Source organism: Muscardinus avellanarius (genome assembly GCF_963383645.1).
Source record: "Muscardinus avellanarius genome assembly, chromosome: 3".
NCBI lineage: Eukaryota > Metazoa > Chordata > Mammalia > Rodentia > Gliridae > Muscardinus > Muscardinus avellanarius.
Genome location: NC_137788.1, coordinates 80,022,940 through 80,095,028, shown reverse-complemented (window position 1 = coordinate 80,095,028; position 72,089 = coordinate 80,022,940). Strand labels below are relative to the sequence as shown.

The window sequence follows — 72,089 nt, the reverse complement described above, 5'->3', positions numbered from 1 at the left end:
CCATGCCATTTTGGCATGGGGCTGTAACTATTTTCTGTATTCTATCTTTTTAATAAACTTCTTTAAATCTTTAAAAAAAAAAAACTTATGGCTTTAAATACAGAAATTAGATTTTGTTTCATACCAACACATCATTTAATTTTTTAAAGGACCTTTAATAATTTTTTTTAGTTATAGTCAATTTCATCATATATACAAATTTTCTTTTATCAGCATCATCTTCCACAAACCTTCTGTGATTTACTCAGACTCTCCGGAACTTAATTTTAATCTTGTGATTTTGTCCTTATCTTACTTTTTTCCATTTTGAAATAATACAGTTCTTTCATTTAAAGACAAAATCTTATTTCCCACAGAAGACATTTTCTTTTTAGTCTAAATTTCTTTTATTTTTTATTGGTGCATTATATTCATACATCATATTGGAGTAGAGAAGATATTTTCTAATCCAAAAATATTTTTTCTTTAAAACCTTCCTTACCAATGGCATACCTTTATACCCATAACTTTTTTCACATCTATTTCCTACTAACTTCTTCCTTGAATTTACATTTTGAAATAATCCTTATAAAATTTAGATGAAATTGCTTTTCCTCAATTAAATAAAATATGCATTTCTTAGTTTTCATCAAAACACAGCTTAATTGCTTTTTGTTCCTTGCCTATAGAATTACATGTTCATTATAATTTTAACTCTAACTAAACTTGCTTTTTAAGATTGCTTTCTTAAAAGCAATCTTTTTACATATAGTAACAATTTATGAAAACATACTTAATAGACCCAATTATATATATATGTGTGTGTGTGTGTATATATATATATATATATATATATATATATATACTTAAAGAATTAAAGAAGCCAAGAGCATTTGATATATATTTAGCACTTGGTATTAGATCTTTTAACTTACAAGTAACTCTGATATTTTACCTCTATTATACTCATCTATATTTATCCCATTTTTATTTACCTAAAGTTATACCTACATGAAGAACTGAAATATCAGTCATTTTAAGTTGTCAACAAAAACCCCCAAATTCAAACTGCTGTACTTGACATATAGAAAAACATGAAAAAAATGTGACAAACATAATGGTGCTGAATCTTGACACACTGAATCTGATGTGGTTTCTACTGGTGTAAAAGTAAAGTACCAACTGAAGCCAGGCATAGTGGCACATGCTTATAATCTCAGCATCTGGGAGGCTGAGGCAGGAGGATTGCGGTTCTTGGACAGCCTCAGCTACTTTAGGCCCTTTGCAACTCAGTGAGACACTGTTTCAAAATAAGGAGCAAAAACCAGGGCTGGGGGTGTAGTTCAGAGGTAGAATACCCTTGGATTTAATCCCCAGCACCACAAAATAAATATAAATAAATAAATAAAGTACCAATGGTGAAAACAAAACAAAATGGATTTAGAATAAGATAAAGAACTGTGTATTGGGGGGGGGGGGCGCGTACTAGAGTTGAACCCAGCAGCGTTCTACCTTTGAGCTATATCTCCAACCCGATTTTATTTAGAAACAGGTTTTCCCTAGGTTGATGAGAATCTCACTACTTTGCTGAGGCTGTATCCTAACCAAGTACTGAGATTACAGGTGTGCACCATGATGCCAGCAGGAAAACCTTTTTAAAATGTTAGTCTTGTAGTGTAGATAAATTTGCCATCACCTTTTGTGTGATGGCCTGGCAGGCTATGTTTTTTGTTTTGGGGTTTTTTGGTTTTTTTTGGCACACACTTTTCCAAACACTGTAGTGCAACAACAGTGAGGTGTTCATGTGTGACTCTTCTAAAACATTCATATTGCAGACATGTTTACTTTTGTCTGTTAAAATTTTTTGACAGTTTTTAGAGCAATTGTTTGGCTCAGACCATTTCTTGTTCTGTTTTCAATGAAATTAATAAAAAGTACAAAAATTAAAAATAAATTTTAAAAGATAAAGAAAAAATTCAAATTTTGTATTTAACACATACACTGCATCTTAAACATCTAACAAAGACAAATATATTCCTAACTGACTAATACCTTGGGCAAAAATGTATGTTAATAATGCTGAAAACATTTTTATCTTTTTCATATACATTTATAGACAATTATCCTAAGTCCACCTATAACCAAAAAGCAGATAAGAAAGTGTCTTGTGAGACAGGAAAAGAAGAAACAAAGAGAGAATCTCAGAGCTACTTTACACAGACCAGAGTCCCACAGGAAGGGGGACAAAAGTTACAGCTCACTACACAGAATACACAGAAACCAAGAGAGCACACAAAATTTCACCTATCAAATTACAAGCTGTAGGCAATACAAGCAAAGGAAAATCTACAGAATAGAGAACACAGACAATGGGTCTGGGGAAGAGCACCCTTCAGATGGGGAGACCTGCACAACTGCGGATGGCCAGGGCAGCATTGACCGGATGGTGGTGGCTGACCCTGAAGCAATGGTTCACACAGCCACTTGTCATCCACAAGGCAGGTCTACATCAGCCATCAACAGTCTGCCTTCTTTTTTAGGGTCTCTTATATCATGTAACATGTACATAAAGGTAGCACAAAGTTTCAAATCCACTCCCAGGTTCCAAAGAATACCAAAAGCAGGTAGTATTATAAAATAAAATCATCTCTTTTTATTTAGAAATCTGATAGCAGTAAATTGGCCCATAAACCAAGATCAATCAAAAGCTGCTGAGTTTGAGTTGCCCACTTTGGATTTCAAAGAAAGGGAAAAGAAAAAAAAAAAAGAAAAAAAAACAAAATGAAGCCAAAACCAAGTAAGTGCTCTTTCAAAACAAATTCCCCTGAAGGAGAAGCTGGGGCCACTGTCTCATCTTGAGCCACTCAGGAACCTCAAACAACCCACATGGAATGTGAATGGCATGAAGGCCCCAACATAGAAACAAGATTCTGGTGCGTATACTAGAAGTCTTACCTAGATGTGCTCCACCAACATCCCCACCTCCCAATATGTGTGTGTGCGTGCGCACGCGCGCACACACACACACACACACACACACACACACGAATTTCTTTTTCCCAACAGAAGTAGGGGTAGTCAGTTCCCTCAAAGGTAAAAAGGAGGAGCATCTATGAAGCAAGAAACACCTTGCCAGTTGCTGGAAAGGTTTCTCAAGGCCCCCAGGTGGGGCTCTGTCACCATGAAGGGCTGACTAGCACCTCTATCTGCTTGCCACAATTCTGACGGCATTAAAAAAGCAAGCCCTGGCATACTTCCACAGCCAATTGCTTCAACCACTAGAAGTTGGAGGGGTTGAAGCAGATCTGTGGCACTTGTGACCTTCTGGCCAGCTGGCCAAGTCTTTTACCAGAGGCTCCCCCCAAAAAAAATCATTGTCCAAGAGACAAGTGTTAGAGAACAGGCTTTATTCAGTGGCCAAAGAATGTAGAACTTCTCAACTCCAGGGGTGACAGATAAGGGATAGAAATAATGAGGGAGACATAAGACTAATAAAGGAGGGGAATATTCATGTCTTTTCTGGTAATAAATAGAGATCTAAGAATTCAGGTGCCACCTATGTCATTCTTTTCATGGTCTGGTATTTCTAGTCATGCTAAGTGGTGTCTTTAGTTTTGAGGGGTGAGGGAAGTCTAGGCAAATTCAACTCTATATTGTAGTTTTGGACAAAACACTTCTCAAATGGTCAACAGACCCATGTGCAGAGCTGAGCTGAATATTAATCAAAAGTTAAGGCAACAAAGGACAGAGACACAGAATGAAGACAGAAATGCCAAGTCTTTTCATCCCACTCCAGTCACCCACGAGATATCTGTAGGCTCAAGTGAAGTCAGTGTTTTAGCAAAAGCAGTCTTTAGATTCCTGAGTAACCTAGACAACTGGTAATACCATAAACCAAATGTCTGGGAGTTTATCTACAGAAAAACCAGAGAGATTATTAACATATTGCCCAGCTATATGACCTCCAAAATTAATAATTTTTTTTGTGGGGGGGGGGTCTGGGGATGGAACCCAGGGGCATTTGACCTCCGAGCTACACCCCCTGCCCTATTTTTTATTCTTTATTTTGAAACCGGGTCTCACCGAGTTGCAAAGGGCCTCACTAAGTAGCTGAGGCTGTCTGCTAACCGCGATCCTCCGGTCTCAGCCTCCCAAATGCTGGGATTACAAGCATGTGCCACCATGCCCGGCTCAAAATTAATGATTTTTAAGTTGAGAACAAGTGAAGGTAGGCATATTGGTGTTTTCTTTTTCCCCTCAGTAAAAATACTATGAGCCAAGAGGATGGTCCACATCTATAATCCCAGTACTTGGTAGGCTTTGACAGGATTTGCAGATTCAAAGACAGCCTCCACAATATAGCAAGACTCTCAGCAACCTTGCAAGAGTGTTTCAAAAGAAAAAATAGAGCCAGGTGTGGTGTAGAATGCTTGTACTCCCAGTACTTGGGAGGCTGAGACAGGAGGATCACACAGGTTCGAAGCTAGGTCTGAGAGTGTAGCCTGGAGGTAGTGAGTCCCTGGGTTCCACCCCCAGTACCACAGAAAAAGGAAGTAAGGAAAGCCGGGCGTGGTGGTACACGCTTGTAATCACCGTTCGCGGACAGCCTCAGCTACCTAGTGAGGCCCTCTGCAACTCAGTGAGACCCGGTTTCAAAATAAAGAATAAAAAATAGGGCAGGGGGTGTAGCTCGGAGGTCGAAATGCCCCTGGGTTCCATCCCCAGACCCGCAAAATAAAAAATAAAAATAAAAAAGTAAAAAGTAAAAAATTAAAATTAAAATTAAAAAAGGGAGGGAGGGAAGGAGGGCGGGCGGGAGGGAGGGAAAAAAATAAAGGACCGGAAAAATAAAGGGTGTTAAAGTATAGCTCAGAGGTGGAACACCTCTGGGTTTAATCCCCAGTACTATCAAAGGGGGAAAAAAATGCCATGTAGACACATAGTACATGAGTCTTTTTTAAATGTCTCATTGTGCTGGGCATGGTGGCGCACACTTGTAATCCCAGCATTTGGGAGGCTGAGACAGGAAGACTGCAGTTCGCAGAGAGCCTCAGCTACTAGTGAGACCCTGTTTCAAAAAAAAAAAAAAAGAAAGAAAGAAAGAAAAAAATAGGGCTGGGGGTATAGCTTGGGAGGTAGAATGCCCCTGGGTTCTATCCCCAGTGCCCCCCCCCAAAAAAATTCTCATTGTTCTATTTATCTTTATAACTTATTACTGAGTTTTGCTATATATTTCTAATTTTTTAAAAAAAACAGCCAGTTTTTCCTCACTGCTCTTTTTAATGTTTTTTTCCTACTTACCTCCATTACTTACTTGCATGAATTTCTGAATCAGCTTTAAGTGGCACATACTGCTAATATCTCTTCTCCCCTTTCCCATAGCAGAAGCCCTGCCTTTATAGCTGGGAACATGGTCATACAGAACAAAATTTCTAGTCATCCTGACAGAACATTCATGTAGCTGTTTTAAGCAATGGGGTGAATGTAGAAAAATGCATATTTTCTGGAAACTGTTCTTAGACATTATTAGACCTCCTTTTATCCCTCTGCACTGGGTGGGAATAGAATGACTGAAGACAAGGCTTTTAAGATGGCAGAGGAAGATAGATATTTTAGTCTTTGATACTAAAATATCCTTTTGGCCCTCCACTGCCCACCCCTGGACATTTTTATGAAAGACACCTCAATCTCTCTTAAGAAATTGTTTTTAATTTTCTCACAGCCAAAACTAATCTTAATTGAAATAATAGTGAACTTATTGATTCATTTGAATATAACTGACAAAATTATTTAATAGAATGCTTCTCTATTTGGGTATATCATATCCTTCATTAAAATGTATAGTTTTTCCTCATATAGTTCTTCGCTTTGGCCATTGTTTCTAGATAGTACATATTTCAGATTTTTGTTGCAAATGGGATTTTAAATTACATTTCCAACTGGCCAATGCTAGTCTATAGAAAAGCTACCAACTCATATGTTGGAATTATTACACAAAGTTTTCACTGTAAGTTTTTCAACTGATTTCTCTTGAATGTTCGGTCTCCACAATGAAGAAGTAATGAATGTAATGTCTCTCCCTAACATTCCTTAGGCTTAAGTGATTGTTGTAAAACCAACAGGCATCACTGTCTTGGTCCCGACTTGAATGTGAATGTATGCTGAAGCTCTCCGGTAGACACCCCTTAGCCACATTATAAACTTTTTTCTATTCCCATCCTGAACAAGTTTAAATCTAAAATAAGTACTAAATCTTAGTAATATTATTCCAGTATCTATCAAGATTACTACATGATTTATATGTCACAGTACTATATTTTCTAATGGACTGAGCTACATTATGTTGCACTGGGGGTGTGGGGGATAAACCCTACTTTGCCCTAACACATCATTCTTTAGGATTAGTAATATTTCTTAAATTATTATATCTACTCTTTAAAAAAGACTGGTCCACAGTTACCCTTGATTGACAATTTTCCAGAATAAGGGCCACGTTAATCTCAGAGACCAAACTAAGAGATTTTAACATTTTATATGATCTTGAACAGCTAAAATAAACGTTCTTATAATTTCATGTTTTTCTTTCCTTTTAAATGCTAACATTTACAAGGGTACTGTTTTATATCTAATTTTTATTAGTCAACTTCCTGCTATCTACTTGTTAATTGCTAGTTTTATCTCACTTTGATGACAGAATGGAGTCTATGTGAGTTCGGCTTAATAAAGATTATTTTTTGTGGCCTGCTTTCATGGTCTTTCCATACTACTTGAAATAGTCTAAAATTACTAAAATGTACAAACTATATAATTCAACATCTGTTTTGGTTTTGAATCTGTGTCTCACTTGTGAGAGTTGTGTTCAAATACTTAGCTATGATAGCAAATTTGTCAATAGCTTCCTGTTTACCCCAATTTTTCTTTATGTAATTTTTCCTTCCTTTCCTTCTTTTTCTTTTTTCTTTCTTTTTTTTTTTTTTTTTTTTTTGTGTGTGTGTGTGTGATGGTACTGGAGGTGGAACCCAAGGACTTTTCTACCTCTGGGCTATACTCCCAGACCTATCTTATATATTTTTTGGAAAGAGGGTCTCACTAAGTTGCTGAGAGCTTCACTAAGTAGCTGAGGCTGGCTTCGAACCTGTGCGATCCTCCTGTCTCAGCCTCCCAAGCACGGGGATTACAAGCGTGTGCCACCACACCTGGCATATATAATTTGTTTTCAATGAATAGTTTTATGAGTTTCTGAATCCTTGAATGTTCTAAAACTACTAAAACATCCTTGTTGTGTGCCAACAGTTGATAGTTCAATTTAAGATCAAATTCTAAATTCAAGATAATTTTCCTTTATAACTAAAAATAGCAGTATCTTCAAGTATCCTAATATACAGATGACAAATCTGAAACCAATGTAATCCCCCCCCTTATAGGTAACTTGTTTTTCTTTAGATGTTTTGAGATTTTTCTCTTTATCCCTGGTATTACAGAAATATTGTCAGAATTTATCCTGTACAGCTCCTTTTTCAATGTTTTTACTCAGCACTTCTGCCCTTTATTACGAATCTTTCATCAAAAGACTTTTTTCCTATCATTTTGTTTGTTCTATTTTCACCTTCTGGAATGTATATATATTACATATATATATACATTATATACATAATATATACATTTATTCCAAAGTACTTACTGAACACTTACCATGTGCCTGGTACTGTGATATGTACAAGTATTCAATATTAAATTATCCATGTAGCTGTTAATCTCAGAAAGGTTAAATTTTAAATGAATGGAATTTTCTATCAGAGCTTCTATATCTTTTTCTCATAATTCCTATCTATTTCATCTATAGTTCTGGAACCCTTCAGTTAAAAAATATAGCTCAGTAATTTTTCAGCAATGTTTGTTCAATAATCAGACTAAAATAGACATTATTTTAGCAACTGTTTTTTATTTACAAAAAATGTTTTTCCTAGCACATTTTTTTCCCTTTGTGTTTGTGTTCAGTGCTGGCTTTCAAATCCAGGGCCTCTTGCATGTATAGGAAGCACTCTAACACTGAGCTGTCCCCCAGTCCCAATGTCTGCATTTCAAATTACTACAGTAACTCCTCAAGTCTGTTTGGAGAGTATGATAATGACATGCAATAGCATGAGTTTCATGTAAAACTTAATTAGTGCTGATTATTTTATATAATACTAATTATACTTACTCTAAAGATTTTCTGCATTATTTCCCTAAGAGTTCTCTCAGCTTAAGTGTCCCGCCTAACCTTCACGATGCTCTTTTCTTTAAGTGTTTGTTGTTTCTTGGTTGTGCATCTCTATTTGCAAATGAATGCCTATTGGTCAGCAAACCTTTTCTGCAAAAGTTAGGTTTTGAAACCCACATACAGCCTGCCGTGGTGGCGCATGCTTGTAATCCCCATGCTTGGGAGGCGGAGACAGGAGGATTGCGCAGGTTTGAAGCCAGCCTCACTGGCTTAAGACCCTGTTTCCTAATAAAAATATAAAATAGGTCTGGGAGTGTAGCCTAGAGGTAGAAGGGTTTCCAGGAACCCCAGTACCACCAAAAAAAAAAAAAAAAAAAAAAGAAAGAAAGAAAGAAACCCACATCATACAGTATCTTTCACACATTGTTCACTTTTGGCTTCTTATTGCCCTTTAAAAATGTAAAGTCTAAGGCCAGGCGTGGTGGTGCACGCTTGTAATTCCCACACTTGGGAGGCAGAGACAGAAGGATTGCACAGGTTCGAAGCCAGCCGCGATGGCTTAAGAGACCCTATTTCCAAATAAAAATATAAAAATAGGTCTGGGAGTGTAACCTGGAGGCAGAAAGGGTTTCCAGGAACCCTAATATCACACACACACACACAAAAAAAGTAAAGTCTATAGAAAAACATCAGAAAAGCCTATAGATCACAGTTTTCTTACCACTGGATTTTTCAGTGTTTTCTAGTTTTTCTCAGCTTGAATGACTAAATCCCATAGTGGGGCTTAATCAGAGGGGTCTAGCTTTTTTTTTTTTTTTTTTTGTGGGTCTGGGGGTGGAACCCAGGGGCATTCGACCTCCGAGCTATACCCCCTGCCCTATTTTTTACTCTTTATTTTGAAACCGGGTCTCACTGAGTTGCAGAGGGCCTCACTAGGTAGCTGAGGCTGTCCTGAACCGCGATCCTCCAGGTCTCAGCCTCCCGAATGCTGGGATTACAAGCGTGCGCCACCACGCCCAGCAGGATCTAGCATTTAAATCTTATGAGGTAGGAAGGAGGAACAATCAGTAGGAAAACGGAGAAATACACAGCCAGCAGATTTTGCTTCCGGAAATAGGAGAAACCCATATTTACAAAATACCTGGGGCACTGCCACACTTTGACACAGATGGGCGCTGTCCATAGATGCTTTGTCTCACTTCATTTGGTAAACAGCAAGCTGTGTTATGGCTTTAGAGAAATTCTGTGAGCAAGCAGCTCTGAGCTAGAAACTAGAATAATTAATCAGTCCTTTAAAAATCTGGCAGCCCCCTTCTCATAGCTACAGCTCCCCCTCACAGATGCCTCTAAAACCAGAGGTAACTCCTTAATTATCATCTGATGCGACTGGCAGTTTCTTGGCTCTCGTTTCACGAAGATCTTATTCCTTATTTTATTAACTCATCCTTTCTACTGATCTAATAACTTAGCTACCTGTTGCTTTCCTTTTATACTTCCACTGTTTCATACCTCCCTGTAATCAGGGACACCATCTGTTATCAACACCACCTTAACCCTATTCTTAATATAATGTATTTTTAAATCAAAAACCAGGAAAAAAGAACTTAAAAGTGGGAAGAGACTAGTATGCCTGTCCAGGGAGGCCTTAAACAGAGGCAGGGCCTGCTGGATTTATCACTGCCAAGAATCTGCCTCAGCCCTTGCAGATTCTATGACTTTGTTCCCATACCACATAGTAATCCAGTTCTCAAGGTGTGGACTCCATCAAATAAAGTCAAATTGTTACTTTATATGAACTGTAACCATCACAGAGCCTAGAATATTTCTGTTAATACGAATACTCCATTTTCTACCCATTAACAGATGTCATATTATAATTAATGATACTCAACTATAAAATAAAAAATAGTTAAAATGAGCCAGCATGGTGGCACATACTTGTAATCCCAGCATTTGGGAGGCTGAGACAGGAGGATCACAGTTTAAGGACAGCCTCAGCTACTACTTGGTAAGGCCCTTTGCAACTCAGTGAGACTCTTTCAAAATAAAAAATAAAAAATAGGGCTGGGATTATAGCTTGGAGGTAGAATGCCCCTGGGTTCTATCCCCAGTACCACAAAAAAGAAAAAAAAAAGAAAAAATCACCTTGAATGCCCCTGGGTTCAATCCCATGGGTTATATCCCCAGTACCACAAAAAAGAAAAAAAGAAAAAAATACCTTTAATGTCCCTGGGTTCAATCCCAGTACTACCAACCCCCCCCAAAAAAAAAAAACCTCCAAAGAATATGATTTAGTCAATCCAGAATACACTAAAATCCTCAGTTTAACAAAAAATTTAAGAACTACTGCCCTTTTCTCACATGTAAGGTGACCTTAAGAGGAGTCAGATTAGGAGAACTGACAGGTATAGGCTACAGCAAATGCAAAAGGTCTCTGTAGGCAAGAGCTTCATCAAAAAGTAATAGGAGGCTCTTTTGTCTGCTGAGAAGAATGATTATATAAAGTTGGAAATCTAGGCCAGACTGATCACAGTAAGGAGTTTGGATTGCTCAGGCACAAAAAGGACACTAGCACTATCTAAATTACATTATTTAAAAATTGTGCATCTGTGTGGAAAACTGCATCTAGCAGAGTAAGAGTAGAAGCAAGCTATTTCAATAGTCCCACAAAGATGATGGTAACTTAAAACAAGGTTGACAGCAGCAGAGTTGGAAGAATGACCGGACAGTTTTTTAAGTCAGAAAAATAAGTCTATTTTATAGACTGGAGGTAGGAAGTGATTAAAAAGAGGAAAACCCAGGACAGACCCTAGGAATAAGGCTTATTACTAGCCAACTATATAGGACAAAAATGAATTTCTTTTGTTTTTAGGAACTACATATTTTTCTTTAATATAGAAAATAATACTTAGAAAACAAAAGCTGAAAAGTTATTAAAGGTCTTAGGTAAATCCTTATTATGCAATGAAGATATATACACTAAAGATCACAAAAATTAAACTGCCTATAAACTAAACTGCACATCTACAAACTATCTACTGGCAAATACACAAATTTTCTGAATCAAGCACAATTAATAACAAGACATACTTTACTAATATGTTGAAAATAAGTTGATCTGTACAAAGACTCACAAACTCCACAAATTCCACAAAAATGACTACTTAGGTGCTCTTTTCTATGTCTCATTCTAAAACATTTACCTGGAAGTTGTTAACCCACATTATTATATACGAATTTTTCTAAAGTTTCATATGTTAATCAGATGACCAAAGACATTCTATTTTTAAAATCCCAACTTAGTGCCAAAAGAACCAAATGCTAATAATAACCTAGAAGAATCTATTATTATTTTACCATGCATGGCCTTTGCTCAAATATTTTAAAGTAAAGGAGAAACTAGAAAGTTGATCAAATCTTATTATCCTTAAAATTTGAACTCATGAGCAAAAATGGCTTTTTGTTACATAAATAAAGACTCCTAATAGGACCCAAAGTTTTTGATTTTCAACTAACCTTCTCCAAATAGTTACAATTCGAAGTTAATTGGTTCCAAATATCTACAATTAGATGTTAAGTGGCTATTGGATTCTCCCAGCTTAACAGTAAGCAAACCAAGATCACCACTTTAAAAAAAAAATGATAGTCCTGAAAATCTAGTTTTATGCAAAAAAAAATTATATATATATATATATCTGTGAAATCCTACACATGTCCATACGGTCACCCACTTAATATATTATTATTTAATATAATGATACATTTATACATTCAATGTCTCAGAGTTTTGAGAAGCTAATTTCATTGAAATAGAATCCCTCCTGAGAAGAATCCAGAGGAAAGATTCAAAGACTTTTCTCTTTTAATTCATGTTCATACAAGATTTGTAAGATTCCTAAGATCACTGATTTTCAGTGATACAGACTATGGTCATTTGAAAATAAATGACTTTAAGAATAGGCCATCTATCAGTTTCATTTCTCTTGTGGAATATGTACGCATCTAAGCCATAAAGAGCTTTTTTTGAAAATATAAATATTTGAAAGAGAAACAATTTTTTTTTAAAAAAGGGGAGAGTTGCTTTTTGGTTCTTTAGGCAAAAACAGACATGACAAAAGAAGTAACACAACTTTGGAATTCAAATGTATTTTCAGGAAGATTTCAAGGTTTGATACAGACAAAGAACAAACTAAAACAAGTATAAACAAGGTCAGTTACAAACTGACCTATTATTGAAATGTGTTAAAAAAAAATGTGATTTAGTCACACTTCTTAAAAATATGATTGAGAAATTTTTTCTGTAATTCAAGTCTCTTCAAACATCTTGAAATACTTGTGAGCTCAACTCATACATTAAGGCAAATTCTACTTTTAAGTACTCATTTAATTAATAAACTTTTTCATTTAAATTGCTAATCCAGGGAGAAAGATTTTGGGAAAAAAAAAAAGGACATTTTATTGCTACAAAAGGACACAGTGTACACAACAAACCTTTAAACTACCTTAATGCAAATTGCTAGTCAGCCCAATGCAGCAAAAAAAAAAAAAAAAAAAAAAACATAATAAGAGCACAAAATACGTGCCCAATTTATCTCTTCTAGGGTATCAATGCACACTTGAAAATTCACTCCCAAGAGCAGCTTTTAAGTTCAAATGATTAGAACAGATTTACTACAGTACACATCTATTATCCATAATACCAATAATAAAGTAATAAAAATCAAGCTTAAAAATTATATAAATGATTTATCAGATCTAAGTTAATAGCTATAAAAACTAAACTAAAATAGTCTTACCTTCATCTTATTAAACAAATGCCAAACATTTAGAAATGATATAAAACAAATTTTAATGTGTGGAATGCATGCAACATGGGTGCTAATTCATATTTTAAGCTATTAAAATTCTTACCCTTTTCCACATTAGGACAGAAATTTAAAGCTCTTTTTAAATCTAATACCTTATATTTAATTTTCTTCAGGTTGCTCAACGGGAAAGTCAGCAGGCTCTTCCTTTGCTGCTTCCTCCTCTACTTCTTCTTTCTCTGCTCCTTCTCCTTCCCCCACGGCCTCATCTTCCCCCACCACTCCTCCTTCCTCTCCTGCATCCCCCTCGCCCTCTATTCCTCCACTTTCTCCCACTTCCTCGACTTCTTCTACCTCCTCTCCTTCCCCCACTTCCTCTACTTCTTCTTCTTCGTCCTCCTCTTCAATTGGTTCATCAATCTTTTCTTCATCTTCTTCATCTCCTTCTAATTGCTGATCCTGAGACTGATCTTGAATTTCAAAAGGATTTTCACCCTAAAAACATTAGCACGGGTTCTTAAAATCTGCATATTCACTTTTACATCAGTAAAATCTTTATTTGCTATATCATTTAAAAAATACTAGGACATTTTTTCACTTATGACAAATCCATTAAATATTTATTAAATACCTATTTCATACTCATAAAATATATATAACATACTGTAAGTTATTACTTTATATTCCATAAACTAGAGTTAAAGTCCTATTTAACTTAATTTCAAAATTGTCCATAAAAATATGTGGATTTTAGCAGAAATAGACGACTAAAAGATATGCATTCTACTTAAATGTATAACTATTCAGTGTAATACTGTTGTAGAAACCTTTTAAAACTTAATGAAGCAAGGCATGGTCTCCAAGAATTCGGGAGGCTGAGACAGAAGGATCAAGATTCATGGACAGCCTCAGCTATTTAGTGAGGTCCTCTGAAACTCAGTAAGACCCTGTTTCAAAATAAAGAATAAAAATAGAGCAGGGGGTGTAGCTCAAAGGTAGAATGCCCCTAGGTCCCATCCCCAGTATGTAAAACAAAACTAAACTAAATGAAAATCATTTACTTCTATTATATACATATCAGATACCATGCCTTACTTCCACTTTAAAAAACAGCCAAGTCCTTAATTCAATAAACATTTACAGGTACAACTTTAATAATTATGCATCAGGGTCAAATCTCATATAAATTGGACTGTGTCAGAATACTATATTAATATAGTAAGAAATGAAAAGGCACTAAAAGTTATTAAGCAGGAAAATATTAAGACTGATGCTGAGAGCTGGGGTAAGCTCACCAAGTACTATGTGTGTATATATCCCTATCATTCTGAACTATATAATGATGTGAGATTTCAATGCACCAATAACATATTAAAAAAAAAAATACTGACGCTATGTCTTTGGATGAACCAGACAGGGATGTGCAGAATGAAATGGAGTATTAAGAAAAGAAATACTAGGGCTGAGGGTGTAGCTCAGTAAGTAGTAATGCTTTGGAAGCCTAGTGTTTCCCAGAACCAGTTTTTTAAAAAAGAAATACTAATGAAGAGACCATTCTAATAGTCCAGAAAAGGGCAATATAAAAGATAGGACATATTAACCTAATAGGTAAATTAGAAGGAGGAGAAGAAGTAGGGACAAGCAATGCAAATCTGCAACTCAAAACAGAAGAAAGTTCAAAGCAAGATATTTATATTTGAAAATTACTTGCATGGAATTCACAGTTAAATCAGGATCTTACAGGGCATAGCCCTGAAAAAGGACTGAAAAAGGAGGAAACAGGGTTAAGAATAAAATCCTATGCAAGTGTTTGCACACTGGGGTAAAAGAAGAATAAAACAATTCAATGCAGAAAAATCCCAGATAAGGATAAGCCAGGCATGGTGCTTCACACTTGTAACCCAGTACTAGGGAGACTGAGACAGAAAGATCACAGGTTAGTGGCAAGCCTCAGCTAGTTAGTGAGGCCCTTCATAATACCCTGTTTCAAAATAAAGAATAAGCCAGGCGTGGTGGTGCACGCTTGTAATCCCCACACTTGGGAGGCGGAGACAGGAGGATCGCACAGGTTCGAAATAAAAAAGTATAAAAATTGGTCTGGGAGTGTAGCCTGGAGGTAGAAGAGTTTCCAGAAACCCCAGTACCATCAAAAAAATATAAAAAATTATATATAAAGAATAAAAAATAGGGCTGGTGTAGCTCTGAGGTAGACTGTCCCTGGGTTCAATTCCCAATACCGCAAAGAAAAGAAAGAAAGAAAGAAAGAAAGAAAAAAAGAAAGAAAGAAAGAAAGAGAGAAAGACAGAAAGAGAGAAAGAGAGGAAGACCCCAGATAGTAAAAAAAAATACAAATAAAGTAGAAAAGGTCATTAGAGTTGATCATTATTAAAGCTGAATGACTGTTGTTGAGGATTTGCTTTCTTATGTTCAAAATAAACCTTAATAAACTGGATTTTTTTAAAGGCCTCTAGACTTGATAACTGGGTCACTAAGTTATCTCAGAAAGGAGCTCAAAAAGTTATCATTTAAGTAGAAGAGCAGTAGCAGTTGTCCAAGAACTTATTTTCATAATTTCCTGTGAAACTCACAAAAAACACAAGCCTTGGTCCCATTCTCTGAGGTTTTAATTTGATCGAGAATTAGAGCTCTTGCTAAAAGCTTTCGTTTCTGAATCAGAATCAGACTATTCACTTATATGAAAGATAGTAATTTAAACTTTTCCCAACATGTTGTAATATATTTAAATATCACAAAAAGTTATTACTGTGTCACCATTTGATTGTGATGCTGCAGTATGTCCTTAAAAGCTTTTGCCCCCAAATCTTACCTTAACAAAACGTTCATATCGTGCTTTCACTATTGGATTATTTAATATACTTGTAGCAGTCAAGACACTCTCTCTTTTTATTTGTTCCTTATAAGCCTATGAAAAAGAGAACATATTGAGGATACTAGAAAGCCATGCCATGAAAACTGGCTATATAATTAAAACATTTTATGCTCAAACCCTTATATTTAAATTTTTCTCCTATGAAAAATAAAGCTACAGAGTAACAACAGCTATTGTGACCACAATGTACCTATAGATTAAAACAATGACTATTAAAAGCCACTCTGTTTCAGTAAAAAACAGTCCCCAAATACTGTAACTCTAGATCTACTAAGGAGTTGCTTTTTCTTCTTTCTGTTCTACATCTACCTCCCCAGTCCCCACATACTAGATTGCAAAAAAGACAGAGTAATTTTTCATACTGCAAGAGTAATCAGTTTCCTTCTAGGCTATAGTTATCACAAGTACATAGAAGGAAAGGTAATATTATGGAATGTCTAGTTGCCAAAAAGGTGTCAAGAGAGTATGTAGAGTAGAAAAAGGACAAAGATTAAGAAAAACCTGAGCCGGGCGTGGTGGCGCACGCTTGTAATGCCCACACTTGGGAGGCGGAGACAGGAGGATCGCACAGGTTCGAAGCCAGCCATTCTGGCTTAAGAGACCCTTTATCCAAATTAAAAAAATATATAAAAAAAATACGTGTCTGGGTGTGTAGCCCAGAGATAGAAGGGTCTCCAGGAACCCCAGTACCACCAAATAAAAAAAAAAAAAGAAAAAAAAAAAAAAAGAAAAACCTATATGTGCTCAAAACGCCTAAAGAAATCTAAGTTAAAGTTCACTTCAATACAAACTATAAATTTAAGAATCAGGTGTCCTCCATTTAAAGCTTAAAACTTTTATAGCTGAATCTTTAAATCTAGTTTTCAAATAAACTAATTTCCTACAACATAAGCATTTGTGTTCTTTGGAATAAATCTGAATAAATAAAACCAGCCAAAATAGGAACAAAAATATGCTAATCAAACACAGAAAAACTTTCAGGGATATTCTACCCCAAAACTTTACAATAAATAGTAACTAGTAGCTGGGCGTGGTGGCACACGCTTATAATCCCAACATTTGGGAGGCTGAGACAGGAGGATCGCAGTTTGCAGACAGCCTAAGTTACATATTGAGGCCTTTTGCAACTCAGTGAGACCCTGTTTCAAAAGACAGAATGAAATAAAAAAAAATAGGACTGGGGGTGTAGCTTGGAGGTAGAATGCCCCTGGGTTCCATTCCCAGTTACACACACACACACACACACACACACACACACACACACACACAAATAAATAAAAATAGTAACTAGTAATCTTAGTTCTTAAATGTCATTTTACCAACTATCATAAAAATGTATCAGTTATAAGGCTTTACTTTGTCATTGTTCTAAAACACACACATAATTAAAAATTCCATTCTGTAACAAAGCAACAGTTCGCCAATAGCTACGACTTTCCAAATATTTACTATTATTGGACACCACTTTATTTACCTTTTATGTTTTAATTTATCCTTCACAATATAAAAGAATGCTTACCCATCCTTATCTTACAGATAAGTAGACTTAGACAAGGAAATATGAGTTTCCTTGTTCAGCACATATTATGTACTGAACTAGGATACTAACCCAAAGCCCACAATCGTAACCATTACATGACACTGTTTCTCTGAGTATTAGTTATTCAAATTTTAGATTAAGAGGACTGAATGCAAAGAAGCAGGTATGAAGCAATGGACAAAGAATAATAACTTATAGTTAATTCCAAGATTTTAAGACACATCAAAACGTACCTGCTTCCCTTTGATATGATCAGGAGACTTCAAGTGCTGCTGAACTGAACTATGTAAAGCAGGGATATACACACTGCAAGCACTGCAGTGAACAGTCTCTACTTTCATCATATGGTCATCTGCAGTAACACCTACAAAAAAATATATTATTTTAAGAATAACCTCAAATATTCTTCTATCTTTTTTTAATTTACTTTTTTGTGTATGTATGGTACTGAGGGTGAAACCAAGGAGCCTTCTACCTTCGGGCTACACCCCCAGACCTATTTTATAGAGCCTCATTAAGTTGCTGAGGCTGGCTTTGAACCTTTGAATCTCCTTTCTCAGCCTCCCAAGTACTGAGATTACAAGCGTATGCCATCATGTCCACGTCAAATATTTTTCCTTCCTTCCTTCCTTCCTTCCTTCCTTCCTTCCTTCCTTCCTTCCTTCCTTCCTTTCTTTCTTTCTCTTTCTTTTTTTTTTGGTGGTACTCGGGGTAGAACCCAGAGGCTTTTCTGCCTCCAAGCTATACTCCCCAGAGCTATTTTCCATTTTATTTGGAAACAGGGTCTCATTAAGTTGCTGAGAGCCTCACTGAGTAGCTGAGGCTGGCTTTGAACCTGTGTGATCCTCCTGTCTCAGCCTCCCAAGCACTGGGATTACAAGTGTGCACCAATATGCCCAGCTCTCAAATATTCGTATTTCTGACAAAGTTACTACTTCATTTTCATTGATCATTTATATCTTCAGATCAAGGATCAAGATATACAAGTTTATGATGAGTTCTTCTATCACATTTCAAATTCACATATATGGATTGTAAAAATATATATGCAATGGTTAAAATTATAAAGTACAATTACATTTATTTCCTAGTCATGTTAATACACTTGTGCTCTGAGACCTATATAGTCCATTGCCCAAAGAAAATATACTATAAAGAAAAAAACATGTTGATTTTGTAGATTTCTGTGATTATGAATGTGGTTAGGCAGGGAAAGGGGAAAAAGATGTCGAAATTTGATTCTTATGGAACAAAAATTACACTGGATCTTGAGAATGATAATCAGGGTTTATTAGTAGCAAAGATATAAATATATGCAAGGGAGGAACCGGGCATGGTGGCGCACGCTTGTAATCCCCACACTTGGGAGGCTGAGACAGGAGGATCGCACAGGTTCGAAGCCAGCCTCAGCTACTTAGTGAGGCTCTCAGCAACTTAGTGAGACCCTGTTTCCAAATAAAATATAAAATAGGTCTGGGAGTATAGCCCGGAGGTAGAAAGCCTCTGGGTTCCACCCCCAGTACCAACATAAATAAATAAATAAATAAATAAATAAATAAATAAATAAATACAAGGGTAGGATATGAGGAAATTCAAGTAATTCAGTGTCAAAGAATATAAAGAAGGGACAAAAGAGGAAAATAGAAAAACAAAAAGGGCTCACATTATAAAAGCTTTGTGTATCATGTCTGGAATTTGAATTTTATCCTTTAGAGGATGGGGAGCCACTGAAATTTCCTAAACTAATGAGATCATGTAGTAAAATTAAGAATAAGAAAGACTGGAAGTAAAAAAAAAACTACCAGGAGAATATTATAATTGTTAGAAGAACAAATAAGGATTTGAACAAATGCAATATTTAAAGAAGAGGTAAGCCAGGCATGGTGGTGCATGCTTATAATCCCAGCATTTAGGAGGCTGAGACAGGAGGATCATAGTTCAAAGACAGACTCAGCTAGTACTTAGTGAGGCCCTTTGGAACTCAGTGAGACCCTGTTTCAAAATACAGAATAAAAAATATAGGGTTAGGGGTGTAGCTCAGATTTAGAATGTCCCTGGGCTCCATCCCTAGTACCAATAAATAAATAAATAAATAAATAAATATAGATTTCGTAAATATTTAATTTTAACTTTATTTGGAAACAGGGTCTCTTAAACCAGTGAGGCTGGCTTCGAACCCACGTGATCCTCCTGTCTCCGCCTACCTGAATTCGGGGATTACAAGCGTGCACCACCATGCCCGGCTTAGATTTTGTAAATATTTAAAGACAGAATCCACAGGACACAGTGTTACCAATAGAGTAAGGGTAAATGTTCCTTGCATAGCTCCATACATCCCATTTTGGTAAATGGTGGGCTATTTTTCAAGATAAACGAAGAAGCTATTTGTGAGTTTCTGGGTTTTTTTTTTTGGGGGGGGGGGTCATATGCCAAAGAAAATGATAAATTTTTTGGATACGTTGATTCTGTGAGACTGTTGAAGAGATGTCAGCAGGCAGATGGATGAATGAGACTAGAAGTTCAGAAGGAACTAAAGGAAAAGATTAGTTTCCCTCTAATTTGAATAATGTAACTGTATATAGTGATAAACTTGTATGCATGGAAAAAGGAGTCAAGGAGTTCATTTCTGATGACATACAAAGAGCCAAGCAGATATAACTGTGTGCTATAAATCTGGAGGAGGCATCGCTTCTATTAAAAAATTTTGATATATAAAATATACATATAAATGTCTTAAGCAATTTGGTTAAATACTTACCTTCCATAACATCTTTTTCAATTATTTTAACAGCTTCTGTTTGATTATTTGTCTGTTGCTTGCGAATAGATGTTTTCTTGAATTTATTCACCATACATTCCTAGAAAATAAAATAAATTCATAGTTTTTAATGAGTACTTCTGTTTGCTTAGCACTATGCTCATTCTATGGAAGATACTTATCTGCTCTATAAGAATTTAGATCTGTTTTCAAGGAGCTTACAATTTAGCTGAAAAAGCTAACATACTAAGAAACCACAAACAAAACTGTATTGCTATATTGTAGGCATGCAAAAAAGGTCAAAGACAGCAGGAATAGTTAAGTGGTCTTCTCAGGTAGATAGACATTATATAACAGGAACCTATCAAGAAAAGCAACTGTGGGAAGAAATCTTAATTAAGGGACAGAACTCTGCAAGAATATCGAGGTCTGAATGAGCACTAGATTTTAACCTTCTAATAATTTCATCTCTCCTTCACAAATAAATTTCACGTACATTTAGCAATCCAGTTCAACCATCTTCTTTCAGCATTCCTCATTCCAACTATTTTTCCCTCCTCCAAGCCCCTAAAGTATTCCTATACTTCTGTAAGTTACATTCAAATGTACCATCTGTGTATCTGTGAATGTGTTTTATTTTCAACTATTATTGGTTCATTAAGAGTAATTTCAGTGGGCATGGTAGTGCACGTTTGTAATCCCAGTACTTGGGAGGCTGAGTGAGGAGGATTGCAGGTTCACAGCCAGCCTCAGCTACTTAGTGAGGACCTCTGCAATGTAGTGAGACCCTGTTTCAAAATAAAAAATAAAAAATAGAGCTGGGGGTGTACTTCGGAGGTAGAATGCCCCTAGGTTCAATCCCCAGTACCACAAAAGAGAGTAATGTCCGTGCCTGACATAACATCTTTTATAGATATTCACACACACACACTGTTAAACTGATGACCATATGCCTTAAATAATACAAAGGACAATAAACAGATACCATGCTCTATAGTTATAAATTCAGATTCTGCCATTTATTGACAAGGTTACTTAGCAACGAAGAGTGTGCTCTTTCAAACATGATAAAAATGAGCTGCTTGAGGCTAAACTGAAATAATGAATTAAAGTACTAAGTATAACCCCAGGTACACAGTAGATTCTCAAAGGATGGTAGCTGAATCTACATCAATAATTGTTAAAGGAATTCTTTTACTGATACCTCTGCCAGAAACCACTGTAAGAAATACATAGCAATTTCTCAATTAACAAACTCAAGTTTTAGTCTAGAAAATTCATACCAATTCAGGTTAAAGGCAATTTTCCTTTCTTTTTTTTTTTTTTTTTTTTTTTTGCGGGTCTGGGGATGGAACCCAGGAGCATTCGACTTCCAAGCTACACTCCCTGCTCTATTTTTTTATTCTTTATTTTGAAACAGGGTCTCACTAAGTTGCAGAAGGCCTCACTAAGTAGTAGCTGAGGCTGTCCGCAAACTGCAATCCTCCGGTCTCAGCCTCCTGAATGCTGGGATTACAAGTGTGCCACCACGCCCAGCAAGCAACTTCCTTTCAATGAATCATTAATTATTAAATTTTTAGAAACAACAGAATAGAAGAGGTGGGAAACTAAAAATTAAATAAGAAATTCACTTCATATAAATATTTTTCACTTTAGAAACAGCTACTTACATGCAAAAATTCCATAACTACTTTGTCAAATTTGGTTTGCTTTTGAATATGATCTAATGTTTCTTGGTGTGAAGAACTTTCCAGATGCAGTTCAATATCTTTTTCTTCAAATGTTCGAAATTTACAAAATGAACACGTGAATGCCATTCTGTAAGGGGAAAAAAGTATTTCTTTAATATTTTCTTATTTATTAAAAGTTCATAAAAATCTACAATTGCAACTAATTTTCTTTCCTTAATAAAGTAAGAATCCTCATAGAGGTGGCACACATAAATGACAGTATAAATGATTTGCTTTCTTCTATTTTATGATTGATTTAAATTTAACTTAAATCGAAAAAAGAAACAGTATTTCTTTAAATATGTACTGGGACAGCACAGTCACTTTGCAATTCTGGCCCACATTGGAGCTTCTGCTATTCAAGAACCAAAGCAAACAACAAGTAGCAAATCCCAAAATTTCACAACTAATTTACATCGTTTCATCCTCAAGTTTCTAAAGCATTAAGGTTAGGATCATCAAAAGGCCAGAGTAGTACCCCCCAGACAATCCGAACTCCCTCCTTGAAGCTATTATTGTAACCAAGGGTCCTGCACCTAATGACCACTTCAGGATGACTAAGAGGCCTGGACTGCACAAATGCACAGAATCATAAGCTGAAGAGCCACCCCACAATGAATTCTCTCGTTAACTATTTCTATTTTATGTATGTTGTTATTTCCTTGAATTATGTCAACTATCTCCTGTTTTCTAACTCCAATCACCATTTTCAAATTAATTCCTTGCTCTGCTACTGATTTATTTTCCTGGTTCAGAGTATTGGCTCTGAAACCAACTGGTGAGTTAATGTCTTAACTTCCTTTTGGCCAAGTTACTCAACTTTTCTGGCCTCACTTTTCTTTATCATAATGAAATGGAAATCCTCACAGAGGTGTCACAAGGACAAAAATATATATATTAGAACAACAATTCCTAACACACAGTAATTATTCGGTTATGACTTCCTAAAGAAGATAATAGTACACTACTGGTTAAATATTCCATTGGCCCCTTAAGACCCAAAGAACAAAATCAAAATGCTTTCAGCTGCCAACCAACAAATCTCATAATCTCTCCATTCTTTTTTAGGTTTATGTGCCAATACCTCTAACAGTATTTAGCACATAGTATGTTTTCATTAAATGTTTAAATTACATCACACCTTCTATTCCACTATATCACTTCAATCTGCAGAGCTTCTCATTTTCTGAATACCATTAAAACGTGCCTTTTCTCGTGAGTGCGTGCGTGCGTTTGTGTTTGTGAAAGAGAGGGATAATTCAAGCCAGGAGCCCTCTACCTCTTAGCTACACTCCCAGCCTTTTTTGAACAGGGCCCCCTAGGTTGTTGAAAGTCTCATTATGTTGCTGAGGCTGCCCTCGAACCTGAAATCCTCCTGTCTCAGCCTCCCGGTGACTGGAATTATAGGCATGCACCACAATACCCAGCTAACATGCCTATTTCTTTGCGTTCACTTAAGCCACGCACCACTCTACCCAGGCTGCCTCTCAGAACTCCTCTGCAACCCTACAATTCCTAGATCAGTTCAATACCCTCCCATTATTTAGGTTTTCCTGATTTACCTGCACTCTTATTTAGAAGTTATATTTCATATATTTCTCTTCTGATACTCTTTGCCACATACTGCTATTTGTGTACACTTCTCACTCTTTCCCCCAATTTTCTTTAAGTATACATAGTTACCTTTCCAACTTCTTTATTATGTTAGAAGAATTCAAGTATCCAAATGAGCATATCACAAAAAATAGTCTTTTACAGTCAGTCAATCTCTAGTTCTCCTAACTCAAAGTAAAACTGCTTTTGGTAAAGTAAAATTATTTGGGGATATTTTAAAGGATTTCTATTCTAAAATGACTACTGAATTTATATTCTGTTGGCTATAATAGCGGATTTTTTCTTTTTTTTTCCTTTCTTTTTTTTTTTTTTTGCGGTGCATTCTGCCTCCAAGCTACACCCTTAGCCCTCTTTTTTATTTTTTATTTTGCAACAAGGTCTCACTGAGTTGCAAAGGGCCTCACTAAGTAGATGAGGCTGTCTGAAAATTGGATTTTTATTTAGAGTTATGGAGAAAATAAATGAAAATCCAGTTATTTTCTCTAAATCATAACAATTACATTATTATTCTTCTTTTTCAGAATTTTCTTTGGGATAAAGGCTAGAAAAAGCTCATATATTTGCAATATTCAGTTTTCATATTCAAAAACATCACTATAACTAGAACTCGAGACCTTGTATTTTTCATGTTATAATATGTATTTCTTTTTTTTCCCCATTTTTGGGAGAGGTTACTGGTGTGAATCCAGGGGTGTTCTACCTCCAAGCTACACCTCTAGTCCTTATTTTATTTTTTTATTTTGAGACAGGGTCTCACTGAGGCTGGCCTTGAACCTATGAGCCTCCCACATACAGGGATTACAGGCATATGCTGCCACCACCACCAGTGCATGAATTTCTTTTTAAAAAGGTATTTCTTGCCGGGTGTGGTGGTGCACGCTTGTAATCCCCGTGCTTGGGAAGCTGAGACAGGAGGATCGCTCAGGTTCGAAGCCAGCCTCAGCTGGTTTAAGAGACCCTGTTTCCAAATAAAATATAAAATAGGTCTGGGAGTATAGCCCGGAGGTAGAAGGCCCCTGGGTTCCATTCCCAATACCACCACACACAAAAAAAAAAGTTATTTCTTTATATATTTTGGATTACCATTATGAACAGTATCATTTTTCTTATACTTACTAATTAGTGATTGCATGTAAATATTTATATATATTGTTGTGGTATTTTTTGGTGGTACTGGGGATGGAACCCTTCTACCTCTGAGCTACACTCTCAGACCTATTTTCTATATGGAAACAGGGTCTCTTAAGCCAGCGAGGCTGGCTTTGAACCTGAGCGATCCTCCTGTCTCCGCCTCCCAAGCGCAGGGATTTCAAGCGTGCACCACCATGCCTGGCTATATTTTTAAAAGCCTATCTTTTAAAAGATACTTTGGTACAGGGGATTAAGCCCAGGGGCATTATACTTCCAAACTACACCCACAGCCCTTTTTTATTTTGAAATAGGTCTCACTAAGTTGCTGAGGTTGATCTCAAACCTGTAATCTTCCTGTCTCAGCCTCCCAAGTACTAGATAATACGCATGTACTACCACACCCAGCTTAAAAAAAGCATTTCTATATATATTTTAATCAAACCCTTTCAATTGACTCAGGAATTTTTTCACATTCCAATTCATATGTTTGTATTTTCTTTTTTCTTTCCTTTTTTTTTTGGTGGTGGTACTGGGGGTGGAACCCAGAGGCTTTCTACCTTCGGGCTATACTCCCAGACCCATTTTTATATATTTTTTGGAAACAGGGTTTCACTAAGTTGCTGAGAGCCTCACTAAGTAGCTGAGGCTGGCTTTGAACCTGCGCGATCCTCCTGTTTCAGCCTCCCAAGTGCAGGGATTACAAGCGTGCGCCACCACGCCCAGCTCCATATGTTTGTATTTTCTAAAAAACATTTTTTGGTGGTACTAGGGATTGAGCCCAAGGCTACACCCACAGCCCAATTTTATTTTTATTTTGAAACAAGGTTAATGAAAGTCTCACTAGTTGCTAAGGCTGTCCTTGAATTTATAATCTTCCTATCTCAGCTTCTCAAGTACTGACTGAGATTACAAGCATGTGCCTCCACGCCCAGCTTACAAAACTATTTTTTAATGTGCCCATTTTTTTTTCACTCTACTAAGAACAAACCTGTATCCATCTCCATATTTCTCACTGTTTTTTTCTCTTCTGCGCCTCTGTTTCTCTCGCCGAGCCTCAATTCGTCGCTTTTCTTCTTCTTCACTTTTAGGATCAGTTTTTGCTAAAATATCAAAAAGTAACAATTAAAAATCATTTTCCATTCTCCCTTTTCAATCTACAGGAATTCCTTATTGATAATAATCTAAGTTGAACTCACAAACCCAATACAATAATACTGGGAGACTTTAACACTTCTTCCACACTATTAGACCTATCTTCTAGGCAAAAGGTCAATAAAGATGCCTCAGACCTAAACAACACCATAAACCAAATGGACCTATTAGACATACAGAATATTCCACCCATCTACAGTAGAGTTCACATTTTTCTCAGCTGTTCATAAAGCCTTCTCCAAAATTGACCACATCCTGGAAAACAAAGAGAGCAGTAGCAAATTCAAAAAATGTGACATACTCCCCTGCATCTTTTCAGACCACAATGGAATGAAACTGGAAATTAACTATAAGAAGACCCAGAGTAACTACATATATACATGAAGAATAAACGCCACACTGATGAATAAGGAATATTCATGATGAATAAGGTCACTGAAGAAGTAAGGGGTAAAATTAAGAAAACCTAGAAACAAATAAAAACAAGAGACTCATATCAAAATCTCTGGGACACCTTGAAGACAGTATTAAGAGGAAAATTCAGCTGAGCATGGTAGCGCACGCTTGTAACCCCAGCATTTGGGAGACTTAGGCAGGAGGATCACGGTTCGCAGACAGCCTCAGCTACTTAGTGAGGCCCTTTGCAACTCAACGTGACCCTGTTTCTTTCTCTTTTTTTTGGTGGTACTAGGGGTGGAACCCAGAGGCTTTCTACCTCCGGGCTATACTCCCAGACCTATTTTATATTTTATTTGGAAACAGGGTCTCACTAAGTTGCTGAGAGCCTCACTAAGTAGCTGAGGCTGGCTTCGAACCTGTGCGATCCTCCTGTCTCAGCCTCCCAAGCACGGGGATTACAAGCGTGCGCCACCACGCCCGGCAGACCCTGTTTCCAAATAAAATAAAAAGTAGGGCTGGGGATGTAGCTTGAAGGTAGAATGCCCCTGAATTCCATCCCCAGTACCACAAAAAAAAAAAAAAAAAGGAAAATTCATAGCACAGAGTACTCACATAAGAACATAAAATCACCAAATAACTAGATGACATACCTCAGAGCCTTTGAAAAACAAGAACAGTCTAACCCCAGAGCCAGTAGAAGACAGGAAATTATTAAAATCAGAGCAGAAATCAATAAAGTAGAAAATAAAAAAAATATATAGAAAATCAACAAAACCAAAAGCTGGTTTCTCAAAAAATAAACATGATGGATAAACCATTAGCCAACATAACAAAAGAAAAAGAGAGAAATTCAATCCAAATTACTAAATGAGAGAAGAAAAGGAAGGTATTACCACTGGAAATCCAGAGAATTATCAAAAACTACTTTGAAAACTATACTCCAACAAAATGGAAAACTTAGATGAAACTGACAATTTTCTAGACACAAAAAAACCTTCCTAAATTGAACCAAAAAGATATAGAAATTTTAAACAAATCAATAGCATTCAAAGAGATTGAGGCAGCAATAAAGAGCCTACCAGCAAACAAAAGCCCAGGACCATATGGCTTCCCAAGTAAATTTTACAAAATCTTTATAGAAAAGCTAATCCAAATACTCTTCAATCTATTTCATGAAATAGAAAAAAATGGGATTCTCCCAAATACTTTCTAAGAAGCCAACATGACATTAATACCAAAGCCAAATAAAAACAGCTCAAGAACACTATAGGCCTATATCACTGATGAACTCAGAAGCAAAACTGCTAAACAAAATACTAGCAACAAACATTTAAAACCACTTCAAGAAAATCATGCACCATGACCAAGTAAGGTTCATCCCAGGGATGCGAGTTTGGTTCAACATACGAAAAACAATTTATGCCCAGAGAGAATATCATATTAAATGAGGAAAAACTGCAAGAACTCCCCCTAAAAACAGGAACAAGACAAGGATGTCCATTTATCACCACTCTTTTTTTTTTTTTTTTTTTTTTTTTTGGTGGTACTGTGGTTCCTGGAAACCCTTCTACCTCTGGGATACACTCCCAGACCTATTTTATACTTTTATTTGGAAACAGGGTCTCTTAAGCCAGCAAGGCTGGCTTCGAACCTACGTGATCCTCCTGTCTCCACCTCCCAAGCATGGGGATTACAAGCGTGCGCCAACACACCCAACCATCAACACTCTTTCCCAATACAGTACTTGAGACTCTAGCCAAAGCAATAAGGCAAGAGAGGGAAATCAATGGAATACAACTAGGAAAAGAACAACAAACTATCTCTATTTGCAGATAACACACTTAAAAGACTCAATAAACTCAACCAAAAGGCTTATACAGCTGATAAATTCAGTAAAGTGCTTGGATACAAAAATCAATCTTAAAAATATCAGAAGCTTTCCTGTATGACAACCATAAATCCACTAAAAAAGAAATCCAGAAAACACTTCTATTCAGGACATCCCACACACACACAAAAAAAAATTTAAATACTTAGAAATAAGCTGGGCGTGATGGCACACACTTGTAATCCCAGCATTTGGGGGGCTGAGACAGGAGGGAGAATTGTGTTCGCGAACAGCCTCAGCTACTTAGTGAGGCCCTCTGCAACTCAGTGAGACCAAGTTTCAAAATAAAGAATAAAAAATAGGCAGAGGGTGTAGCTCGGAGGTTGAATGCCCCTGAGTTCCATCCCCAGACCCGCAAAAAAATAAAAAAATAAAAAAAACTTAGAAATAAACCTAACCAAGGAGGTAAAAGACCTCTACAAAGAAAATTATAAAACACTGAAAAAAGAAATCAAAGAAGACCTTAGATGATGGAAAGATCTTCCATGGTCTTGGATAGGCAGAATAAATATCATCAAAATGTCCATTCTTTAAGGTCATCTTTTGATCCTGAGTTCTACACATGGAGTTTGAAATGTCTTTCAGTTGGAACATATATGTAAGCCATTCGGGTGACTCGTATTTTAACCTGTTTTACACTTGTATTTTTTTATTTTTATGTGGATCATATTGAAAATGGCATACATTCAGACTGTGCTTGGTGCCCTCTCCCACCTCCCACTTCCCCTTCCCCCACCCTCCCAATAATGACTGTCCAGGTTAACCATGTTACATTCATAATTTTATACATATTTGGATGTAGCTCCTCCATTAATCAACCTCAGCCTTCTTCGTCTCTTACCCTTCCATTTCAGCATTGCTAAGGTTTCCCCTCCATTATCTGGAGTCTCTTTGGAATTCCTAATAGTCCCTAGTTTAAGCATATTAGAGAAAACATATGTCCCTTCTCTTTCTGTGCTTGGCTGATCTCACTTAATGTTCTCCAGGTCTTTCCATCCTCTTGCGAATGACATGATTTTGTTCTTCTTTATAGCTGAGTAGAATCCCATTGTGTCTATTTCCCATAATTTTGCAATCCATTCATCTGTTGATGGAGACCTAGGTTGGTTCCATATTTTGGCTATTACGAATTATGCTGCTATGAACATGGGTATGCATATGTTACTGTAGTTTTCTGATTTCAACCCCTTTGGAAAGATAGCCAGGAGTGGTACAGCCAGATCATATGGTAGCTCTGTTCCCAGTTTTCTAAGGAATCTCCACACTGAGCTCCATAGTGGCTGAACTACTTTTAACTTAGAATAAGTGATTAGAAAGAAATCAGTTCTTGCTCTGTGGTATTGGACATATAATTGAAAGTCATTAAAAAAATCATTGTCATAAACAAGGTTGGGTTTTTTAAAAGAAAACTCTAGGGCTTGGCTTTACTCTTGGTTAATAAAGGGTGACAAATCATGAAAAAAAAAAAAAGCCCATCCTTCCAAAAGTAATCTAAAATTCAACACAATTCCCATTAAATTACCAAGGTCATTCCATAGACATAGAAAAATTAGTCCATAAATTCATTTGGAACAACAAACCCAGAATAGCCAAAGTACTTCTCAACAAGAACCATATAGGAGGCATCATAATACCTGACATCAAACTATACTACAAAGCCATAGTAATAAATAAAAAAAAAAGCATGGTATTGGCACAAAAACAGATACACAAACAAAAGAAACAGAAAGAAACAGAAGATTTAGAAACAAATCTGCACACTTATAACCAATTGAGTTTTTACAAAGGGGCCAAAAACATACACTGAAAAAAAAAAAAAGCCTCTTCAGCAAATGGTGTTGGCAAAAGTAGTTAACCATATATAGGGAAATAGACATAAGCCCCACTTTCTCACCCTGCATACAAGTCAATTCAAGATGATTAAAGGCTTGGAAATCAGACCAGAGACCTCACAGCTCCTTGAAGAGGGCAATAGGTCCAATACTTCAACACATAGGCATAAGTAAAAACTTTCTCAAAAAGACCCCAAAGGTATAAGAAATTAAAAGGAGGATCAATATGTTGAATTGCATAAAACTGAAGAGCTTCTGTACAGCAAAGGAAACTATCAAGAAAGCCTATAGGAGAAAATTTTTGCCACCTACTTCCTCCGATAGAGGACTCATATATCTAGAATATACAGAGAACTCAAGAAAGTCACCACTAAGAAAACAAATAACCCAATCAAATAATTGGCAAGTGAACTAAACAGACACTTCACAAAAGAAATTCAAATGGTCAATAAATGCATGAAAAACTGTTCAACATCAGCTCTTACAAGTAGGTCTTGCATTTTAGCTGCTGCATGCAGGTAGCCAGCTGCCCTAGCGCCATAAAAGATTATTCTCTCTCCACTGAATAATCTTGACAACCTTCTTAAAAACCAGTTCATTATAGATATCTGGGTTTTATTTCTGGACTCTTAAACTCTACTCCACTTACCTATGTTATGTCAATCCTTATGCCAGTACCACACTGTCTTAATAACTTCTGCTTTGTATTTAAGTTTTTAAATTATTGAGGTATGAGTCTTTAATTAGCTGAAATTCTGATAGGGACTACGCTGAATTTGTTTATCATTTTAAGAAATTAAATGCTAAGCCAGGTGTGGTGGCGTATGTAATCCCAGTACTCAGGAGGCTGAGACAGGAGGATCCAGGTTCGAGGGCAGCCTCAGCTACTTAGTGAAGCCCTATTTCAAAATAAAAAAAATAAAAAATAGGACTGGAGATACAGCTCAGAGGTAGAATGCCCCTTGGTTCATCCCAGTGCCATAAATAAATAAATAAATAATAAATAAATAAATAAATAAAATGCTATCTTGATAATATTGTCCTCCTACCTGATTTGGTTTTCCCATTTCTTTAGATTCTTTAATTTCTTCCAACAATGTTCTACAGTTTTCAAACTATAAGTTTTCTTTGTCCTTTACTAAATGTATTCCCAAGTATTTTATTCTTCTTGATGCTATTATGACACTTTTTTTTAAGAAGGTGTCTCACTATGTTGCCAAGACTGATCTGGAATTCCTAGGCTCAAGTGATCCTTTCACCTCAGTCTCCCAAGTAGCTGGGACAAAAGGTGTCCCAGACCTATTTTATACTTTTTATTTGGAAACAGGGTCTCTTAAAAGGTGTATGCCCCTGTACCCAGCTTGAATTCTATCCTGAGTAAAGTTTTCTTAATTCTATTTTCAAACTGATTCAAAATTTTGTATTGGTCAATGTAAAAACAGAAGTAGAATTATCTTTAATAATCATATCCAGAAAATTAAGAACAAATTTTCTTTTTTTTTGTTTTTTGTCATTTTTTTGGTGGTACTGGGGGTGGAACCCAGAGGCTTTCTACCTCCGGGCTATACTCCCAGACCCATTTATATTTTATTTTGGAAACAGGGTCTCACTAAGTTGCTGAGAGCCTCACTAAGTAGCTGAGGCTGGCTTTGAACCCGTGCAATCCTCCTGTCTCCGCCTCCCAAGCACAGGGATTACAAGCGTGCGCCACCACGCCCGGCAAGAACAAATTAATTTTCTAAAAGAAATAGTTTTTCCTAGTACCAAGGACCAGGAAATTTTTCCTCAGAAAGGGGACTCTATGTGATAACGACATGCCACTTCCTCAAAATCACATGCAAGGCCTGCCTGATCCTCCTGTCTCTGCCTCCCAAGCAAGTGCGCCACCACACCGGCCTTTTTTTTTTGGTGGTACTGGGTTCCTGGAAGCCCTTCTCCCTCTGGGCTACACTCCCAGACCTATTTTATACTTTTTATTTGGAAACAGGGTCTCTTAAAGCCAGCCAGCGCCGCTGGCTTCGAACCTGCATGATCCTCCTGTCTCTGTCTCCCAAGTGCGGGGATTACAAGCGTGTGCCACCACGCCCAGCCATGCAAGGCCTTTTTAAAAATACAGGTAATGGAGGGTAGCAGGTTCAAAGACAGACTCATCAAGTAGTGAGACCTCATCACCCTAGCGAGACCCTGTTTCAAAATAAAAATAAAATAGGGCTGGGGTATAGCTAAGAGGTAGAATGTCCCTGGGTCCAATCCTCAGTGCCATAAAAATCAAACAAAAAATAAAAATACAGGTAATATGGCTCCACCACACAGGATTAATGGGGGGGAGCAGGTAGGGGGGGCTAGAATAGGATGTGTGTATTTAAAAAGTATATCTGGGCAGTTCAAGCTGATTCATATAATTACCATACTAGAGATTCACAGATATAATTCCTATGGTTATGATTATGCAACTTTTCTAAATAAACACTAAAAAATTATCTTAAAGCAATGTATTTTGTTTTTTGGGTTTTTTTTTTTTTTTTTTTTTTTGTAGTACTAGTACTAGAGATTGAACCCAGGGGTAATCTATCTCTAAACTATAACTCCAGCCCAACTTTTTATTCTTCCTTTTGAAAACAGAGTCATACTAAAATTGCAGATGGCCTAAGTGGCTGAAGCTGGCTGCAAACCAGCAATCTCTCCTGTCTCACCTCCTAAGTACTGGGATCACAAGCATGTACCACCATGCCCAGCTAAACTGATATATTCTTCATTATATGATATAGCTTGAACCATAGCAATTATATTTCTTACTTACTAGGTGATTTGCTGAGGCTCATCTTCTCCATAGGCTTTACTAGCTTAAGTTTCTTGATAAAGGTTCCACCAGGCTTATTAAATGGCTGCATCATTTTTCTCTTTATTCCTCTTGCAGCAGCAACTGTCACATTGGTAGGTTTGTTTTGATAGTCAACAACAATTCCAGGTCTATGAATGCTTCCAAAATCACCCATATGCTGTAAATTTGTGAAATCAAGAAATATTATCACATTATCCAAAGATAAAATATGAATTCATACAAAATTTCTTATTTTTTATCTATTTACTAATTTTCACCTGGAAATTCCCTGGAATGTACTAAATTTTATTTACATTTCCACTCTGAAAAAACACATTTTAAAAACTTGGTAAATTATCACAAGAACTCAAATCCAGTGAATTAGTATTTTTATTTCCAGTAGAACAAATGTGGATATTTTCTATCTTTTTATTTTTACAATTCAAAATTATTTGAGATCGTAAGTAACGTATGTGCCTGTCAGAAGGTTACCACTTGTACAACTCTCTGACAACTCCTCTTCAGAGTTCCTAAATGATGTTTCCCATGAAAAGACCTTAAAAGAAATCTTCATTTCACTAAAACCTGGCTTAAAGCTAAGTTACACAAAGAAGATCATATTTGTAGTTTGAAGTAAAAAAAGATCCAGAAATCATTTAGGATTTCTCCCTGTTGAAAAAGGGAATGAATGAGAAGGCGAGATGGAACATTAGTATGAAATAGGAGAGTTAAAGCATAACCATGCATCAACTTCCAAGACACACTTCAGATAAAGAATTGCATCTGACGTTCCATTCACATTCTTACCTAGAGAAACAAATTCTGACCCAGAAGCCCAAGAAGCAAAAGTTTACAGATGAAGAGTCATGCCACCAAACGACTCTTTGTGTCCCTTCCTCTTCTCTTGCCATTAGCAAAATCCACTACATCAAGAAGCCACATGTCCACAGAAATTTATTCTGCTACGCTTAATTTTAGAAGGTATAGATTGAGGAGTAATCTGAAGAGAAGGACCCAATGGGAATTGTACAAGTGAAGATTAAAAATGAAGATCCTATTGGTGCATCTACTTCATTAAAAGGAGGAAAGAAAGAAAAGTCCATTCAAACTAGAATGGTAAATACAAAGTACAGGAATACTTGATTTACTACTATGAAAACAAAATTGCTATTTGAGGTCTCATTAGGAAAAAAGTCCTTTTCCTAAAATAATATAAAGCATGGAAAATGTTGTGCTTCTCAAATTTTCAAAAACTGGAATAGATTTTTAATTTCAAAACCCAAAGCCTATTACTCCAACTATTTTCAATAACCTACAATCAACCATCAAGTAGGGTGGAACAGCAACATAGTTGCTTACATTTGTATATTATGCTTAGGAATATCTTTTTAACCTAGTTATTTAAATAAATCTTTCCAGGTAATTTATAGTCACATCAGAAAAATCTTCATTAATTATCCATTAAAGGTGCAATGCATTTTACATAAGTAAAAAAGTAACTGCGAAAAATGTAAATTTTCTATGTATGACAAACTACATTAATATACCAAAGTCTATTGAACAGTCAAAAAATTTGTACCCTACTATATTTTTACTAGAAGTACTTTCCTCTACAAAGAGAATATTAAAAGCAACTGGCTTTCAAAAAAATATCTTACATTAAAAATACAATAATCTACATATGATCAATCTGCATAATAATCTCACAATCTCTCTCTATATATATATACTTACTAGACGAAAATTCCTATTGATCATGTTACCCAAGAACATAGTTGTCTAAGAGCATAATCTTTGCACTACATGTCCTAAAATTCAACACCTGAGGCCTAGTATATTTACTCATCTAAGCATTAACTTACAAAACACTAGTTCCTAGGAAAGAGCCACAAACATGTCTGTACAGGTAGGAAATTATTTCTCCACAGTAAAGCTAATGACACAAGGGGAAATAAAACCATCACCAACAGGACACACTGTAAGAGAATAAATTAGCAAAACTATACTGACCACAAATCATTCTACAACCTATTATACACATCAACTTCTTCACGATGCTATCCTGACCTGCCTATCACCAACTTTTAGTCCCATGTGTTTAATGTGAAACATGGATTTCTGAAGAAATTCTACTTGCTAGAGTTTAGTAATAAAGTATAAATATTTAATCATACATTGCACCTTTAACCTACTCAAAAACTCAAAAAGGGTTCAGTTACCTTTTACAGTAATCCAATAATCCAAAAACTGTCCCACCAGCAAAACTGCTAGTGTTTACAAGGAAAAATGTAACTCCTTTTAACCCCTTTTAGACCAAACCTAATATCCTCACCTTTGTAATAAAGGGAGATTTGGCATAACTTTATGAATAATCATCTCAAACTGCCACTTATTTTCTGAGGTGCTAGAAAAACTTTTACAGTCAACCTAGAACTTATGTTTATGACTCAGCTTTGGCTTAAAATACACTGGGATAAACAGTGTTTATTCTAGTTGAATAACCATGGTCTTGAAAGGGTTTAAAAGAGTGACTAGTGAAAAGAATCTGAAAAGATTCTGTTGTACTTACTCCTCGGCCTCGGCCTCTGCCTGTTGATGGTCCTCCAAAAGCATCATAGTTTCTGCTTCCAAACGTACTTTCAGGATAAGCAGGCGTTCCTCTCCCCCGAGAGCCTACAGGTGCAGGCTTCATATGGGGTGAAGAAAAACTGCTGTAGGAAGAGTAATTCTCTCTTCCTCTGTCCTCCATAAACCCAGGCCTCAATTTTGAACGGGAGTAAGGTGCTTCCCAGCTAGACCCGCCCTGGTTTCTACCTCCGAAAGAGTCAAGGCTATTCCGGTAGGAGCTCTCAAATCGACCACCATAACTACCTCCGAAGCGGCTTTGTTCGGGTTCATTAAAACCATAGCCAGATCTGTACAGATCTCGCCCACCCAGAGAAGACCTGGAGTCGTAAGACTCATAAGGTCCAAACCTGGAAAAGTTGCACAGTGAGGGAAAAAACAAAAGTAAGCTTACTAATGTTAGACAAGTCAAAAAACAAATTATCAGATGACATTTATCAACTAAAAATCATTTATATCATACTGGTTTGCACAGTTCTACTTTTGTTCACACTTGATTAGGGCTGGGCAGTTCAACATGAGACCAGACAGAAAGCTATCTGGGCCAGTTTCTAAATATGAATTGAGTTTAATACACCTTAACTTAAAAATCTGCTTTTTAGCAGCTTTTCTATTTTATGAAGAAAAGATTTGTGTGTCATTTCATAAGCCCAGCCCTAGTCTTGGAAAAGGTCATTGCTAAAGTTCACAAACTATTCAGTCTTTCTTTGACTCCATCCCTAATATTAAAAATTACAAAGCATGTACAATACTTTAGCTTTCCATAGGGACACAAATTAAAGACTAAATAGAGTACGCCATTTGTGACACAAAGCGATCCTTTCATATCCCAATAATCTATATCACAAAACTGCCTCATTTTGTCTGTAATAATCAAGTTTTAAGGAATTATCTCAGGTTATAAATAATGACAATCTGCCAAACTTCAGCCAAGGTCAATAATCAATCCTTAATCAAGTTTTACTTGTAAACTAGTAAATCTAACAAATCTAGAATAAACACATAAAATAGAACATAGAAGATCACCAACATATCCCTCTGCATATGAATTTTCAAGGCAGATGAGAAAGAACACATTTTATAATATCTTCAATTATCTAAAAAAATTGCCTATCAGGAGATTATGACATTAAAGTACTCTAAAGAAGGGAGCACACAGTCTCCTCGACATTTTAATAGAGTCAACAGAAAAGCAAGTCATCTTACTTCTCACAAATCCAAAACATGGATTACAAAAGTTGCTTATTATCTTACAGCACAGCTTTATAAGGCCCACGATTACACATGAGATAAATGATAACATCTACACAATAGTTTATACACATTATATTTACAATGTCATAGGGCAATAACTGTTATATTAAAACATTTAAATGTGTTATATTACTTAAATTATTTACAAATCACTAAATAGAAAGAACTAGTAACTTCTGAATCCTACCAGCTATATATAAATCATTCTTTTCAACTAAGATTTCAAAACTTCTATCACATTTAAAAAAAAAATGCTGTTAACTGTGTGTTTTCTTGATTTTTTTTTTCCTACTATAATAGTGGCATACTTGAAGCAGAAAGAAGAAAAGCATCCTTTAGTCCATCATTAAGGAATCCAGATCCTTCCATTTATGATGAAGGACAATGGTTTTAAATGTCTCCTATCTAGTTTTACTTATACTCTGCAGGAAGTTTTGTAACTCAAAAAGTGGATCCCCTTTTTCTGAAATATGGTCAACCCTAAAGCCCATAGTTGTTTAAACTTTACTCAGTATGAACAGTGAAATTAAAATACAATCTAGATTGTAGTCAAACATACAGTATTCCTGGCTTTAAACAATGTTCCTAAACTTTAGCACAAATGTTTTAGTGTAAGTAATAACTGTCAATAAATAACCTGGATATAATTCAAAGAACAGTCTTACTATTACAATAATGCTCTTGTAATTTACTTAAAAAATAAAACTTAAATGTTTAATAGAAATGGAATGTCGCTATACTGGTTCAGTGAAACCCATTCTAATCAGACTTTTGCTGCCTTACATAACATCCCACATTAGAAAATATTTTCTTTTAATCATTAAGAAAAAAATTCACAAATACTTTCAACAGTGTATTCTTTTTATCGTTTGTTCATGACATTTTGATTGATAAGGAGTTAAAAGTAAAAGAAGTAAAAAAGAAAAAAAAAATGTTCACTGCTAAAGACAGCTGAAATGATAACAGTTACCTGGGGGTTCTCCTAAAATAATGTCTATCAGTGATCCTGAGATAATGTTATACCCATTAACATCTTCAAACCAAACAGCAAAGTTCAAGTATCATAACATGCCTAAGAAATACTTAAGAGAATATATCCAGACTCTTACAGTTGTCTAATTATTTGGTCAAGTGATTAAGCAAATTTACCTGCTACCCCCACCACCACCACTGTGACTGTCCATGCCATATGACTGGTTTAGGTAGGAATCCATGGATCTTTGACCCCCATAGGATCCATGGCCATAGTCACGATCCATCCCTATAAGAGTTTAAAAAAAAAAGAAATTAAATGATGCTCACCTTTTCTGGCATTCAAAAGAAGAATTTTTAGATAAATATCCTTGAATGTCAGACCTCCATAAGATCCAGGCCCATAATCACGATCCATTCCTAAAAGAGAGTCAATAAGAAATTGTCAGTAAAATATACCACTCTCAAACTTCACATAAAACACAAACTATTCACATCAACCACCAGAAATAAAAAGTTATCATTAACAGTTAAGCTAAATTCAGACACTGAAGGAAAGAACACCAAAATTATAATCTACTAAAATATCATATTTGCTAACAAAACTTGATATTCCAAAGAAAAGCATATTACCAACTAAAAAGTTCTACATTATTAGAATTATTTTCAACTTCCAATTTCATATTGGAACCAATCTTTGGTATCATTTTTATAAATAACACAACAAATGCTTGAATCTTCAAATTCCCTTGAATAAAAATAAATATAAATCTTAGCAACCCAAATACTAAAAAAATTCTAATATAATATGGATACTGGGTATTTTTACTACACTGCAATTCTATCTCTATTTCAACTTTGGACATGAAATATAAGAGGTACCAAAATTAGTTTATGATACCAGGTATGGTGGTGCATCCTTCTAAAAAAATTAATTATAAGGTAAAATTATTAGAACACAGGTTCCCTTTACTATTAATGTTAAATGACAAAGTAATTTGCTCAGAAAATTAAAACTAGCATAATAACTTGAATCCAATCCATGTTATTGCTTGGATCACTATGATATAGATATATAGATACAGATACAGGCAGATATATAGATAAATAAGTATATAAGTTCCAAAAGCTAGGCATGGTGGCTCATGCCTGTGATCCCAGTACTTGGGAGGCTCAGACAGGAGGATCACAGGTTCAAAGACAGCCTCTGCAAGTAGTGAAACTCTCACCAACCTAGCAAGACCCTGTTTCAAAATAAAAATAAAATACGTTGCAAAAAATAAAATAGGGGGTATAGCTCAGAGGTAGAATGCCTCTAGGTTCAATCCCCAGTACCAAAAATAAATAAATAAATAAGTAAATAAATAAATAAGTTCCTAAAGTTAAAACTCACAATTAATACATGAGAGAGGAGGTGTGAAGGAAAAAAACTAAGTTCAGATCAAATTACTAACTAGTTATGTGATAGTACATCTTGAATGGAACTACTTTTCACCACCTCTGCACTACTAGCACCATAGTACAAGCTGCCAATATGTATCACCTGGATTATTTCAACAACTTTCTGCTGGGATGTGGCTCATGGCCTAGTATGTACAATGCCCTGGGTTCAATCCCAGTATTTACAGCAAAAACAAAAATAAAAATAAACAGCCTTCTAACTGGTCTTCTTTGTTGCTTTTTTTGTTTTTTTCCAGTACTGGGAATGGAACCCAAGGGCATTCTACTTCCGAGCTACACCCCTAGCTCTATTTTTTATTCTTTATTTTGAAACAGGGTCTCACTAAGTTGTGGAGGGCCTCAGTAAGTAGCTGAGGCTGGCTGTGAACTGCAATCCTCCTGTCTCAGCCTCCCAAATGCTGGGATTACAAGCATGCACCACCAAGCCCGGCTCTAACTGGTCTTCTTGTTTCTACTTTTACTCCCTTTTTAAGACAAAAGCCACAATAATTCAGGCAAATATAATTTAAATCAAGTTCAGTGCTCAGTACCCTCCCATGACTTCCATTTTACTCCAAGTAAAAGCCAAAAGCCTTGCCGGGCGTGGTGGAGCACGCTTGTAATCCCCACGCTTGGGAGGCAGAGACAGGAGGATCGCACAGGTTCAAAGCCAGCCCCGCACTGGCTTAGGAGACCCTGTTTCCAAATAAAAATATAAAAATAGGTCTGGGAGTGTAGCCCAGAGGTAGAAGGGCTTCCAGGAACCCCAGTACCACCAAAAAAAAAAAAAAAAAAAAGCCAAAAGCCTTAAGATAATCTATAAGGTCCTATAGCAGTGGTTCTTAACCAGTACTTTCATCCCCTCCCCCCACAAGGGACCCTGGCAATGTCTGAAATATTGAAATATTTTTGGCTGTCACAAGGGGTCAGGTGCTACTGACATCTAATGCATAGAGGCTAAAGATGTGGCAAAACATTCTTCAATGCACAGGACATTACCACATGACAGCACCATGAGAAACCCCACCTTATAATGATCTGCCATCACCTGTCAGCATCAGTTTCTACTATACACCCTTGTTCATTCCACTCCAGCCACACTCAACTCCTTGTTTCTAGAACACAACAGGCATACACCCTACTGTATAGCCTTACTATTCCCTCTGCCTGGCATGTGCTTCCCCTGTATATGCACTATTCACTACAACTCATTCAGGTTTTCTTATATGTAAGAAGCACCATAATCAAATTGTCTTTGATCTTCAATAACTTCTAGCTGTACTTCATCTCTCAGGACTTGTCTTCAGAATGCTCAACAAAAACGGTCTGCTGTGGTCCAGCCAGTTTGTTTGCGGGTCTGAGGATGGAATCCAGGGGAATTTGACTTCCGAGCTACACCCCCTGTGCAATTTTTTATTCTTTATTTTGAAACAGGGTCTCACTAAGTTGTGGAGGGCCTCACTAAGTAGCTGAGGCTGGCGACAAACTGCGATCCACAATCCTCAGGTCTCAGCCTCCCACATGGTGAGAGTGTGCACCGCCATGCCTGGCCAGCCAGTTTTTTTAAATGTCTCTGCAACAGCATACTCAGCCCTATCTTGGTTCATGCTACCCCCTCTACATGAAGTATTCTCCCTTTTTCTTTCTGCTATTTATATAAGAACAGTTCTTAGGAAGCAAAAAGGAAAATATGAAGACAGTAGAAATACAACTTCCTTCAAAAAAATGGTGTGGAGGAAATCTATATGCTGACTTTTTTTCCCTAATTTAGCCTTCTACCTCATTTCAGAAAAAGCTAGAAAATATGATGTCAACAAGGAAGTAGATTATTACCTTCATTTGATACCTACACATCTTTTATTTCCTAAGGTTTAAAACACTGTTTCTCTAGACAGCCTCACCTCCTGTAAATCTATGTAAAACATCATCTTTCTCATGAGTCCTTCTTCAGCAACTCTATTAAAAATCACAACACATGCACACACACACTTTTGCCCCTTTGCTGCATTATTTTTCTCCCTAGAAAACTTATGTTCTAACACACTATATATATTATCCTTTTTCTGTCTACTTCATCTCACTAGACTGGAAGCTCTACAGGGCAGGAATATTTATCCATTTCATTCACTGCTGTAGTCCTAGCTCCTAGAATAATACCTGATACAAAGCAAAAACTAAATATTTATCAACTAGAGTTAAATCAAATCCCTGAAAATGAAGCTCCCCATTTGTAAAATATAGATAACTAGCGGGCATCGTGACTCATGCTTGTAATCCCCGCACTTGGGAGGCGGAGACAGGAGGATCGCGCAGGTTTGAAGCCAGCCACGCTGGCTTAAGAGACCCCATTTCCAAATAAAAATATAAAAAATAGGTCTGGGAGTGTAGCCCAGAGGTAGAAGGGCTCCCAGGAACCCCAGTACCACACACAAAAAAAAAAATCTTAAATATAGATAACTAAGACACTAAAGCATTTTCAATTAGTAGTCTTAAACTGGAGGTGAAACCCAAAACCACTCACATACATATCCAGGGAGCACTTGCCTAAAATTAGTATCCAAGCAATCTAGAGTCTAACCTGAATAAATGTATGTTGATAAAGCTCCCCAGGGGATTCTGTCACCCTCAGAGGATTTCATCTCCCTCAGATGAAAACCACTAGAACAAACATTAAGAAAAAAATGTCATAGCATCACTTTTTTTTTTTAATTTCCAATCCTTTATTTTGTGGTAGTGGAAATTAAACTCAGGTGCATACCTGAGCCACATACAATCCTGTTTCATTTTTATTTTGAAATAGGGTCTAACTACATTATAGAGGACCTCACTAAGTTGCTGAGGCTGTCCATGAACCTTCAATCCTTCTAGCTCAGCCTCCTCCCAAATACTAGGAGTACAGGTGTGGGCCATCATGCCCAGATGCATTAAATCATATTTGTTAACACTGCACATTAATAAAGAAATAAACTTCTGGCCCTGCATAATTTTTGCATTTCAAGTCCTACCTTCAGACATTAATCCAATTATCCATTAAAGCCTTCTGTTCTTCAAAATCTCTTCAGTAAAAGCACTAGTCCTACTCACTCCGGTTAAAATCATGGGTTCTTTTTTTATACAGCCCTCTCAATTTTCTACCCAGTACTAGTGAGCCGGCAAATTTTGTTTTCTCTAGAAAACATCTGAATATTTTTTAAATTACTATTATCATCTCCCAAGTCCAAGGTCATAAAATCTCTAAAGCTACACCTATGAAATGCTTTTCTAACTAATTTTCTAGTCCCCATCCTAACCTACACGTGGATGCTGATCAAACTTCGTTTGGTAATTTCATTATATCACATGCCTCCAAAATATATTCTCCAACATTCACTTAGTATACAGACTACTTCCTATATGTTGAGTCCTTTGTAGTCTACATAACTCCAAATTTTCTCTTCTTAATCCTTAGAGATGACAAATAAAAATTAACTGTAGGGTTATTTCCATAAAATGGGGCAGTCTTCTTTTTTACATTTGTTCAGTTTTATTTTGTGAAGATATTATATTCTATACTACAGCCGAATTTTGTATTTCTCTGAGAGTCACGGTATTTAATACCTCTCCTTCAAGTTGGTTGGTTTTTGTTGTTGTTATTTTACCCTCTTTAAAATGTTCTATGTTGTATATGTGTCATTATCCTGTCTGGCAGGGACTTAACTCTAATACCTATCAAAATAACATCCAATTCTATTCTGCATAACTCTCCTGATTTTATCTTGCTCGGAAGTCACAAGTCTAACATCATATTTGTGTCAAATAATCAGGCTTCTTCAAGTGCTCCACCAGACAGCTCAGTCTATATTCACACATTTGTACACATTGAGAAAACGGTCTTAAAAAAAAAAAAAGATGTAAGCCAGGCATGGTGCATACACCTGTAATCCCATAACTTGGGAGGCTGAGACAGGAGGATCACAGGTTCACAACCAGCCTCAGCCATATGCAACTTTGACCCTGTTTCATAAAAAATAAAAAAATATGGCTGGGGGTGTAGCTCAGAGGTAGAATGCCCCTGACTTCAATCCCCAATACCACACACACACACACACACACACACACACACACACACACACACAAGATGCATTACAACAGAAACTATACAGGACAAAACCAATAGACCACTTAATCTACATTACTAAAACACCAAAATTTATAACTCAACAATGAGAACTCAGTCACTTCATGTAATTCATTGAGAGCATAATAAAGGTTTGTTTTGGTTTTTCTTGTTTTGTTTTGTTGTGGTACTGGGGATGGAACCCAGGGGCCTTCTACCTCCGGGCTACACTTCCAGACCTATTTTATATTTTATTTGGAAACAGGGTCTCTTAAGCCAGCGCGGCTGGCTTCGAACCTGAGCGATCCTCCTGTCTCAGCCTCCCAAGCGCGGGGATTACAAGCATGCGCCACCACGCCGGGCTAATAAGGGTTTTTAGAATAAAATAATCATAATTTAAATAGTTAAAATTAAATGGATTTGAGTAACTCAAAACCTTTTCTGATCCCAAATGCCCAAATACCAATACTATATATAGTATGACAATATCAAGAGCCAAAATAGTGTTTAAAATAAAGTAGAACTAGCTTTTTACATTGATTCTTTATTCTTATGAATAGAAAGAAAAAAGCTAAAATGCATTCCCTCAACAAATCTAAGAGCAAATGAAAGATAATACTTACCATTAAAGCCTTGATAAGTATTCCTGCAAGCAGAGTGTGCATAATCTATGAAAACATATTTAAAGAGAAAAGAATTAGTGCAATAATAGCAAAACCCCAAAATTATATACCCATTTATTCAAAAACAATTTTTTTTTTCTTTTTGTGGCATGGGACTGAACCCAGAGGCATGTTACCTCTAAGCTAAACTCCCAGCTTGATTTTATTTCTTATTTAGAAACAGAGTCTCACTAGCCGGGCGTGGCGGTGCACGCTTGTAATCCCCGTCCTTGGGAGGCTGAGACAGGAGGATCGCACAGGTTCGAAGCCAGCCTCAGCTACTTAGTGAGGCTTTCAGCAACTTAGTGAGACCCTGTTTCCAAATAAAATATAAAAAAGGTCTGGGAGTATAGCCCAGAGGTAGAAAGCCTCAGGGTTCTACCTCCAGTACCACAAAAAAAAAGAAAGAAAGAAAGAAAGAAAGAAAGAAAGAAAGAAAGAAAGAAAGAAAGAAACAGGGTCTAAGTTGCAAGGACCTCACTAAGTTGTTGAGGCTGGCTTCGAACTTAAGATCCTCCTGTCTCAGCCTCCCAAGTACTGGGATTACAAATGTGCACCACCACACCTGACTTCAAAAACACAATTTTTAAGTGACTAACTCAATTAATCAGTTCATGTACAAATAACCACCAATATCCACTTGGCAAAATATGTATCTCTCTTCACTACCTCCCCAATGTGCAGGCTCATCATCCAAATTATGGCAACATAAAAGGTAGTTTGTAATACCTGATATATAATAATAGCCAAAAGAGGGCATCCAATATTGATTTATACTGGGTAACAAAGAGGCATATTTAATTATGTATCAAATAATGTAAAAAGCAGATACATCTGAGAATTGATTCTACATAACACAAGTTTTTTTTAAAGTTAATATTTATTTAAAGGCTAATTTGTTCTCTAAAAGATTTCAAGATCCTCTGAGAAATGGATATGCATATATGTATATGAGCATATGCTATATATATCCAGGAAATGGCATCACTATAAAATATTGCCAATTTCCTTGTCAAACCTAATTTAATGGTGGTGCTGTGGTGCATAGTGGCACACGCTTGTAATCCCAGTACCTGGAAGACTGAGACAGGAAGATCACAATTTCACAGCCAGCCTCAGCAACTTGTGAGGCCTTCTGCAACTTAGTGAGACCTGTTTCAAATTAAATAATAATAATAATTTAAAAAAAAAAAAGGCCAGGCATGTTGGCGCAGGTATGTTATCTCAGTACTTGGGAGGCTGAGCAGGAAGATTTTAGGTTCGCCACCAGCCTTAGCAACTCAGTGAGGCCCTCTGCAACTTAGGGAGAAATATTTTGAAATTTGTTTCAAAATAAAGAATAAAAAATTGGGCTGGGGGGTGTAGCTCAGAGGTAGACTGCCCCTGAGTTCAATCCCCAGTACCACAAAAAATAAAATAAGTTAAAAAATCGGGCAGGGGGTGTAGCTCAGCAGTAAAATGTCCCTGGGTGCAATCCCCAGTACCACACACACAACTAATCTAATGATGTTAAATCCTTTATTATTTATTCTCAGCAAATAATGCTGAAAATTTAGAGTTTTAAAGTACAAAATTTAATGCAATGGTCATTTGCAAAGAACCCTGCCATGGATTATATTCAGATACACTGTTATTCAAATTCCATCCCACAAATTCCAGTGTTGGTTAAGGATGTGCAGCAGTATGAGTGTTTTATCAGTAATGCTGGGTTTTTTGGGGGGAGGGGTGGGACCCAGGGACATTCTACCTCCAAGCTACATGCCCAGCCCTTTTTTTATATTCAAACAGGGTTTCTCACTAAGCTGCTGAGGCTGGCCTCAAGCCTGTACCCTCCTGTCTCAGCCTCCCAAGTACTGGGATTACAGGCATGTGTCATCATGCCCAGCCAACACTGCTTATAATTGTAGGCATATAGTGATATTAAGAAACAAACATTGGGTTGAGTTTTATTTTTATTTTCAATTCTCTACATAAAGTGGATTCCCTTATTGATTCCACTGTCCCTTCACCACTACCTTGGTAGCCTCTACTGTAACCCATGTGTTGCTAATGTCATCAAACTTTGACATTAAAACACAATGTTTTTTTATTTCACCACTTCAAACACTCATCTATAACTTTAAACTATGAGTCAAAGTCCAACAAAAACAAAAATACCTTAGTATGCTACTCTAAAGAGCTGAACTTATTTCAAAGTAACTGAAAAGTATCTACATAAAAGGTTATTCTGTTATCTTTCCTACACTTAGATTTGGAACTATTAACTCTTTGTATCACGAAATCAAATAAATCAAAAGCTCATTCTGCAAAACTTTATATTAAGATTAAAATTATTCCATGTCAAAGATCTTTGGAAGGGGAGGGGTTGAGGCTTACAACTTAGTGAACTGGTTCCTAGACATTCCCAGTTACTAAGTTTAACCACAAACTCTTTCCCATGTCCTCCATTTTATCTTGACACTAATTTCTATAAAAGTTGGGCCAGAGCTGAAAACAGCAAGCTAATTCTACTTTGTAATCCCGTGAACAACACAAAAACGGGTATCAGAGGGACACCTGAAAACGGTATTGTAAAGATTCCGTGTATCTAATCACTAACGCCAGCACGGGCTGCTGTGCACGGATCTGAATGTGAAGGACATGTGATGCTTGCTGTGCCAGAATTCTGATTAACCTAAGTCCTAACCACACACAGACCAAAAATTAATAATAAATAAATACATGCCTTGGTTTACTAAATTACTAAAAACGAGATATTTACAACTAGAGAGTTTGAGTGGATAAAAATATCCCAGTTTGCAACCAGGAAATATATTGCTTTCCACTCTGTATAAATATCTACCTAGCCATAAAGCTAAGAGACGCCCTTCAGATGCATCTTAAACTCGGACGAGCAGAAGCCGCCGAGCGCCCCGGCTCCGGAGTCTACTTGCAGGAGGCGTCGGGGCTGAGACCGCCCGGGCCCGCAGGTGGAGGCCGAGCGGCCCGGAGGCCGAGGCCGAGGCCGGGAGGTGCAGGGCGCGGGCGGGAGCTCGGCAGCGCGCCCCGGCCCGAGGCCCGCGGCGCGGCGCAGGCGGGGACCGGCGCGGGCGGGCGGGCGGCCTGGGCCCAAAGAACAAAGCCCACACGGCCATCTTGAGACGGTAAACAGACCCCCGGCGCAGGCCACCGCCTCCCGCGCGCCGCGAAGACCCGCCGAGGCCCTTACCGTCCTCGAAGTCCATGGCGGAGGCTCGGCACTGACAGCCTCGGCGGCGCGGAGCGGAGCTGCGATCAGGGAGAGACGACGGCGAGCCGGGAGTCCACGCCGCCCGTCCGCGCCTGCGAGAGCCGCGCTCGGGCCGGGAGCCGCAGGCCACAGCGAGGGGCGGGGCCGGCGCGCGACCAGCGCCGCAGCGCGGCCTGCAATTGGCTGGCGGGGCGGGGGCGGGGCCACGCCTGGGGGCGGGATGCAGGGCGGCTGTCAGGCTCTCGGGGTTTGACCCTCCGGAACCACTGTCCGGACGGAAGGTGGAAAAAAAAAAAGGAGCGCCGAAGGCTGGCAGGGATTGCTGGAAAGTGAGCTGAGTGTTCTGGAAGGGCTGGCTGCGGCCCGCCATGTTTGAACCTGGCAAAAGCAAAAGGATCCGGTTAGAATACCTTTCTCCTGCCCAAATTAAGAAAACCACGTGCCGACCTTCTGCTTTTTATTGGCTAGTGGTGACTGATGAGAACATTTTTAAGTACTACTTAGGGAGTTTCTGCCTTAGAGACACAGAAGTCCGGGACGTGCGGTGAACAGATTGCTAAATGAGAAACAATTATGGAAGTGATGCAAAACAGACTATTAGCCAGTTCTGGATTCCGGGGTGCAAATAAAAGAGCTGTAACAGTTCCCAGGCAGGGGAAGATTTGTGGCAGGAGTTGTCCAGAAATTGAAGGATGGACCTCGCAAACACACACATAACTGGTATGTTGTGATTACAACTTCAGAAAAAGTGTTGAGGACCTAGGCAAAGTTATTCACTCATGGGGCAATACAGAAAAAGACAGCTGTTTTGGTCTTTCCTACCCTGCAACAGCTTGAAATTTTCCCCATGTGCAAATGGTGGCAACATTGATTTTTTTTTTTTTTCCACCAGTACAAAGGTCCTGAGGAAATTTCCTCAAAGGGTGACAGGTTGCCACTCAGGCTGTGCGGAGTGTGGCGGGTGTGGGGGGGGATGGAGATTAAACTCAGGGTTTCTCTACCTCTGAGCTACACCCTCAGCCCTATTTTATTTATTTGTTTGTTTGTTTATTTGTTTATTTATTTGGTGGTACTGGGGTTCCTGGAAGCCCTTCTACCTCTGGGCTACACTTCCAGACCTATTTTTACATTTTTATTTGGAAACAGGGTCTCCTAAGCCAGCACACGTGGTTGGCTTCGAACCTGCGCGATCCTCCTGTCTCTGCCTCCCAAGCGCGGGGATTACAAGCCTGCGCCACCACGCCCGGCTTATTTTTTATTTTGAGTGTCGCATTACATTGCAGAGGGCCTCGCTAAAAGGCTGAGGCTGGCCACCAACCTGTGATCCTCCTGTCTCAGTCTCCCAAGTACTAGGATTACAAGCATCCGCCAGGCTCCATAAAGATTCTTGGTATCCTCACAAAAAAGGAAGTTAAGGATTGTCACAGTGAGGCACGGATTGATCTTATCGAGGGAAGGAAAGAAGTACATACTCTGAGACAGGGTCACTCTGATATAAAGGGTAGGAGTGCCAGGGAATTGAAAAGGTCCACCCAGTTATATCTTAGCTGGTCATATTCATACACGCAAATCTATAGTACAGGGACTGGTCTAAAAGGGGGGCTTTAGTTTTCTTTTGTGTTGGATATATTTGGTCTACAATGGATTCCTTTCTTTGTTCTTAATGAAAAATATCTAATAATTTCCTCATCAAGGGATTTTGTTGTTCTGTTTTGTGAACCTAAAAAGTAACACATTAGCCAGACATGCCAGTGCCTGCCTATATTCCCTGTAATTAGAAGGCTGAGACAGGAGGATCACAGGTTCAAAATCAAACTCAGCAACGTAGCAAGGCCCTGTTTCAAAATAAAAAATGAAATGAAATACAAGGGTTGAGGATATAGCTTGGAAGTATAATCTCCCTGGGTTCAATCCCCTGTATCAAAATAAAAAGCACTACATTGATGTGACATCGATGGTTTGATCAAAAGTGTGACATGTAGTTGAAGTAATCAGATGACTTATGAGTTGTTACGGATTCGGAGAATGTGGTTGTGGGGAAACTGTTCCCGGGGACCCCTGTTAGGGTCCCGGATACAATTTCCCTCAAACCACAACAAAATCCAAAACAACCAAAAACAGAAAAAAAAATGCGGGTTCTTGTCCCGAGCTAAGGATAAGTATACATAGCTCGAACACTTGCTGAAGATTTAAAGAAGATTATTAAAAAGATAGAAATACAGAAAATACTTACAGCCCCATGCCAGAAATGGCATGGGGGAAGGGTGGTCCGAGCCAATTCACCACCCCCAAGATACAGCACGTGGACCGGACTTTTTATACCCATGACCTCCATCTTGTTTACAATTCTGACCTAGTGAACGTCCCTACAATTCTGACCTAGTGAACGTCCCCGTAAGGTACCTCCTCCAGCAAGGTGTGGCAAGGTGTCTTTCACCAAGGTCGAAGGTCAACCCCCTGCTCCATCCTCCCTAGACTATCATGTAGATCTGCCTTTAGAAAGAGGAAACCCTAGCTGGACGTGGTGGCAGCGCCCGCTTGTAATCCCAGCATTCGGGAGGCTGAGACCGGAAGATCGTGGTTCACGGACAGCCTCAGCTACTTAGTGAGGCCCTCTGCAACTCAGTGAGACCCGGTTTCAAAATAAAGAATAAAAAATAGGGCAGGGGATTGTAGCTCGGAGGTCGAATGCCCCTGGATTCCATCTCCAGACCCTCAAAAAAATAAAATAAAAAGAAAGAGGAAGCCCTAGCTCTCCTCTATTGACTTGTTAATTACTTTTAGCTAGGTTAATTTACATTGGAATAGCTGCCTGCTTTTAGGCAGAAATCAAGTCTTTTCTTTACCCAGGCCTGCCTCCATTTTGACACAATTATTTTTGAAATATATTAATAATCAGAGCTTTCTCAAATCTTCCTAAGCCATTCTCAATACTGGTACATGAATAAAGTTTAATAATTGATTGAATAGTTGTGTTTGTGAAGAGAGTATGTGAAAGTGACCTTTGAGTCTGAACCTTTTTTTATTTTGTCCTGAGGGGCATTCTACTACCAAGCTACACCCCCAACCTACCCAGCCTTTTTTTTTTTTTTTTTTTAAACAGAGTCTCACTAGGTGGGTATGAGTCTCACTACTTGTTAAGGCTGTCCTAGAACCAGCAATCCTCCTGTCTCTGCCTCACAGTACTGGGACAGGTTTGCATCACTACTCCCAACTTGAATCTGGACTTTTATTTTTGGAGTTTTTTTTTTTGTTTGTTTGTTTGTTTGTTTGTTTGTTTTGCAGTACTGGAGATGGAACCCAGGGGCATTCTATCTCTGAGCTACACCCCCAACCCTTTTTTTAATTTTTTATTTTGAAACAGGGTCTCGCTGAGTTGCAAAGGGCCTCAAGTAGCTGAGGCTGTCCTCTAACCATGATCCCCTTGTCTCAGCCTCCCGAATGCTGGGATTACAAGCGTGCGCCACCACGCCTGGCTGAATCTGGACTTTTGATCATGGCCACTCTTGTTTTGTCCCTCCTGTCTCCTTTCTACCTATCCTCAGGTCTTCTATCCTACCTCTAGTCAGTTACCAGGTTGGAAACCACAAATGAACCTATTTCCTAATCAGGGTCCAACCAGTTGCTAGAACCAAGTTCCAAAAGGAAACAGAACTACCAGGAGAGCACACAGGCGTTCTGTGTGAGGAACCGTCGCCCCACAGCTGAGCAGGGCATTGTTTCCTCTTCACCATTTTTCTTCTCCACCCTGACTGACTCACACTGTTCCCCACCCTTTCTTGGTTTTTTTCTTTTTATCCTCCTATACATGTTTGCAAGTTGCCTGAGCTGAACATGTTGAAAACCGAACTCATAATTTCCCTCCTCAAACCTGCTCACCGTCCTGGATCTTTTCATCAGTGGCATCATGAGCATCCACCCACTCGTCCCAGCCAGAAGGCTGCAAGTCATCGCGGAGACTCAGCCTCCCCCCAGCCTCCCGCCCCCATCCACACCGAAGTCCTGTCTGCTTATTGTCTCCTAAAATGTCTTAAACCTGTCCCTTCCTCTCCATTCCAGCCGCCACTACCTAAGTTAAGATGCTCATTATTTCTCTGCAAAACCATTGCCTTAGCTTCCTAATTAATTTTTCCACCCTTCAGCTTTTGCTGTTATCAGCCTCCTCAGGGCAGCAGTGCTCTAAAGGCAAATTCAAACATGTCATCATACCTCTCTGCCATGGCCTAGGTGTTGTCAAAGTTCCTTAGCCTAGAACACACACAGTGGGATCTCGGTGCTGCCTGGCCTCTGCCATCTCCCTGTATTTCTCCCTCCCCTTATCTCCCAGTCTCCCTCTTGCTTTGCAATTTCAGGCTATGGTTTCTAAAATATCCCTGTGCTTTTTCATGCCACTGAACTTTGCTTATATTGTTCCCTCTACTGGGAACACCAACTGGTTATCCCAGCACATTCTCAAAACACAGCTCCAGATTTATCTTTTCAAGGAAACATTCCCAGATCTTATTCTATGGCCTAGTCTAACACTTCTCAAATATTGCTGTGCATGTGATTCATTAGGAACTTGTTAAAACAGATTCACATACAGTCAGCCTGGAGTAAGGATGGAGAGTATGCGTTTCTAACAAACTTCCAGGAGATGATGACGACGACGACGACGACGACGATGATGATGATGATGATGGAGGAGGAGGAGAGAACTACACCTGGAGTAGCAAGGCCTTGGGCTCAGTTACAGCACTATCTCCCATGCATCATGTGCTCTGGTGTTACATCTTTCCACATTTAACCTTCTATGCAATTAGAATAAAGTCTTCTTGACTGAGGCTGTTGCTCAGTGATTGGGTGCTAGCCTAGCATGAGTGAGGTCCTGGGGTCCATCCCCAGTAACACAACACACACACACACACACACACACACACACACACACACACCTTATTTGTATCCTTAGTGCTATGTACGTGTTTATCAAGTAAAACTGAGCTCTCCCTCAATGTTTGTAACTTTTTTTTCTTTTTATAACACCTCCCATCCCAACATCTTGTAAAGGAGTTACTTCATAACCTGAAGCCTTCAAGTTTTGGCATGAATGGAGGGATATAAACATTAGGTCGCTGTATTCTCTCTCTCTCTCTCTCTCTCTCTCTCTCTCTGTTGTTTTCTCTCTTTCACATACACACACACACACAAATTTATAACAGGTGACAGGTTAATAAATTCCAGACTAATAGGGCCTATTGTAAAAGTAAAAAAGAATAGAGGAATTTTATGTACAGAGGTTCAAAGGATGGGGAGCTGAGGTCAAGAGCAGGCAGCATAGACCAGGAGAAACTTAGAGGTTACACCTGCACCTTGTTCCTTAGCGACCTGTCCAAGAAGCCCCACACCTGAACCTGAGAACAGCTACATGAATCAACTCTCTGAAGATCCAGAGACCTTGTTCCTTGACTCCTAACCCTCCGCCCACATGCCTGCTGCTCCAGCAACACAGGACCATCTGCTGTGCCCTGAATAAACTGTATTTTCACATTTCTGTGCTCAGATTGTACTCTCCACTTCTGTTGTGTCTTCTCTCTTCCTCCTCCTTTCTTCAGGTTCACTGTAAGTGTTGCCTCTTTTTAAACCTCACCCTAGGTTCTTAATGAGAATCTCTTCACTCGATGGGACTTTATTAGCAGTTTCACAGGCGGGCTCCTGTTGTAATTAGTGACTCAGCTATGTCCTTCTGTGTGCTCTTTGCGAAGCCCCTTCTTTGAGCCGGGCGTGGTGGTGCACACTTGTAATCCCCGCACTTGGGAGGCAGAGACAGGAGGATCACGCAGGTTTGAAGCCAGCTTCTTTGGCTTAAGAGACTCTGTTTCCAAATAAGATATTATAAAAATGGGTCTGAGAGTGTAGCCCAGAGTTAGAAGGGTTCCATCCCCAGTACCACCAAAAAAAAAAAAAAAAAAGAAAGGAAGAAAAAGAAAAAGGTGTTGCTAAACTATACATGATTTCACATGTGCATTGTGGTTGTCAAAGAAAACTACATAGTAAAAGAAATGGTCATAGCTGGGCATGGTGGCTCATACCTATAATCTCAATACTGGAGAAGCTGAAGCAAGAGATCACAGGTTCAAAGATAGCCTCAACAACTTAGCAAGACCCTCAACAACCTAGCAAGACCCTGTTTCAAAAATAAGTAAAAAGGGCTGGGGTTGTAGCTCAGAGGTAGAATACCCCTGCCTTCAATTTCCAGTAAAACAAAAAGTGCTTGTGAATGATATATCTTGTGCTCCAGGCCTTCCTCAGATTAGGAAAGCTGAACAGCAGCTAGAGTAGTGGCACACACTTGTAATCCTAGTACTTGGGAGGCTGAGACAGGAGGATCACAGGTTCAAGGACACCCTCAACAAATAGTGAGACTCTCATCAACCCAGTGAGGGCCTGTTTCAACATAAAAGTAAAATAGAGTTGGGGTGTAGCATGGAGGTAGAATGCCCCTGGATTCAATCCCCAGTAACACACACACACACACACACACTGAATAACTTTGTATAAATTTTCTTCCCAATAAAACAAAGTAAAGTTCCAAATACGGAAATGGCTTTCAAAATGCATTTTTGAAGGTAATATTTCAAAATGTTACCTTCCTTAGCTACATATATATTAGAGTATACATTTCTGGAAAATTAGGTTTCTTTACTTTTAGAGTTTAAAATTCTGAACTATTGCCTTTCATTATTTTATTAATGTGCTATAGTGTATCACAAACTTTAATTCACCAAGTACTGAGAAGAAGCCAGCTGTGACATTAGTCAACTGTGCTGATGGTTCCAATTGACAAGGGTCTGTGATGAATCCCGTTCTTCTGCTGGAATATTCAATTCTTTCTGAGTAAGCCACCGCGCTTGCCTCCGTTGTCACTTCACTAGACGATGAGTCCCTTGAAAGTGAAGATTTCAGCTTTATGTTTCCAACATCCAAGCATCACATTCAGTACATAGTAGGTTGCTTAAAATGGTTGTGGAGTGAATAAAAACAGACCCACAGCCAGATACCATATTTACAGCTTCCATTATATATTAAGACAACACCTAGAAATAAAAATACAGGCATATACATTTAAACATGCACATATGTGATTGTACCCTCTGTAGAGTCTTTACTCAGACGTTTACAAACAGAAAAGGGCAGAGACCTAGAATAGCCAGTAGAGGGCACCATACACCAAAGGTAGTAGCGACGGAACTACAGAATTTGAGCCTAAATTCTAGTTCCCGCTGAACTCAGGGTTCTAAAATGGACACCAAAGTAGAGACCTGACCTGTGGCCCTGTGCGCTGCAGGGATCTATTTAGATGTAATTATAGCTATAAATGATCCTGGTCATTTTTGTGTGTGGGGTGGGGGAGGTCTGGGGATGGAGCCCAGGGGCATTCGACCTCTGAGCTACACCCTTTGCCCTATTTTATTATTTGAGACAGTGTCTCACTAAGTTGCAGAGGGCCTCACTAAGTAGCTGAGGCTGCCTGCGAACCGCGACCCTCCAGTCTCAGCCTCCTGAATGCTGGGATTACAAGCGTGCGCCACCACGCAGGCGAAATGATCCTGTTTTTGTTTTTGTTTTTGTTTTGTTGTTGCTGTTGTTGTTTTACTGGGAGTAGAACCCAGGGGCTTTTTTTTTTTTTTTTTTTAATGATCCTGTTTTTGACATTTCATTAGATTTCACTTTTAGAAAGAACTTTCAAGTATGAAACAATGCAAAATGGTTATTAGGATGGTAAATTTGAAAAGCAAAAATGGCATATGGAGCTGGGCCCTGGTGGCGCTCGCTTGTAATCCCAGCACTTGGGAGGCTGAGACAGGAGGATCGCACAGGCTCAAAGCCAGTCTCAGCTACTTAGTCCCTGTTTTCAAATAAAATATAAAATAGGTCTGGGTTCCACCCTCAGTACCAAAACAAACAGAAAAATAATGATAAAGCATAGAGTTCAGGCATGATGCATACCTGTAATCCCAGCAACATGCGGCTCTGAGACCAGAGGTTCTTAAGTTTGAGGCCAGCCTGGGCAACTTGGAACACTGTTTCCATTTTTTTTTTAACAAGGAGGGCTGGGGATGTAGCCCAGTGTTAAAGCACCCTGAGTTCAATCCCCAGTATGGCCCAAACCAAAAAATAAAATAAAGTAAAATTGGTGAAACAGAATAAAATGAGAAAAATTGCAAAGCGTGAGTGGTGATTCTTTTTGGAATGACTTTGTATATACACATACATATTTATTATTCTACATTCTCCAAACTTCTTGAGCACTTTGATAATAGAAAATATATATTTGACATAAAATAAAATATAATATTTAAGCCGGATGTGGTAGCACACACTTGTAATCCCAGCATTTGGGAGACTGAGACAGTAGGATCCAGGTTCGTGGACAGCCTCAGCTACTTAGTGAGGCCCTTTGCAACTCAGTGAGACCCTGTTTCAAAATAAAGAATAAAAAAAGTTTGGCTGGGGGTATATCTCAGAGGTAGAATGCCCCTGGGTTCCATCACCAGTACCGCAAAAATAAATAAATAAATAAATAAATAAGTAAGTAAATAAATAAATAAATAAAATATTTAAGCTGGGCATGTTAGCACACACCTGTAATTCCAGTACTTGGTAGACTGAATCCGGAGGATTGCATGCTCAAAGCCAGCCTAAGCAATTTAGCAAAACCCTGTTTTCAAGCCAGGAGTGGTGGCACACACTTGTAATCCCAGCATTCAGGAGGCTGACACAGGAGGATCGCGGTTCACAGACAGCCTCAGCTACTTAGTGAGGCCCTCTGCAACTCAGTGAGACCCTGTTTCAAAATAAAGAATAAAAAATAGGGGGTGTAGCTTGGAGGTCGAATGCCCCTAGGTTCCATCCCACAATAAATAAATAAATAAATAAATAAATAAATAAATAAAATAGGCCTGAGAGTGTAGCTTAGAAATAGAATGTCCCTGGGTTCGATTCCTAGACACACACACACACACACACACACACACACACAATTTATTAACAACTGGTGTTTTAAAGAATTATATTCAGTCTAAGGCTATATTTTCTTCTATGAAGACATAGTCAAGTGGGAGTCTGTATTAGCCACTTAACCCAGGGGCTCTTGATCATTGATTCTACTCTGGAATTATCCTTGACACTTTTTAGGAAATGCCAATTCTCAAGCCACACTGAGGATTCTGATTTGATAATAAACCTAATACATTTGCTGCTGTTTAATTATTTTCAAGACATTTATAAGAGATGTTGTTTGGAATAAATTATTTTGTGTTTCAGTAACTTGTACTTGAATAAATGTCAGGTCTGGGGAAAGAACTTCACGGATTGAATAACCACACATTAATGATTGATCCATGTTGGAAATTGGTGCAACAACTACACCCCGAGTCAGGGCTGGTACGGACACGCGTACATCTTCCAGCTCTAGCAGCTGGCTTGCTTCCAGTATTCCTGCTAACCACCCTGCAGCCCCTGGGAGATAATTAGCTAATGACAGTAAAGGGCTTTTAAACTTGAAACGCATTGTATAAATGCTCAACACAGGAAACACACAAAGGATTTCGACTGATTGCCAATACTTCTCAAGCAGAGACTATTTGATGCATCTTCTGGCCAATTTTTCTTTTGCAATGAAAATCTTCTTAACCTTTAATCCGAGGGAAACAAAAGGAGTCATTTTTTTAGTGACTTTTCTATAAATCAAAGACCTAAGATTCCCTCTTTCACTATCTCAGAAGTGAGGTTTCTACCTCAGCAGGATAGCTCACTGTGATGTGGTCTGTGTGGAACCAGTTTAGCAGTTGGAGAAATTGAAGGCAGGTGCTACAGGGAGAGAGTCACACCAGGTGGTCCCTCCAGAATGCGGGTGTAGCCTAAACAGCATCTTTCCGATTTGTTTGTTGTCCGTGTTTTTGTTTGTTCGTTGGTTGCTTTCATTGTCTTCTTTATTTTTTATCTGTTTGTTTTGTTTTGTAAATGGGGGAAGGGTCTCCCTAGGTTCCCTAGGCTGGTCTCAAACTTGTAGACTCCAGAGATCCTCTGGAATAGCTGGGAATAAAGACTTACATCTTACCCAAATCATCCTGTTGTTTTGTTTTGTTTGTTTTTGTGGTACTGGGGATGGAACCCAGGGGCATTCTACCTCTGAGCGACACCTCCTGCCCTTTTTTTTTTTATCCTTTACTTTGAAACAAGGTCTCACTGAGTTGCAAAGGGCCTAAGTAGCTGAAGCTGTCCACGAACCCGGATCCTACTGTCTCAGCCTCCCAAATGCTGGGATTACAAGCGTGTGCCACCATGCCTGGCAATCGTTTGTTTTAAAGCAAATGATTTACGCTCACATGGTATCAAAGAGCCTCCCATGGAAAGCAACTGCCTTTCCCTCCCCTGGGTCAGCTACAGACTATCTGCAGAGGAAGCCCCTGTTTGATCTCTATGGTGTTTACTTCCAGTGTACTCTGTATCTTTCTTCTTGGTTAACCAATTTGGTCAATATCCATCGATTCCAGTATAAAAATGAACACACAGCACATTTTACCTTCTTTCTCTCAGCGTATAATAGCAATGACAGCATTTGTTTCCTTTACCAGAGCTAAACTTTTATATTTTAAAAAATAGTTTTCTCTTTCCCCTTTGGTACAGTGTCTGTGGGTTTCCTTCTTTATAAAATAAAAGGGGTGGCTCCCTCCACATCCCTTTGCTTCTTTCCTTTCTGTTCTTGTCTGATACTTTCAGCCACTAACAAAATTGTTAATATTTGTATTACATGTTGAAAACATTAAAAAAAAATCATTTCCTACTTTATCCATAGGTTGACTTTAGAAGTTAAAAACCTATATACTTCCTTCCAAGAGTACACGGTGACAAGGAAAGACAGGGGGAGTGACTTTACATTGGAGAAACCTGGCAAACACTAGCTCCACCAGGCGATCAAGGTCAACATCAACAGTGATAAATCAGGTACACAGTATGTGCCCTTGGTTTGCTATGATAAAAAAAAAAAAGTCACCTGCCAGCTGCCAGTGCAGTGGTACATATCTGTAATCCCAGTACTTGGGAGGCTGAGACAGGAGGATTGCACCAGCAAGGCCAGCCTCAACAACATAGCAAGACCTTAACTTAACTCAGCAACTTAGTGAGACCTTGTTTCAAAAAAAGAAAAGAAAATGAAAGAAAGGAAGGAAGGAAGGAAGGAAAGAAGGAAGGGAAAGGGCTGAGGTGTAGCTCAGAGGTAGAATGTCTTTTGGTTCAATTCCCAGTACCACCAAAAAAAAAAAAAAAAAAAGGAAGGAAGGAAGGAAGGAAGAAAAAAGCCATTTTACCTTTGTGGTCTTCCCAACCAAACCAACAACCACAGTTTAAATATAAAAGAAGAAAAGAAAAGAAAAAAGAAAGGAAAAGGAAAAGAAAAGTAAAGGCAGATACCCCAGGCATGGAGCTGCACACCTATAATCCCAGCACTTGAGCAGCTGAGACAGGAAGAACAGAAGTTCGAGGCTAGTCTCAGCAGTGTAAGGAGGCCTTTAGCAACTTATTGAGACCCTGTTTCAAAATAAAAAGTAAAATGGGGGCTGATGGTATAACTCAGAGATAAAATGCCCCTGGGTTCAATCCTCAGTACCATACACAAAGTAAATAAATAAATAAATAAATAAATAAATAGAAAAATGGCAGATACATCTCAAGTAAGGGACATTCTACAAACTTTTAACAAGTATTCTGCAAAACTGTCAAGATCATCAAAAACAAGAAAAGTCTGAAAAACTGTTACCACCAAGAAGAGCCTAAGAAGACATGGCAGCTACATGTAATGAAGTGCTCAGGATGGGATCCTGAAGTAGAAAGACATTAGGAAAAAAACTAAAGAAAGGTACACAAAGTATGATCTTTAGTTAATAATATGCATTAATATCTATTCATTAATTACGACAAGTGGACCACAGTCATATAGAAAATTAAGTGCAGAACATATGAGACTTCTCTGTACTATCTTTGCAATTTTTCTGTAAATCTAATAGAGTTTCAAAAAAGATAAAGTTTTTAACATAAAAATAAAGGAAACAAACCAATATACTATGTTTACTTTATTAGAATCAGTACAAACATTATACAATATTAATACACTGGGCTGCCATCTTTGTGGGGGGGAGGGTCTGGGGATGGAACCCAGGGGCATTTGACCTCCGAGCTACATCCGCAGCCCTATTTTTATTCTTTATTTTGAAACAGGGTCTCACTAAGTTGCGGAGGGCCTCACTAAGTAGCTGAGGCTGTCTCTGAACCGCCATCCTCCAGTCTCAGCCTCCCGAATGCTGGGATTACAAGCGCGCGCCACCACGCCCGACTGGATTCCTTCTTTTCCATGGACCCGATTTAAAGCTTCGAGGTCCTATACTTCCTCAACTGCTTGTAATTATGCTTGGCTATAGTTTGCTTTATGTATGGTTTGCGACTTCATTACTGAGATTTTTTTTTTTTTGGCTCCTAATTGTCATTATATATTATGTATTCTAGCCTGTGGCATTTTCTGCCCATTTTATTCTATTTTGACAGGAAAAAGAACACAGAAAATTTATTACCTGCCTAAGGCATGAAAGTATTTGACTTCTTTCTGTTCATTTTAACCATTTATTCTTCCGTTTCAGTTTCTTTTAGAAATTTGTTGAAAGTTCCATTCCATTTCTACCCCTGCCCAACACGCACTTTTCCCCATACCTGTCTACTTCTTTCTCTGTGCAGGCATGGGGGGAGGTAAGCACATACAAGTTTCCTCTTCTCTCTTGAAAGAGAAAGGTCATTTTAGTCAAACATAGCAGCACACGCCTGTAATCCCAGTACTCGCGAGGTTGAGACGGGAGGATTGTGGGTGTGTGGCCAGCTTTAGCAATTTAGCAAGGCTTTCAGCAATTTTGTGAGATTCTATTTCAAAATAAAAACTAAAATAGGCCTGGAGTGTAGCCCAGAGGTAGAATGACCTGGGGTTCAAGCCCCAGTACCATGAACAAACATCTCTTTCCCTTTCCTACAGTTTTATCATTATTTCTTACTACTATCTGAGATCTGGCTTAAAGAAAGGAAAAGGAAAACCAAGCATGGTGGTGTGAACCTCTAGTTCCAGCTACTTGGGAGACTAAGGCGAGAGGATCATGTGAGTCCAGGAGTTGGAGGCCAGCCTGTGCAACATAAAGAGACCCTGTCTCAAAAACATGACAGATGGTGGATGATAGGTAAATAGATAGATAGCTGATAGATAGATAGATAGATAGATAGATAGACGATAGAAAGTTTCTGGAGTTTTATTCCAGACTATATATAGTCCTTAAGGAATGATAACTTAGCCAGGTGTAGTGGCGCACGCATGTGATCCCAGTACTTGGGAGGCTGAAACAGAAGGATCACATGTTTCATGCCAGCCTCATAAATTTGCCAAGACCCTCAGCAACTTAGAAAGGCCCTATTTCAAAATGAAAAATAAAAAGTGCTAGGGGTGTAGCTCAGTGATAGAATGCCCTTGGGTTCAATCCCCAAGGGAGAGAGGGAGAAATAGTTCTATTGAATAATCAGTTTTATTGGTTAATGGTTCTATTGATCAATATGCCATCAGATATTTCTAGAAGTAGGTTATTCTGATTAACAAAATTCCCTTACTTGTTTATTATTTGTTTTTGTCTCTGCTGAAAGACAAAAACCCAGGGGCTTTGTTCCTCAGAGCTGCGCACTCATAGCCCTATTTTATTTTATTACTTTATTCTTAGCATTTTTGAAACAGGGTCTCACTAAGTTGCTGAGGCCGGCCTCAAACCTGCAATCCTCCTGTCTCAGCCTTGCAAGTGCTGGGATTATAGGCATGTGCCACCACACCCAGCTCTTACTTGTTTTTAAAGAACCGCATAATTGTAGGAAAATGAGTTGTTTAAAAAGAAACCTTGCCAGATCTTTTTTCACAGACTCCTATAGAAAGGACATGCTGTTTTGCATTGTCCAATGGTTGTCAAAATTTTCTCAGATGAGGAGAGCAGTACCAAAATGAATTAGAGGAGAGAGACAGTTGTCAAGGCCTAAAGAAGCAGAGAGCATCTGACTTAACTCTAGACTCCTCTGACAAGCACACGAGGGCTGGTGGAGTGAGTGCAGGTACTCGGCCAAGATTACTCAGCTCCTAAGTGAAAGCAGGGCAGCAATCAAGAACCATTCTACCTGGGCTGCTCTAGCCTGTGGCGTTTTCTGTCCATTTTACTCTATGTTAACAGGAGAAAGAACTCAGGAAATTTATTACATGCCTCAGGCATGGGAATATCAGACTCTCCTCGGCACATTTTAACTATTAACTCTCCCCTTTCACTTGCTATCCTTTAGAAATGTGTTGGAATCTCCAGTCCATCGGTTTTTCCCTCTTCCCAACACACACTCGGGTGACCCCGGGATCCTTCTTGCACACCCCACCCTGAGTCTAGAATAGCTACCTGTCTCTTGCTTCACTACAAATGCTTTTCCTTGAGACAGAAAAACAATTTGGCAATTTAAAGATGAGTGTGGGGGAATAGGCCCATGGTAAAATGTGTGTTTAGCATGGGTAATCAAGGACCTGGAGTTCATCCCCAATACCCGGCCCCTTTCTGAATCTCAAAATTGTTTGCCCTGAAAACCAATAAATACATTAAAAAGGATGATATTACATCCATGTAAAACTACTTAAAAATAAAGAATAGGACTGAGAGTTGTGGTTCAGTAGTAGAACACTTGCCTTACAAGTCCTGGGTTCAATCCCCAGCACAAGATCTATTAGTATAGAACTATTCATAGCATGAATCATTGGCCTTGTAAAAATACTGATGGAAAAGTTGGGAACTCAGAATACAGATTGGATGTTAAATGATCTTAGTGTGCCACAATTTAGTGTACATTGCTAGGTTAATTTTGTCATTGATATATTTTTCTCTTTCACACACACACACACACACACACACACACACACACACACACACACACTGAGGATGAGGAACTATACCCCAACCCTATTTTACACACACACACACACACACTTTTTTGTTTTTTAAAAAAAGATCTAGCCAGGCGTGGTGGCGCATGCTTGTAATCCCAGCATTCGGGAGGCTGAGACTGGAGGACCACAGTTCGCAGACAGCCTCAGCTAAACAGTGAGGCTCTCTGCAACTTAGTGAGATCCTGTTTCAAAATAAAGGAAAAAAAATAGGGCAGGGGGTGTAGCTCGGAGGTCAAATGCCTCTGGGTTCCATTCCCAAACCTGCAAAAAAAAAAAAAAAAAAGATCTGAGTTACTGAGGCTCTTGATAAGTTGCTGAGGCTGGCTACAAACCTGCAATCCTCCTGTGTCTCAGTCTCCCAAGTACCTATAATCCTCCTGTTTTAACCTCCCAAGTACTGGGATTACAGAGGAGTGCACCACCATGCCCAGTTAATACATCTCTCTTTTTTTTTTTTTTTTTTTTTTTGCAGATCTGGGGATAGAACCCAGGGGCATTCGACCTCTGAGCTACACTCCCTGCCCTATTTTTTATTCTTTATTTTGAAACCGGGTCTCACTGAGTTTCAGAAGGCCTCAATAAGTAGCTGAGGCTGTCCGCGAACCACGATCCTCTGGTCTCAGCCAATACATCTCTTAATTCAGCAAAGAAAACTCACAAAATGGGTGAGGAGTGGATGGGAGCTAAAGCTTACAGGTACATATACATCCAGGGCTGGATCCCAACTCTCCCAAAAGCTGAGTGACCTTCAACAAGTTTCATTCTGACATAGCTTCTTTATCTATAAAGGGCGTTATCAATGTGCTCTATAGTAATCTTTGTACTCAAGGGATTGTTGCTGTGGGGATTAAATGAAATAACCCACTTAGCACAGTGCCTGGATACACAGGTGGCACTCAACGGATGTTTTCATCATCATCAGTCTGACTTTCAACAACCTGTTCTCTCCTTCCCTACATGTCTCAACATTACGGTTACAAGGGGCCTTGCACACGTGTGTGCAGTTTGCATGCCATGTGAGTGTGTTCTTTCTGAAACAACTGTGTTTTTGCTCTGGATAGGCTTTTATAGATTACTCATTTAGGTAAAAAACATTCCAATATGAATGGTCAGCAGAGATCTAATACATTTCTTTCCCCCTACATTTCTTGAACATTTAAGCTGAATTTTAAAACAAGATGGCATTTAAATTGTAGAGTCACTGAAAGGGGACACATAAACATAACCAATTCTGCCCAATGTTATAAGAAAAAGGTATCTTTGAATTAATCCAACATTCTAGTTAATACCTGTTTGACAATTTGCAAAGTGTTAAAATCTTGTTTGCACTCATCACTAAAACTAGATTGACCACTATTTAATCTCTTTTTTATGTTTTAAAAATAATTAATGAACTTTATTAAAATTAAAAACTTTTGCTCTGTAGAAAACAGTGTCCAGCCAGGCGTAGTGGTGCATGCTTGTAATCCCAGTACTTGAGAGGCCAAGACAGAAGGATCTCAGGTTTGTAGCCAGCCTCCACTACTTAGGCCCTCTGCAACTTAGTGAAACCCTGTTTCAAAATAAAAGAATAACAATAATAATTTTAAAAAAAAGGTCTTGGGGTATATCTTGGAGGTAAAATGCCCCTGGTTTCCATCCCCAGTACCAAAAAAAAAAGTTTCAAAAATAAAAGGAAAGCCACAGACTTAAGAGGAAATATTTGCAATGCATATATTTAACAAAGAACTTGTATCTAAAATATATAAAGAATCTTTATAATGGAAAGACAGCCTTTTTTTGTGGTACTGGGGCTCCTGGAAACCCTTCTACCTCCAAGATACACTCCCAGACCTATTTTTTTTTATATTTTTATTTGGAAGCAGGGTCTCCTAAGCCAGCAAGGCTGGCTTCAAACCTGCGTGATCCTCCTGTCTCCGCCTCCCAAGTGCGGGGATTACAAGCGTGCGCCACCACGCCTGGCAAGACAGCCTAATTTTTATTTTTTTTAATTATTATTATTTTTTTTGGTGGTACTGGGGTTCCTGGAAGCCCTTCTTCCTTCAGGCTACACTCCCAGACCTATTTTATATTTTTGAAACAGGGTCTCTTACGCCAGCGCGGCTGGCTTCGAACCTGCGCGATCCTCCTGTCTCCGCCTCCCAAGCGCGGGGATTACAAGCGTGCGCCACCACGCCGGGCTAGACAGCCTAATTTTTAAATAGGCAATATAACTGAAGAGATACTTAACAAAATAAGGCATATCAGTAGTCAAGAGCTTGTGAAATATGCTCAGCATCATTAGTCATGAAAATGTAAATTAAAGTCATAATATATTACTCTGCATCCAATAGAATGGCTAAGATTAGGTACATAGACTAGCTGGAACTCTAACACTGATGATAGAAAAATAAAGTGATATACTTTAAAATAGTTTGCAGTTTTTTTATGAATTTCATTTGCAAGAGAAATGAAAATATGTGTCTACGCAAAGACTTCTACACAAATGTTCATGGTAACTTTATTCATAATGGCAAAAATTGGAGACAACCCATATTCATTAACAAGTCAGTAGATAAACTGTAATACATACATATGATGCAATACTACTAAGCAACACAAAGATATGGACCGATAAGAAAGGCAAGGACGTGGGTGAATCTTTAAAACATGATGCTAAGTGAAAGAAGCAAAATTCAAGAAAGGCCGGGCGTGGTGACGCACGCTTGTAATACCAGTACTTGGGAGGCTGAGACAGGAGGATCTCGGTTCGCGGCCAGACTCAGCTACTTAGGCCCTTTTCAACTCAGTGAGACTCTGTTCCAAAAATAAAAGACTAAAAAATAGGGCTGGGGTGTAGTACAGAGGTACAATGCCCCTGGGTTCCATGCCTGGTACCTAAAAAAAAAAAAAGGTTAAGACAGTTCTATGTGTTTGATGGGTATGTTTACAACATATAAAGTAAAAAGGTAACAGTATGTATATAAATAATGCATGAAATTTTCCAAAGAAGCTATACTAGTCTATAGACTGAATTACTGAGAGGTTAACCCTGAGGTGAAGTATTTATTTACAAAGGGATTTTTTACTTTCTCATTTTCTGTTGTTAAATTTTTACAATAAGTTAGTTTTGTGGGTGGTTTGTTTTTGTGTGTGGTACTGGAGATTGAACCCCGGAGCATTCTACCTTCAAGCTACACCCCTAATCCTATTTTTTAGTCTTTTTTATTTTTGAAACAGGGTCTCACCGAGTTACAAAGGGCCTATTTTTATTTTTATTTTTTTTTAAATAGGGTCTTGCCAGGTTAACAAGAGTCTTACTACTTGCTGAGGGTGTCCTCGAACCTGCAATCTTCCTGTCTTAGCCTCCCAAGTACTGGGATTACAAGTGTGTGCCACCACACCCAGCTACAGTGAGACAGTTTCACACACACAATCAGCAGAAACAATAGTGATACTTCCAATTGGGAAAAGTGAAAGGTAATTAGGAATGGTTTGGCCTATTCTAGGCACCATTATGAACATCAATCATTTTGTCCTCTCCAAGTGAAGAAATTTTGATTGATGGGGATTTCTATTTGATTGGATACCAACAGGTGATGACTCACTATACATCGGATAGGAAAACATTCTGCTCAATTCTCCCACTAGCCTTCTGAAAAAGCACAAAATTAAATTGTAGAAGGAGAAATATGATGAACAGGCTTGGTAAGATAGGAGATTCCCATGTCTAATCACTTTTCCTTATCTCACCAAAAGAACAAGTCCATATTGGGAGGCTGAGACAGAAGGATCACAGGAGCCGGGTATGGTGGCACATGCTTGTAATCCCAGCACTTGGGAGACTGAGACAGGAGGATGGTGCAGGTTCCGCAGCTACTTAGTGAGGCCTTGTTTCCAAATAAAATATAAAATAGATCTGGGAGTGTAGCTTAGAGTTAGAAAAGCCCCTGGGTTTCCAGTACCACACACACACACACACACACACACACACACACACACACACACAGCTGAGGGCATAGCTCAGAAGCAGAATGTCTTAGATTTCAACCTCCAGTACCAAAAAAGAGTCCATAACTTTTAGTGTAAAAACTGAGAGACCCTCCTACTTTTTACAATGACACTGATGAAGACCAGAGTGTTGCAACAGTGTTCTCTGCAGATTACTATTATTATTATTATTATTATTATTATTATTATTATTACTTCTTCTCCTCCTCCTTCTTTTCCTCCTCTTCCTCCTCCTTCTCCTTCTCATCTTCCTTCTTCTCCTTCTTGGTACTAGAGGCATTCTACCTCCAAGCTACATCCTTAACCATTTTATTTTTTATTTAGAAACAGGTCTTGCTAGGTTGCTGAGAACCTTACTAAGTGTTGCACGGGCTTCAAACCTGCTATTTCAGCCTCCCAAGTACTGGGATTACAGGTGAGGGCCATCACACCTAGCCTCTGGGTATCTTCTCAAAGAAATAAATGTGCTTGTGTGTGTGCATGTGTGCATGTGCATGTGTGCGCACGCTCCTGCTTGTGCGCACCTGTGCACATGCCTAGGATTGAACTTGGGGCCTATAGCATATGCTACCACTGGGTGACAACCCTGGCATAAATGAGAATTTTGACAAGTCTAAATGATCAGACAAAACATCCACGATTCTCCTTTACAGAAAAGGCAGTTCGGGACAATCCTGAGAAGCTCAGCTCAGCAAAGCATTGTTCTCTGGAGAGACTTTCCAAATCCTGTCATCTCCATGTGTGTCTTCTTAGCTCTGCAATTAAATATTCTCTGACTGCCTTCGGTAGTTTCCCAAGTCTAGACACTATAATTACCATGACAATTCTTCCAATGTCCTAATTAACAAAGAACAAAAAGCTCTGGGGGAAAAAAAAAAAAAAAAGCCAGGACCCCAGCAGTGGTATCTGCCAATGCCAATGAAGAAATTAGCCAAGTGTAGAGGAGGAGGATCCAAGTGCCGCTCCACGTCCCTATCTCCCCTGGCTTGGCCTTCCTGTATGCTTCTCAAAGGAACATATCCAAGAGTTTGCTTCTACTTTTCTTGCCTCCCATTTAATCTTCCCACCCCACATGGCTCTGCATCAGCCTGTCCTGGCCACAGGAATTTAGTAGATACCCTGTGCTGGACCAAGACGTTCCGGTTTGTGGTGTGTTTGTGAAAAATTGTTTTTATGGAAGAATTATGAACTCTTGCAGCATGCTTCAGTTAATTTATTTTTATGTGACAACCTAAATGTGAGCAACCTGAGCCTATTCAAACAGGACCCTGGTTTCTGACTGGGGACAGGAGGCCTTTAAAGTATTTATCTAGCCACCTTCTCTCCCCTGTTCAATAAGGGACAGGGGGTCCTAACAAAGAAGCTGCTGTTCTGGGTCGGAGCCTCGCCCTCCCTGGCTACCTCTGCAGTGAGTCAAGGGTCCCGGGAGCGCCCAATGGAACTCCGCCTGAGGTCGGGGCCTCTTTTCATACAAAGGGCTTGAAATGTACCAGCAGCTACAGGATGTTTTGTTATGAGCCAAAATTCCCCAGGAGTTGGGTTCTGTGGGCTGAAGTGCCCAGCCCTTCCCAGAACTCACGCCCAATATCTTATTACCTCTGCCTATTCACTGTCCCAACTCTCTTTTCAAATCTCGTTTCCTTGCTTCCTGTGTACTTTTCTCTTTGTCTTTAAAAATTGGGGAGAGGTTAGATAGTGAGGGGGCTGCCTTTGTAGAGGGGAGAAGAGGCTCTGAATAGATAGACATTCCAGGATCCGTGTCACTTTTTACACACACACACACACACACACACACACACACACACACACACTCAGAGCCTTGTGAGAGTCTGAAGACCAGGACTCCTGCTAGCCACCCCTGGCCATCCCTTCACACAGGGTAACAGGAGATTCCTACCCACCTCGGTCCCCACCCATCGTTCCCATCACTGTTTCTTTTCTAGATGAATGGACAGCTTTCTGAGAAACCAAAGGGGTCAGAATGACTCAGGAGGTTATCCCTTTACGATAACAATATCATTAGTATAATATTTAACAGTTTACAAAGCACTTTCACCTATGCATTTATCCTGTTTAGGCCTCACCACCCTGTGAAATAAGCTCCATTATGATCCTCTTTTTACAGATAAGGAAATCTGACTACCGACTGTTAAAGGAAATTAAGCATGTGATGGCGTTGGGGACTGTGTTACCCACCATGGCTTCTAATAGGAACTGCCACAAGCAGAGCACTTAGGATCGGGGAGTCAGATGATAGGGCTAGTGCCTGAGACCAGCGGCGGCCCTGGCCCCAGGCTGCCTGTGAATGGCTCATGCAGACTCCTTAGGCAGAGAGCTCTACTCAAAGGGCAATGCCAACTAAGAAAGTCACTTAGAGTAGCTCTCTCTGGCATTTGGACTAAGGAATTAATTGGCCTGTTGACAGAGAGAGGAAAACAGAGCAGACACATCACAGAAGGAGGCAGAGAGACAAGAGGGAGATGGTGCTGGCTATGAGAGAAACAATCAATGCAGTTAGTCCTAGCTCTGCCTCGACATCTGGACAGCTTTCTGGATGCAGTTGGTGTGTCTGTGATAAACTCTCTCTCAGAGGGTTTCAGTGTGTCCCTGCTTCTTGAAACCAAGGGGATCTTCCCAGTCTCATTGGCAGTGAGTTTTGCTGACTTATCCCAAAGCAATGGCCCCTGTTTGGTACCCAGCAGAAGACTTGTGGGACCATGGAAGTGGCTGTCTGATTTTCAGATTCTCTTCTGTCTGCCTTCAGAGAGGTTCTGGCCAAGCCAATAAGCACAGATGATTGTGGTCTCTGCCATTCGATTGGTTAGGTGACAGGCAGGGCATGCTGCTGGTCCAGGTGGTTACTAATCATCTCTTTGAGGATCTGCTTTACAAAGGTCAACATTTCAGACTCAGAGAACATATTCTATAATAAGGTAAACACGTAGTTTGGGTTTACAAATTCTAAGATTGTATTTCAAGGGGAAAGATTCTTATAAATAGAAGGGCAGTCTTTTCCAGTAAGAGAATACTTTTTAAATTACACTGCTGGGCAACATTTTAAATTACATCTGTGGGATTAAAGGTTTATCTGGAAGGAAGGAGTCATCTGCAGGGACTTTGTATCTCAAGAAAAGGCTTTCTTCAGGAGACTAGTTTCCACTCACCTAGATCTAACAAAGTGAAACAGAATCTGACGCCTGAAACTGCCTGAAACTGCCTGTGTACTTTCCCTCTCTTCTTGTTCACTTTTTCCTTTTCCATTTCCCCCTTAGCTATAATTTTAAAATTAATCTGTATCATTTTATTGTGCTCATACTTTGGAAAGTAGCCACTTTCCTGAATACTTTTTACCTGTTTTGACACGAAGCATCGAGTGGAGGGCCCCAAGTATTTAAATCAGGACACTTCAAAAGGCAACTGGTTCTGCAATCTGGAACAGAGTAGAAAATGCAAATAGGATTGAATGCTTAAAACATTCTGATCAGGAATATCTTGACATCCAATAGATTGCAGAGAGTATCTACGCTCTTTGAAAGCTAAGGTTTAATGGTTCAATCCACTGTCTCTTTTACCAGGGAGGTGGGGCAGTGCATGAACCACTTACAGATGTGTTTAGTTGCAAATAAACAGTAGGGGCGGGGGACATCATCTAAAAGTAAGAGAGTAAATAGCCTCTAAAAACATTTAAGCCAGCATAAACATTTTGGTTTTTTAGCTTCTATGGCAGAGGGCAATAAGGAAAAAGGCTTTGGCAAGCCAGGCCATTGTGTCTGCCACAGACAGAATAGTAGGGGAAAAGAAGCACCTAAAGTCACCTGTGAGGTAGGAAGCTCCCAGGCTTATCTCCTAAGAAAAAAGTAACATTTCATTCTCAAAAGCTGAAATAGCTCTCTGGTTAGAGCCCAGTGTTCTACCTGAGTATCATACTTAAGGTGAGGCAAAGAAGACGCCTTGGGAGAAAGCCTGCTGGGGGAAAGGCCCTGTGCCTGGGGCCCACCTGACTGAAGAAGGCTTCCCACACTCTCCCTGCACACTGCCAGCTGAGTCTTCAAGTCTTTGTACCGAGGCCATTCTTCTGGACACTCACTCTACTTTGACTTTTGATGCTAAATTATAGATCTTTGCTAAATCCTCCTACCTAATCTAGAAGTTACCACTTATAACACATCTCTTTCATTTGTAAAGCTTCTCTGATGTCTTCTCATTGGACATGGAATTTCTTTTTTTTTTTTCTTTTTCTTTCTTTTTTTTTTTTTTTTTTTTTTTGGTGGTACTGGGGATGGAACTCAGGGGCATTCTAACTCCAAGCTACACCCCAGCCCTATTTTTTATTCTTTATTTGGAAACAGGGTCTCACTTAGTGCAAAGGGCCTTACTAAGTAGCTGAGGCTGGCCACGAACCGTGATCCTCCTGTCTCAGCCTCCCAAATGCTGGGATGACAAGTGTGTGCCACAACGCTGGCTGGGACATGGGATTTCTGTGAGTAGAGATTCCATATCTGTCATGAGTACTGACATTTCTTAAGCGCTTAGCACAACGCCTGGCATATAATGTGTTCTCAGTACATTTTAGTTGAACAGAATTAAGCTGATTTGGTTCTCCTAACTACCTTGTAGTGGTCCTTTATAAGTATTATATTTATAATTATCTATTATAATTATTTTATTTATTTTTTAACATTTGCTCTTCTCACTAAACTATTATGTTAGTTCTATGAAAGCAAGAACCAAGTCACCTGATGTATCTTTTGCACCTGTCATAGAACCTGGTATACAGATATGGGTACAATGGGTCTTAGAGGTTTGGGGGGATACTAGAGCATTCTACCTCTGAGCTATACTCCCAGCCCTTTTTATTTTTTATTTTGAAATAGGCTCTCACTAAGTTGCTGAAGACCTAAGTTGCTGTGGCTGATCTCAAACCTGCGATCCTCCCATCTCAGCTTCCCAAATACTGAGATTACAAGCATACACCATCATGCCCAGCTTGGTACAGATGTTTACTAAACACTTGTTGAATGAATTATTACTTTAGTTAAGGTATAGAGCCTCTCTGATCATCAGTGTCCCAATCTGTAATGGTAATGACCCATAAGTTATTCTGATGATTAAATTACACGATGAGTAGATGTTTAATAATTATTCATACTGTTCCTCCTCATTGTGAGCCCATAGACTAAAGTTCTTGGATTTGCCATAAGGATAAAAAAGGAGAACAGGAAATTCTGGAAACTTACAGAAGATTTGGCTCTAGAAGCTTAGCTGATAACAAGAATAAGAAGGTATATTGGTTTTCTAGGGTTCCATAACAAGGATCACAACCTGGGTTGCTTAAACAACAGAAATTTACTTTCTCACCATTCTGGTGGCTAGATGTCCTTCCTTGATCAAGGTGTCAGCAATGTTGGTTCTCCTGAGGCCTCCCCTTGCCTTGTAGATGGCCATTTTTTCTGTGTCTTTAAACAGTCTTCCTTCTATGATTGTGTATATTCTAGTCTCTTCTTTTATAAGGACACTGGTCACATTGAATTAGGGCCCATCCCAAAGCCCTCATTTAGCCTTAATGTTGACTTTATTTTATATTTATTTTGGCACTGGGGATTGAACCTAGGGGCATTCTATACCCAGCCCTATTTTTTTTTTTTTTGAAACAAAGCCTCATTAAATTGCTGAGGTTCAAACCTGTGATCCTCCTGTCTCATTCTCCCAAGTACAGGGATTAAAGGCATGCGCCACCACACCCAGCTCTTAATGATCACTTTAAAGACCCTACTTTCGCTGGGCGTGGTGGCACACGCTTGTAATCCCCGCGCTTGGGGCAGAGACAGAAGGATCATGCAGGTTCGAAGCCAGCCTCTCTGGCTCAAGAGACCCTGTTTCCAAATAAAAATATAAAATAGGTCTGGGAGTGTAGCCCGGAGGTAGAGGGGTTTCCAGGAACCCCAGTACCACACAAAAATAAAAAATAAAAAATATAGACTGTACTTTCAAGCTAGCCATGCTGGTACATGCTTGTAATTCCTGGGAGACTGAGACAGGAGGATCACAGGG

At 38.7% G+C, this 72,089-nt stretch overlaps 1 protein-coding gene across 2 annotated transcripts; it reads right to left on the bottom strand.

The window, feature by feature from the left end:
- Window positions 1-13,149: 13,149 nt before the first annotated feature.
- Window positions 13,150-47,015, bottom strand: ZNF326 (zinc finger protein 326; the record flags this gene model as incomplete). 2 transcript variants are annotated; one of them, XM_080691750.1, is made up of 12 exons in its annotated part: window positions 13,150-13,482; window positions 15,815-15,910; window positions 17,651-17,781; window positions 20,176-20,275; window positions 21,846-21,993; window positions 25,639-25,750; window positions 32,722-32,920; window positions 35,312-35,717; window positions 37,771-37,882; window positions 37,978-38,013; window positions 43,753-43,797; window positions 47,000-47,015. In XM_080691750.1, the coding sequence occupies 12 exons, from the start codon at window positions 47,013-47,015 to the stop codon at window positions 13,150-13,152; spliced, it is 1,734 nt and encodes a 577-aa protein (XP_080547876.1). The 2 variants fall into 2 exon arrangements, with proteins under 2 accessions (XP_080547876.1, XP_080547877.1); XM_080691751.1 differs by having other exon boundaries at window positions 35,312-35,450.
- Between the last annotated feature and the right edge of the window lie 25,074 nt (window positions 47,016-72,089).